General features: G+C 40.2%; 1 protein-coding gene across 1 annotated transcript; it reads left to right on the top strand.

Moving 5' to 3' along the window:
- On the top strand, positions 41,165–42,599 carry LOC102187875 (G2/mitotic-specific cyclin-B1). The gene has a single exon (XM_018058486.1). It carries the CDS (start codon positions 41,204–41,206, stop codon positions 42,485–42,487), a length of 1,284 nt encoding a protein of 427 aa, XP_017913975.1. The 5' UTR covers positions 41,165–41,203; the 3' UTR covers positions 42,488–42,599.

Genomic DNA, 72,089 nt, shown 5'->3' with positions numbered 1-72,089 from the left:
AATGGTCTTTGGCAATATGTATAAAATTGAAGAACAGAATATAGGAAGACTGCAGTAAGTAGGTTGAGTGCATAAGTCCCAGGGACTTTTAATGTGATTCATCTATCTTATTTGTTTCTTGGGTCTGAATTTTCAAGATTAATTTTAACCTGACATCTCACTTATTCAGAGTACACCATGAATAAGAGTTCTAATTCAATTCAGAAATTTTGAGAAGGTGAATTTGAGCAAGACACTTATTGCCTTACAAGCCAAGAGCAAATTTATTGATCACCGTGCCCTCCAAACTCCACATTAAATTCTATTATAGGCGCTTCTGCCATTTCATGTGGGAGAAATGCCTGAATCATCGAATCACACTAAATAAACTGTCTGGCTTGTGTGCAGACTTATACTTTGGCATCTTCTGCATAATCCAGTGACGATCTGAACTGAAAACAATTTCTTCTCTCCATTTTAGTGATTATGTTTTCAATTACCACCTGTTTTCAGGCACATTGTGAAATCTGAGGATTGATAGACCTGGTAAATCTACCTTGCCTGTTGTGGCAGGGGATTCGACTTCAGTTCACATAATGGTCTATCTATTGGTTGATCCGTTATGGATCTCTGCTACACCTGATAAAATCACTAATCTCAGTTCTTGCTCAGCAAAGCATGCTGCTGCTGCTTGTCATTATCAAAAGCAATGAGTTCAGGTGAATTTTGTGACTAGTCACAGAGACCGACCCCTTCCAGGAACAATCAAGGACTTTTGATGGCAGTGTTAAAATAGCCCAGCTCAATTGCTATTCTCTAGCTTAGTGATAAAATTAATATATTTCAGAATCACTCTTAATTATTACCCAGAGACAGCTGTTCACTAAATTCCTTTTTCCCTTGTCTTAATTTATTTCTCTGTAGTTAGCGCTCATAAATTATTGATTTCAATATACATGAGAGTTCATTTGATCTAGTCAAGTATCTGGAAAATTGTTTTAAAAATAAAAATAAGCCCAACGTTTTTCTTTGTTTTTTAATTTCTAAAGTCACCACTTTTGTATTTGCAGCAGGTTATTTGAAAACAAATAACCATATCCAGCTTGTTACATATTCATCCAAACAAGGTTTAGATTTGTTGACAGAACAATTACTCAGAACATTAGAGCCCGTGGCTGAGCAATTACTAAAATAAATGTCCAAAGAGAAATAAGGTAAAGATTTATAATGCTTTTGTCATAACTGTAAAATTAAAATAGGCACCCCCTGCTTTTCACCATAGTATAGTGGCAGTATTAGAAAATAGTGGAACAAGAAAAACGGCTTTTATTTTCCTGTAGGAACAGTGTTGATATTAGGTGTTGTGTTGTTTAATCAAGAATCTAACAGGAAGTAAAGTACAAATGATAAATTGTCCTTTCTAAAAGTTTATATATGACTCTAAACATCTATGAAAATTCATATATTATTATATTTGGGTCTACAAAATATATGTAACTATTTCTCCACTTCCATTATACACTGTGTTTCAGTATCCTAAAAATGTATATAAAGAGTTTTTAACTTATGCAAGTTTACTGTATAACACTTTGAGAAACATTAATAAATATTCTCCTGGCATATTAAAGATAGCTTTAAGTTCTTTGATCAGACTTCCATTGAGAGATGGGACAGTTTTCCTTCCCCTTGCACCTAGATGATGCTACACCAGTTTAGGACTCATCCTTTAAAAGAGCTCACAACTTCTGCCTCCATCTCTTAGAAACTGCTGCGTTGTAAGAAGACTGACTACCTGCAGGAAAAATCCCATGGGAAACTCTGGAGAATAGTCAGAGAAGCACAGAAGCTTAGTGAGCCCAGCCTTCCAGACAATTCCAGCAAGGTGGTTTGCATGAGAGCAAAGATATTATGGTGTCTCTAGCAACCTGTGCAATACAGTATGGCAGCCACCGTCCACAAGTGTCAACAGTCCAAACTGAGATGCACTGTAAGATAAAATGCACATTGGATTTTTAAAAAAAGCTCATTAAAATTTGTATATTGATTAGATGCTTCAGTTCAGTTCAGTCACTCAGTTGTGTCCGCCTCTTTGCGACCCCATGAATAGCAGCACACCAGGCCTCCCTGTCTATCACCACCTCCCGGAGTTCACTCAAACTCATGTCCATTGAGTCGGTGATGTCATCCGGCCATCTCATCCTCTGTCGTCCCCTTCTCCTGCCCCCAGTACCTCCCAGCATCAGAATCTTTTCCAATGAGTCAACTCTTTGCATGAGGTGGCCAAAGTACTGGAGTTTCAGCTTCAGCATCAGTCCTTCCAATGAACACCCAGGACTGATCTCCTTTAGAATGGACTGGTTGGATCTCCTTGCAGTCCAAGGGCCTCTCAAGAGTCTTCTCCAACACTACAGTTCAAAAGCATCAATTCTTCGGCACTCAGCTTTCTTCACAGTCCAACTCTCACATCCATACATGACTGCTGGAAAAACCATAACCTTGACTAGACAGACCTTTGTTGGCAAAGTAATGTCTCTGCTTTTGAATATGCTATCTAGGTTGATCATAACTTTCCTTCCAAGGAGTAAGCATCTTTTAATTTCATGGCTGCAGTCACCATCTGCAGTGATTTTTGAGCCCAAAAAGATAAAGTCTGACACTGTTTCCACTGTTTCCCTGTCTATTTCCCATGAAGTTATGGGATTGGATGCCATGATCTTTGTTTTCTGAATGTTGAGCTTTAAGCCAACTTTTTCACTCTCCTCTTTCACTTTCATCAAGAGGCTTTTTAGTTCCTCTTCACTTTCTGCCATAAGGGTGGCGTCATCTGCCTATCTGAGGTTATTGATATTCCTCCTGGCAATCTTGATTCCAGCTTGTGCTTCTTCCAGCTCAGCGTTTCTCATGATGTACTCTGCATATAAGTTGCTTAAATAATAATATCTGATTGATTAGACTAAAATAAAATATGTTACTAAAATTCATTCTACTTATTTAAACTTCTTAAATATGGCTATTAGAAAACTTGAAATTATATACACATATGTAATAGGACAGTTCAAAGCCACCCCCAACATTAGCTGACAATTGCTGGGTGACCGGAGGCAATGTCACATGAAGCAGAAGACCAAATCAGCTGAGCTATTTCTGAATGTTTAACTCACAAAAGCTGTGAGATATTGTACAGTAGTTGTTGCATTGTGACTAAATTTTGGAGTAGTTTGTTCCATAGGAATAAATATTATAATAATCGGAGTTACATGTAATAAATATTAAGTAATTGATAGTAATTATACTCAGTCTTTTAGAATTTAGAAGGAAGAAGTGTGGCTGATTCAAGGAATATTTTTACAATTATCATCAATGCATTTTAATCTAATGCCTTACTTTTTCTCTAAGGTATTTGTAGCAAGAATGGAGCCTCATATTTATTAAATGTTTTAAGATTTTCTCCTTGAAAAAAAAAAAAAAAGCTCATGTCTCTCTTTTGTTAGCTACTGAAGAGACCATAGAGGTGGAGAAAGAGTGCAGAGAATGAAAACCAATATTTTAATTAAACATCCTCAAATGAACAAAGTAGGCGGTTCTCACTGCTTCACTTGTTAGTTTCATTCTCCATATTAGAACTTACAATTATCAACTGAAATATCAAAAAAAAAAAAAATCATTGCTCAGGATTCTAAAGCCAGGAAGACTAAGATTTAAAGATCAGTTATACTATTTTCTAGCAATTCACATAGCTCCTATGAACCTCAGTTTTCTCCATTGTACAATGAGAATGACTACACCAATTACCTATTGGGATTATTATAAGGATTAAATGAGCTAATGTGTGTAAAGCACTTATCTCAAAGACTGACACAAAGCGACACTGTAACGTGGAGCTTCTAAAATGATACATGTAAAGCTTATATACAAAATTTTAAATATTACATATTGGGGTATGACGTCGCCATGATAGGGCTTCCCAGGTGGCTCAGTGGTAAAGAACCTGCCTGGCAGTGCAGGAGATGCAAGAGATGTGGGTTGGATCCCTGGATCAGGAATATCCCCTAAAGAAGGGAATGGCAACCCACTCCAGTATTCTTCCCTGGAAAATTCCATGGACAGAGGAGACTTGCTACCTGTGGTCTAGAGGGTTGCAAAGAGTCACCATGACAACACCAGTTATTATGAAAAATATCATAAACTTTATTACCTCTTATTTATCTCTGAGGTGCACAAATGAGCATCAGGCCTGGTTCCCACATGATCAATAGATATCCAGCAATGAACAGTCATCAGAAATCTGGAACATACAGAGCAGAGCATCCCAGGGGCAGGAGAAGATGAAGTCACTTAACTGTGGAGCTCTCTCTCTCTCAAACCCAGATGTTTGGCATCTCACCAACATCATCCAAGACACTCTGGACTGGGAACAAAATGAGTGCAGAGAAAGAGGAAGCAGTTTTAGTGAAAGCACCACAGGGAACAACCCAATAAAAAAGCAGGAAACTCAGCACAAGCCTGATTTATGTCACTGCATTTTCTGAGCTCTTAGCCTGTTCCCCCAACACACGCACACACACATACAAGCCTCCCCCCATGAGCTTCCTTTCCCGTTCTTGCTCTCCCTTTTCTTTTCAAAGCATTTGGTAAAATTCTCTTTCATTTCACTCTCCTCCCTGTCTCTCTGGAAGGGCTGCAGAAGGGGAGTCAGAACTAGCGAATATGAATCGGGAAGTTCTGACCCCTCGTCATTTCCCCAATGGTCACTTTCTCTTTTAAACAATCAAGAAAACATGGATTTAGCCTCCATTGTAATGTCTTTTTCTAGACAGAAAAAAAAAATTAGGAGGAAAGAAACAGAGATATATATATATATATATATATATATATATATAGAGAGAGAGAGAGAGAGAGAGAGAGAGGTAGAGAAGGCAGGCAGGAAGGAGGAAAATCAGCCTATAAACATAGACATTATCCTGACGTACCCTTTACCAGGGCCTTCGGAGCATCTTGTTTCACTTTGTTTTGTTCTGTTCCTCTCTAGAAGCAGATGGTTCTCTCAGTGGAACCACAAGAGAAGCAAGTTGAGAGTGGATGTTTGGGGACCCGAAAGGATAGGCAGGTTGGTAGCCAAAAGCAGACTTTCATTAGAAATAGAATTTCTTCTAAGAAATTGCTTTATCATTGTAGTGTCCTGTCAACTGCAAAGTAAATCAAAGGATGCGCTGAACACTGCCGTTTAGAAAGAAAGAACAGATTGTTCACCTCAAATCTTTTCCTGAAGCAGACTATTGAAGGCTGCACATCAGCCATCAGTGATGGCCACACCTCCACCTTCCCAGGGCCTGGGGACCAGGGGCACATCAGTCAGCAGCTTCCGTGGATGCCCTTGCATCCTGGATCTGAGTGATGACAGATGACATCAGCAGCATCTGTCCTCAAAGGGCATCTGATTCCAGCATCAGTGAGTGAGCAGGGGACAGTGGAGCCATCCAGGCAAGTGTTAACTCACAATAACAAGGGCATTGCAATGTTACAAAGCCATATACACAAAGTGAGTCCAAAAGACTCATTCCAATAAACTCTCACTGTAGAATGTGGCCAAGATGGATTTCATGAAAGAGGGGACATTTTTAAGTTTAAAAAAATACAGCAGTAAATCTCTGTGGGCAGCTGTTGAGCTCCACAGACCTAAAATCTGTACTTGTTAAAAGATATTCTAGGGACTACCCTGGTAGTCCAGTGGTTAAGACCCCACACTTGCAGTGCAGGGGGTACAGTTTCAATCCCTGAGCTGGGAGCTACCCCTGGGCCAGGAGCTATGATCCCACATGCCACCCTGTCAAAAAACCAAAACATAAAACAGAAACTATATTGTAACAAATTCAATAAAGACTTTAAAAAATGGTCAACATAAAAAAAAAATAATGATAATAATCTTAAAAGATACTCTCTGGAGCAGACCAAACCTGAGGGTCAGAGTTAACTTACTTTGCATCTTGTGTTTGGTGACCCTTTGAAACTTCTTTGTGAACTTCATATTAATTTAGGGTTTAGGTCAATAATATTAATACATCCAATCTCAGCTCTTCATGTTTCAGTAAATTGCAACATTTGGTTTCACGAACTATTGTAAGTAGCTGAGCACCCTTCAGGGGATGGGGTAAAGTGCTTTTTACCATGATCACAGAAGACAGCTATGTCTCCTAAAACCACAAAAATGTTCTGACTATTGAAAGTTGTTACCATGTGGTGACGAGCCTTAGCAATCAAAGCAGCTCCACTTACACCCTTTTGTCGGGTCCTCCTGCTCTCTGCTTTTGTCAGGGGAGGTCTTCTTGTGACCTGGAAGGAAGATTCTCCCTCTACAAGGTTGATCTCTCTCTAGCCAATTTTTGTTGCTTTCTCTAGTGCAGTCAGAATTGCCTGGGAATAACTGACCAACCAACCACTCATCTGCTGCCTAAAGAATATCTCCCCACTATATAGATGCTGAAGCGGGAGTGGGGACTCAGGTGAGCTCCCAAGTGCTCCTGGAAAAATCCTTGCCTTGCTGTTTCAACCCAGGAAAGAAAACGTCAAGATTGCACCAGATAAGCAGGAAAAGGCTGAGAAGTCACAGGGCCAAACAAGTATGGGTTCATCTTCAAATTTTTATTCTACAAAAGCAAGTACCTCTTTTCCTTTCTTTAAACTTGCTGTGCAAAAAGTTTTATATTATCTCTAACACTGAGCTATGTGTTCTTAACCACACACACACAAAATACGTCCCATATCTAAATATACATCCTGCCCAAACACACAAGAAATGGAGCTAAAATTTCTGTTTTTAGTAAATTACAGGCTCTGGCTCTCTATGACTAAGTCTGGGGAGATTGCCTTGCCATCTCTCAAGGCAGCTTTCTGCCCTTTGCACTCCAGCATGCGGGGTGGCAAGTGCTGTGTGTCCAGAAGGAAATGCTGTGATGCTGTGGGTGCCAGTCTCCTCACCCTGGCATTAGCGCTGCTTTCCCGGCCTTAGTAGAGCTCCGTGCCACATGGTATGCGGCTCCCCTGGGCCCTGAACACAGGGATATGCTTAGGACCTGGGAACCTGTTAACAGGCATTGCAGGGTGATGACAAGGTTACAGATGCCTACAGCTTTGAATGTGGTGATGACAGATGGTTCTTGAAAGGATCCTGAAGGAGACAAAAGATACCCATATCCCGCAGCTCCCTGAAGCCTTCCCCTGAGGGCTTTTGTGAACACCTATCTTTCTCTCTCCTTCATTACCCACTTTTAATCTGACATCATTTCTTTTTTTTTTTTTTTTTTTGGACCAGTTCCCTTTTCTAGCATTGCACTGCTCAATACAGTAAGCACCAGCTCCACTTGACTATTTCAGTTTCAACTGAAATCAGTTAAAATCAAATAAACTTTAGGTTCGGCTCCATCATGTTAAGCATATTTCAAGTGTTTAGTAACCACGTGTGGCCAGTCGCTGCTGTTCTGAAATATGACTCTCCACTTCTACACCTCCAATTATAATCCACACCAGGATCATTGAAATCATTGACCCAGTGTCTTATTCCTGCTCTTCAATGTAGAACCCTTGTCTTTATTTCCACTCACACACCCCCATTGACTAATCCAGACCACACATGTTTTTCTTTACGTTTTGAATTGTCACTATTCATAGCATTTCATTTTTCAACATCCTGCAGTGTCCCTCAAGATCAAGATCTTGGGCAATGATTCAAAAAACTTTAGAGACCACGATGTTGAGCCAGATAGCTCAGGAATTTGAGAGATGCTTTTTTTTTTTTTTTGCCAAAAAGAGTGATTATAGTTATTCAATATTTAATAAAGAACCTACTACGTTTAGATTCTGCAACATCAAGCTATTTAAGATCAATGTCGCTTTAATTTCTTTTGAGAAGTGATTAAGTTTTTGCAGCATGGCCTCTCCAGGAAGGAGCGAATATCAGACAAATAACAGCCAGTGTGTATTGAATATATCAGAGAAGTCAGGCACTGGGTAACCACTAAGTGTTCATCAGATTATCTCATTTAAATCCACAGCAATCTTTTGATGTGGGCATTACCTCCACTTGACAGTTTAAGAAATTAATACCCAGATATACCAGGGAACGTACTAAAAAAATAACAGAATTTAGTGACATGATTTAAACGCACCTCTTTCTCACTCCACAGACCAACTCCTTAAGTTCTATGCAGTTTTCACACCTCAACGGAGTATGTTCTGCCGATCTAGTTATTTTGCATTTTCTCTCCTTTGATTCTCCCAGCTGTTTTATGAAGTCATCTGGGCCTCATATAAGTGCCTGACGCAGTGTCTGCTGAATAAAAGTGTATTAATGCTGTTTATTCCAACTTGCAGATGAGCAAACTGAAACTCAGAGACATTAAAGGCCCAGAGAAATATAGATGTTAACTGCTAGTGTCGGCGTTGAACTTCAGTAAATCTCTGGACCTCACTAGTGTTAACTCTGCTGTCATTTTTCTTGAAAATAAACAAATGAATGTATAAAACAAGAAGTGCTAGCTCAGGAATTTTCTCCTAAATTCAATAAGATTTTTAATGCTAGAGAAGACAGTAAGCTTGTGTGAGCTGCTGACATCTTCCCCTGAAGCCACTCTGGAGAGAACACAAAAATGAGGTGGTTACGGGACTTCCCTGGTGGTCCAGTGGTTAAGACTTTGCCTTGCAGTGCAGCGGGCACAGGTTCGATCCCTGGTCAAGGAGATTAATTAATGTCTGAATATATCAATGTTCATAGCAATGGTCACCCCTGGAATCCTCTCCTCCCTCCATCCCCCTAACACCACTGTCTGGATTAAAATGTTATCAGAGGATGACCTCATGTAGAAGAGCAGTACATGGCAGAGCTACCAGCATTTCTCAAGGAAAAAAGATCCTCAGAGGAGGAGGAGAGGAAATAGGGGTTGGTGGAGTTTAGATTGCAAGTCCAGGGAGGCCTCTATCCTGAGACCCCATACTCCAAACCCAAACCTCCTAGGACAAAGAGCGAGCTAAGATTTCAGATTTCTTCCTTTTTCCCAGACCCATATCACTGGCCCTGGGTAACAGAGAATTCCAAGGGGAGTAAGAACTCAAAGGGAAAAGATAATAATAATTGAGAAGCGGCAGCACTTTGAAGAGCAAGAAAGTACACCTGGCAAAGATCACTGAATGAACTGACCACCTGGAACAGGAATTTCAGGTAAGCACAAGTACATATCTTCAGGGGTCTAAGAAGGACACTGGAAACATGAGGCAAGGGCTCAAAGTTACAATGTTCAGTCGAGGGTATTGTTGTGAAGAACGCAACCATTAGAACAAAGAACATGATCAATGAGTTGAATAATAGACGATACCCAGAAAGCAGCATACTATACCATGCTGGGAGGTACAGCTGAGGAAGTCTTAGGCGTCAGAAAAGGATTAAGGGCTAGAAAAAAGGAGGGAAACCTCAAGAGATAAAGGTAAAAGTAGGAGTGTCAGTGGGTACCTAGCAGGAGTCCCAGAACAGAAGAATTGACAAGTGGTCTGGGCAGGGGGACGGGGAATATGAGAAAACGTTTCCTTAAAACTTTCCGGATTCAAACATAGAATGCCAATCAGGAGAGATAAGAAAACCTCAACTGCCAGACCCCTTAGGGTAATGTTCAACAAAATCAATGACAGAGAGCATTCTACAATCTTCTGGAAGGGAACAGGAGAGTACTTCAAAGGGGCATAGATTTCACAACAGTAACACTGGATAGAAGAAAGAACAGAGCAATAGTTTCAAAACACAGAAGACAGAGAGCTAAACTCTTATCTAAAGTGAGGACAAAAATGAAAATTTTATCAGGTGTACTAAGCTTCACACAGTTAATCACACGGAGACTCTGAGAGGACTCTTGGCAGAGTTCTTCAGAAAGAGGAGGAAGCCATGTGCAATAAAACATGAGTGTCTAGAAACTTCATTTCACAGTTATCTAAGTCACCAATGGCTAACATATGTCTGTGCATGCATCCTGAGTCGTGTCTGAGTCTTTGCAATCCCATGAACTACAGCCCACCAGGCTCCACTGTCCATGGGACTTCCCAGGCAAGAATACTGAAGTGGATTGCCATTTGCTTCTCCAGGGCATCTTCCCGAATCAGGGATAGAATCTGGGCCTCCTACATTGGCAAGCAGATTCTTTACCACTTCAGCGCCATGTGGGAAACCCCACTTTAAATTATATAAAATAATAAATGTCCTCAAATAATTAAGAAATCTTTTCAGAAATAAAAGTAATAAGGTTAGTCCAGCACAAGAACATATAGATAAATGGAACAAGATTGTGATCCCAGAAACAGACTTGGAAACATGGTACATGTTAGATATGTCATTGTAAACTATCAGGGAAAATATGGATTATTAAGCAGATGGTGTTAGTAACAACAGCTGATATACCAATATCAAAATAAAGCTGGATTCCTACCTCAAAAAGTCATTTAAAAATGTATGGTTTCTAAATATGAAAGGTAAAACAATAAGAGCTAAACAATAAGAGGATAGAATCTAAATAATAAGAAAACAGGAAAAACAGATAAACTACTTTAGAATATATGAAATATTTAATAACTTTTAATTTGAAACATATTTTAAATTGAGGTTTAAAATATATTGGTCAGTTTACTCATGTATCTACTACATATTACAATGATATATTTATGAATCAGTATAATAATTTGATACTTTCTTAACTTGACTTTTGAAAAGTGAGTTATTTCCCTCCAAGAGTCTATCACAACATATCATTAGCAAGAAGATCCATGCACAGTACAATTCAAGTAATTTTTTAAAGCACACACACAAATATCCTGACAGTTTTTGAGGATCAACAATTACACGCATTGTCATAAACACATGGATGAATTGGAGAAAGGCATGTTAAATACATTACAGTGTAGACGGGAAGGAAGAAAACAGCATATGATCAGACAGAAGTGCTTGAAGAAACATATGACAAAAATCTGCTGTTTGGTGAAGTCAGTTCTGTGCCCTTGAGGTCCAAAAATAAATAAAGTTAAGTCAGTGCGGGAGCTCCCAAAGAGGAAAAGGATTCGTCTTTAAGGTGAAACCAGGGCAGCCTTGACCAGCTTCAGGGCAGAGTCTAGACCCAGACTTCCCAGGTTGAAGCCTAGCTCTGCCAGGAAAAGTCTAGGAGACTTACTCCTAGCTTCAGATCTTGTCTCCACGTCTGTGAAAGATGAATACTAGTAGTACCTATCCCAGAAGACTGATGGAAGGACAAAATGAGTTGAAGGAGCATCAGAGTAGAGTAAGTGATGTAAAAATGAATAGTAACTTTGCAGCTTTTTTTAGTAGTGTTTCACAATGTTTTAAGGCTGATATACAAGGAGTTTACTGGAAACTGACTATATCTCAGAACAACAAAAAGCACACATGTTGAAAAAATAATTTACTTCATGCCCTCTGAACTTTCAGGATAAAGGGAAGTCAGCTAGAGAAGGGAATTGCCAGTGTGCCTCAGTGGATCATCATGCTAAATGCTTTGTTCTCTTTTTTTGTTTTTGACAGACTCTAAGGAAAATATGTCAAAAACATTGCCTAACAAATCACTAACTGAGGTGTTTATAATTTACTATAGGTACTTCTGAATGAGCAAATCCGGTCTAACAACTTATTAAATTCTAAGTTTGCTAACAACAGCTCTCAACTAGTAATGTTTAATTTTTTATTTAAAAATCTCTTGCTTCAGACCTGCCTTTATAAGTTTACTTCACTGATTATACATTTATTTTTCAATTAATAATTGACTGTCTTCTGACATTTCTAATGGATCTGAAAATCTTGTAGATGTATTGTCTTTGTTCACTTGCTTCCCAGATGATAAAAGGAGTTCAGAGGGATTTAACTATTTCCTTCCAAAATGGCAGCTGGGATCAAATAAATTTCTGGTTCTGGGAAGCGTTTGGCAGATTGGGAATGACTCATTTGTTTCATGATGCAAAAGTCAATGCAATGCTGACAGCGTAATAAACTTACATTGTGGTTTGATAGACTTGGGAAACCCTTCTCAACCGCAAAACATAATGTTCTTATCTTCCAGCTTCACCATTATCTGCATTATTTTTAAACAAAAGATTTAACTTACTGTTGATCTTATCTTTTTATGGTGTAATTCTACATCAAGTACCCTTTTAACAGAGACAATAACCACTTATTTTTATCTATGGGGTAAGCACCTGGAGAAGGAAATGGTAACCCTCTCAAGAATTCTTGTCTGGAGAATCCCGTAGACAGAGGAACCTATAGGGCTTACAGTCCTGGAGGTGGCAGTCAGACAGACTGAGCCTGCATACATACACGCAAGCGCAGAACAAAAGACTTTTAAGTCATTATTGTTGACTTCTGTGACAGTAATGCCAGGGGGTATTACTATTATCCCACCTGGAGGTGAAAAAGCAGTGTCAGAAAGGTTAAGTCATTCACCCAATGCCACACAGCTGGAAAGGGTCTGTGACTCCAAGTTACCAGACTACTATTCATCACCCAGTCTCTGCATCTCAGACGGGGCAATGAGAGGGCCCTGCTGTCCAATCTCAGGAGTGACCAGCCTTCTGAAACTGGATCTCTGTGGATATATCCTTTGGTTCTCAGGCCAGAGGACAGCCAGACTCTGTTTTAGCACCGTGTGTTCTCATTTTCTGCTGTTGGGTGGTCCTGCCTGTTCAGGACCTCTGCACACTCCACCCAGTCTCCAGGTCAGTGCAATCGCTTTGTCTTCTTTTTGCCTAATTTGAGCTTGTATATATAGTCACACTCCAGTATTTGGGGGGCTTCCCTGGTGGCTCAGATGGTAAAGAATCTGCTAATTATTTAATGCGGGAGGCCCTAGTTTGATCCTGGGGTTGAGAAGATCCCCTGGAGGAAGGCATAGCAACCCACTTCAGTATTCTTGCTTGGAGAATCTCTAAGGACAGAGGAGCCTGGCAGGCTGCAGTCCATGGGATTGCAAAGAGTCAGACATGACTTAGCAACTAACACTTTCACTTTTATGTAGTCGCAGTCCTGCCTGGAGAAGACCTCTGGAGGCTTGGAAGTCCTGACACTGACTCCAGACTTTGCCCCTTCCTTTCTGCATCATGTGGAACCTGGCTCCAAGCTTGGCTTCTCTTGGGGCCATACTCTCTCCCACCGATGCCCTCATCCTGTGACCAGTCATTGATTGTCATCTGGGTGTTCAAAACTTTCCCAGGGCTGCCACGTGACGTTAATCCTCCTGCCTTTCAGTTTGGTTTCACTCCTCACATAAGCTCTGTTGATAAGACAACCACAAAGGTGAATATGCTCTTTTGTAAAATTATAGTTCAAAAATTATGATTTCCCACCTTCCTAATCAAGAACTCTCACACCTCATCAATATTTCCTGAAGGAGAGCTGGCGGTGTGGTCGCTATGGCCAACATCTGAGCTGCATGAAGACAGGGATCCTTCCTTTCATCTTCTGTCACCCTCTTCTCCTTCTGTCCTCAATCTTTTCCAGCATCAGGGCCTTTTCCAATGAGTCAGTTCTTCACATCTGGTGGCCAAAGTATTGGAGCTTCAGCATCAGTCCTTCCAGTGAATACTCAGTGTTGATTTCCTTTACGATTGACTTGTTTGATCTCCTTGAAGTCCAAGGGACCCTCCAGAGTCTTCACCAGCACCACAATTCAAAAGCATCAATTCTTTGGTGCTAAGCTTTTTTTATGAGACCTAGAATATGCCTAAATCTTAGGGTGAACCCCTTTCAGGTTCTAGAGTGAGTACCCTCACTATGTTAGAATAGTTCCAATCCAACAATCAGAAAACATTTTTCAGACAAAAGATACTAAGAATTATTACCTTCCAGTTACAGATAAATAAAATTACTCAGGTAGTAATTTGTAACATAACTAGAGGGCCATGTCTAGAATGATCTCTGAGACAGTTACATTTTACTGACCTGTTAAAAAGTTACATTTCACTCCCTCTGAGTTGTGAGCAGTTTCAATCCAGCCTGTCTTTATTAATGAAAGAAACAAGCTTTCCTCTAGCTCGCTTTCATCTACCTGCAGACACACAGGTAAGCAGACAGGCATATGGTTGCTACAGGCGACTGCTGGTGTTTTCTTCTTAAAGCCACGTGGGCTTAACGGTTCTGTTTTAAATGTTTGCAGGATTATCTTAAATTGGAATTCTTCAGTCTGATCCTTCCATTGGCACCATGTTCCCTCTTTCATTTAAATTTCAAGAGGATTAATTTCCAGGTGATAAGGAAATTGATCCAGAACTTCTAAGCGCTATATTTCCCACCTTCTTATGGACCTGCCACTGAAACACACACACACACCTTGCAGTTGTCATTTTGCTGTTTTTCTGTGAGAACCTGTTATTTGGCTCTCACAGTGCAGTGGGTTTCTTATGTAACCGTAGTGGATTATGTAACATACAGAAAGCTATTACTGCCCCCAGAGAGACAAAACAGTCTCTTTTCATCACCACCTGGAAGTCTGACCTGAGGGTTCATGATGTTCCTCTCTCAGTTCTCTCAGTTTTCTGTGAAACATCTACAAATAGGATCTCTACTGTTGCAGCTCAACTCGTACAAAATTTCAAAATTCAATTCTCTAAAGCTTTTCATTTCACAGAACTTGTCTCTATCATGATTTTGTGAACACTTAAAATGTCAAATATTATCATTAAAAATTTAAGTAAAAGAAATACTTAAAAAACACAAAACTAGTGTGTCAAATCAATCTGATAATCAATCTTATCCCTTGTTTGAGTTGGCACGTGAGTCTTGGAGATGGTTTTCCATCTTCCCACTCTCCCCAGGATGCAGTTCATGCTCCAGCTTCATCCAGCATCTTCCCTAGACTGATCTGGGTACATCTTGCCTGGCCCAGGTGATGCCCAGGGAACCCTTGCATAGAATACAACCAGACTTTTGGAGGTGAACACAAAGTCCTCTCAGACCCAGCCTCACAGAACTGCTCCCTCCCTCCCTGTCTCCTCCTTCCTCACCTTCCCCACATCTATAAGACATGTTTCATTGCAAGTGGCCCATTCTGGCTCCACATGGTGGAGTCCCTGCCAGGGCAGAGCCAAATTTGATAAATATTTCTAATAATTAGTGCATCGCTGTTTCCATCCCTTCTTTTTTTTTTTAATTTTATTTTTTTATTTTTTAAATTTTAAAATCTTTAATTCTTACATGCGTTAAACATCTCTAACTTCCTCCCAAAGATTCACTTCTCACCTTCAATAGACCACAGCGCCTCACTTATTTTCCAGGACCACATTGTAAGCCATGTATGACTGGCTGTCATGAACAGCCTATTATCATTGGATACCAACCTTAGAGCAAGATTCCATTCTTCTTGTTCTTTGTTTGCTTGTTTTCAGTTTTCAAAATAGAATTCCCTCCACTTGGAGGAATCAATGCACTCATTAGACATCCTCACACCTTGGCCTTTCTTCTTGGCTTTCAGCAGTTGAGAGCTGCCCATTCCCTTAAGACTTTTTTTTATTGAGTCCCCCAGTTTTCCAGGCATCAAAGAACAAATTTAACTTGCCCTTTCTCTCCACTCTGCATACACATGAGCAATGACTATCTTTCTTTTTATCATTTTTATTTTACATTGAACCATAGTTGATTAAAAATGCTGTGTTAGTTTCAGATGTACAGCAAAGTGACTCAGTTATACATACACATGCCTCTATTCTTTTTCAAATTCTTTCCCATTTAGATTATTACAGAATATTGAGCACAGTTTTCTGTGCTATATAGTAAGTCCTTGTTTGTTATCTATTTTAAATTGATTTATTTTTTAATTGAAGGAAAATTGCTTTACAGAATTGTATTGGTTTCTGCAAACATCAGCATGAATCAGTCATAGGTATACATATGTCCCCTCCCTCTTGAACTTCCCTCTCATCTCCCTCCCCATCCCACCTCTCTAGGTTGTTACAGAGCCTCTGTTTGAGTTCCCTAAGTTGTACAGCAAATTGTAAGTTTCCATTCAATTCTTTCCATACAGTCCACCCTCTTCTTCCTCCCCCTTCTCTGTCTATGTGTGTTCTCTATGTGAGCAATGACTACCTTCTAGTGAGTGCATGCCCGATACAAGGTATGACCTAGATTCTTAAATCATTGCCTCTTTTCCTTCTTGAAACTACTCCAAAGCAAGAAGGATAATAAGAAACAAAAATTGTATTGAGAACTAAATTTAATTTTTATAATAACTGCACTTCAAATATAAAGATAGGAAATTTCAACATAGAAGAATGTTAAACACACGCTGCTGCTGCTGCTAAGTCGCTTCAGTCGTGTTCGACTCTGTGTGACCCCATAAACAGCAGCCCACCAGGCTCCCCCGTCCCTGGGATTCTCCAGGCAAGAACACTGGAGTGGGCTGCCATTTCCTTCTCCAATGCATGAAAGTGAAAAGTGAAAAGGAAGTCGCTCAGTCGTGTCCGACTCTTCACGACCCCATGGACTGCAGCCCACCAGGCTCCTCCATCCATGGGATTTTCCAGGCAAGAGTGCTGGAGTGGGGTGCCATTGCTATATACATGCAAATCAAAAAAAAACAAAAAACAAAAAAAACCAAAAAAAACCTTGTATAACTCTAGTAATATTAGATAGGCTAGAAAATCTTCCAGAAATAAAAAGGATTATTTCAAAATAGTAACAGAGTAGGAAAACAAAATGATCCTAAATTTTCATGTACTGAAGATATGAAATAAAGAGATGTTATGGGGAGGGAGGTGGGAGGGGGGGTTCATGTTTGGGAACGCATGTAAGAATTAAAGATTTTAAAATTTAAAAAAATTTAAAAAAAAAATTTAAAACTATGAAAGTGGAAATAAACAATCATGATGAAAAATTTTCAGTTCAGTTCAGCCGCTCAGTTGTGTCCGACTCTTTGTGACCCCATGGAATGCAACACACCAGACTTCCCTGTCCATCACCAACTCCCGGAGCTTGCTCAAACTCATGTCCATCAAGACTGTGATGCCATCCAACTATCTCATCCTCTGTCATTCCCTTCTCCTCCTGCCTTCAATCTTACCCAGGATCAGGGTCTTTTCCAATAAGTCAGTTCTTCGCATCAGATGGTCAAAGTATTAAAAGGAGAAACAACTAGTAAATAAGAGGAAGATTTGAAAAATATGCTTAACAAATGAAATTATATCCATTTAAAAAACATTGAGACCAATAACTGCAGAGCACATATTTTTTCAAGTAGACGTGTTTATCAGAATTGACTGTATGCGGGCTCAAAAAACAAATAACAAGAAATGACAAAGTAAAATTTGGTCACTCGTGATTTCGGGCCACAGAGGATTAAGCTAGAAATCATTTGTTACAGATAAAAATTCACCTCACCCCATCCAAAAATAAACAACACTCTTCTGTATAACCTATGGGTCCAAATCTATGTAGAAATTATAATGAAATAAAACATATTCAATGATAATGATAATGAAAATAATACATATCAAAACTTGTGAGATACAAACAAACCCCTGTTACAGGGAAATTAACGGCCATCAGATAAGAAGAAAGCATAAAAATCAAATATCTAAGACATTTTTTGCAAAAGCAGCTAAGTCAATGAAAAGAAAGTAGGAGGAATCACTTTGCTGTACACCTGAAACTAACACAATGTTGTAAATCAATTCTACTTCAATTAAATCAAAAAAAAAAAAAAAAAAGAATGCACACTAGAGTTGTGTCAAGACAAGAAAATAATGGCAGGACAAGCCACCGCAGTGCTGTGAAGTGATTGTCCTCCAATTAAAATAAATAAATAATTTTTAAATTATTCCATGTAGCATTTTTGCAAAAACAAAACACTGGGGGCAATTCATGTGTCCATCTATAGGTAAATGACTAAATATGTAACAGTGCAGCCATAAGATAAAATACCAAAGTAAAAAAAAAAGAAAAGAATTAGAGAATTCATTACATATCATTAGAGAAGGATCCTCAGGATAATGCTATTGTTAAGTTAAAAATCAATTGCAGAAGGACGTTTATAGTATGCTGTCATCTGTGCAAAAATTGAGGAAGGAAAAGGACTGTTGATATTCTTTTGCTGATCTGTTGATATTGACTTTTACATGCATGCAAATATCTCAGGAAAGATGAAGAAAAAATTACAAAGATGGAGGAGAAAAGCAGGAGAGATGGCCGGGAAACAGGGGGGAAGGAGTCATTTCTGTTCCTTTCTGTCCTTTTTCGTATTTGAACTGTGACTTCCTTATCTGTGTATCTACGTAAACTGTAAATCATTCTGACCAGCATTGTATGGAAGATGATGAATATGCTGCATTCAGGAAATAAAAGACCCCGTCGTTACCAGGATGCACTCTCCCAATAGGACTGCCTGGAAATGACAACAAAGGATTGTTTTTTGTCTCATCTGCATATTAGAGCACCCCTGAGTACTGGAGATGAGAGAGGAGCACAGAGAGCACAAAGCACGAGCTAATTATTGTCATCTGTGACATACTGGGGCTTGGCAAACACAGAGGCACAGGAACGTGAAACAAAGAGAACACAGGCTATCTGGGCGTTTCTGGGACACATGAAGTGTGGGCACAATAGACGTGAAGGGCTGGGCGAAACCAGGTCATGGGGGACTTTGGATGCAAAACTTGGCGTGCACTGCATGGTTTTCCATGAGGCGATGAATACGTGGCAGGACATGTTTCCAGGGCAAACTTAAACTTGGCCCCTTTATTCTATCATTGTTTATACATAAATGCCATGTTTTCATCCTTTTGACAGACTTGCCTCCAGATGTCATAAAATAGCTGCCTAGGTGGCCAAGTGCTTTGAATGAATTGCCTATACTTTTCAAGAGTACTGCCAAAGAATAAAAACTCCAGGAATAATTTTCTGATGAAAATATTCTGAAGCTATACTGGAACAAAGTCCAGAGCATCAAGGTTGAGGAATTGCTGTAAATAAGAATCGTGGTCCTATCTAGATACTGTATTTCTTGGTGCTGAGCAATAGTTGGATAAATTAATAAGCATTTTACTATGAAGAAGGTCATCGCAGAGCACTGTCTTATCCTTTGCATTTCTGTAGAGAGCATTTCTGAAGAGCATCGGACTGTCTTCTTTTTCAAGTGGAGATGAAAAGAGACTCAGTGGCACTTTCTCAGGCTTGCTGACCCATCACCTTCCATATCCAGGCATTTGTGTAATTTGGATAGACATGACCAACCACAAGAAACAGAAAAATGAAAGCTGAACACAGTGAGACGTTCCATCAAGAAGGGATTTGTGGAGGAAAGAGGAAGAGAAGGGAGGAGCCATCAAAGGGTGTTGGTCACGGCAGCTTGTGCCAAGGTCAGCCTGTGTCCTCTGTCTAAGGGCCGAGGGCTCACCCATTCCAGCCCTGGGTAGTAGGGAGGCAAGAATGTGCACTCTGAGAATATTCCAAGAAGCTAAGTCCCAGGGAAAATTCACATGCTGACTTGATGTGACAAATACTGTGAGTTTTTTCAACAACAATGTAAGGACCTTCAGGCAGTGTTTGGCAGATTTCTCTGGCTTTCCAGACCTCAGACAGGAAAGACAGGCAGCAGCGCTGGATTGAGTTTTCTTTCCAGGATGCGTAGGTATGGCTGCAGCAGAGGGAGCAAGTCACAGCCCTGCCAGAGTGCTTACTTCACGATATGGATCAGACGATGGTTGAAAGTTGCTGTGAAGGTGGAAATGACCTTCAGGCAGATTTCCAAGAGGGTTTTGCAACCAGCTCCTCAGACTCCCAGCCTGATAAACGGGTCCCTGTAGTGGTGTCCCTGGTCACTGAAAGGCGGCCACCATCACGATTCTTCTGTTTGGACCCAGCAGTGACCTTCTGGCAGCATCACAGCCTGGAGTGGCCTTCATGCATAGAAATGGACCAGACGTTTGTTCACCTACAATAGTTGTCTGCGGAGTTAATCCTTCCAAAAATAGGTCAGCATCTTCTCTCCTTATCTTGAGATTAACTCCACAGCAACTCAGCTGGGAAAAGCTTTCTAGAACCAAATGCACTGTTTCTGTTCCACGGTCCCTTTTGTCACTGGACACACTGGCCTGAGTATGTGTGTGCAGGGAAATCCGGTTTTTCATTTGGGTTTATTCTTTACAATTAAAGGACTGTTTCCTTGGCCTTATTCTTAGTCTCCACTGCTCAATTCAAGCACTTAGTGGGAAAAACAAGCAAGGGGACAGTTTGGGCAGCCAAGGAAGTTTATGACCTCCCAGAGTCTGCTGACCAGAGATGGACTCAGAATTGTGCCCCTCCCCCACACACCAGCTAAGCCAGGGCTGCCCCATTGCATCCTGCCAACAAAACCCCACCGCGGCCACTCCTGACTTCAAAGGCTCTGTGGATTCAAATCCCAGAAGCTCAGCAGCACATTCAGCAATTTTGTCAAAAGATCTTTCTTTTCCTTCTTTAAATCCTTGAGATTGCAGATTGTAGTTCTCCCTGCTCTACTTCTTTCGTCTGCACCAACAAAAAGTGCTCAGTCCTGAGGGACACTCCTGCCTTTGCTGGGAGGATAAGCAGAGAAGCGGGAGATGGGTCGACAGGCAAACGGAAGGAGCCGTGAGAGGCGTGGAAGGATGTTCAGCCCACGTACACAGTAGGGCAGGTGCAGGAGGCAAAGGTGGTGGGGGAAGGCAGGGGACTTTTATCTCAAGGGGAAGCATGGCCTGCAATCCACAAAGGTAGTTCAGTTCAGTTCAGTTCAGTTCAGTCGCTCAGTCGTGTCCGACTCTCCGCGATCCCATGAATCTCAGCACGCCAGGCCTCCCTGTCCATCATCATCTCCAGGAGTTCACTCAAACTCATGTCCACCGAGTCCATGATGCCATCCAGCCATCTCATCCTCTGTTGTCCCCTTCTCCTCCTGACCCCAATCCCTCCCAGCATCAGAGTATTTTCCAATAGGTCAACTCTTTGCATGAGGTGGCCAAAGTACTGGAGTTCAGCTTCAGCATCATTTCCTCCAAAGAAATCCCAGGGCTGATCTCCTTCAGAATGGACTGGTTGGATCTCCTTGCAGTCCAAAGGACTCTCAAGAGTCTTCTCCAACACCACAGTTCAAATGCATCAATTCTTCGGTGCTCAGCTTTCTTCACAGTCCAACTCTCACATCCATACATGACCACTGGAAAAACCATGGCCTTGACTAGACGGACCTTTGTTGGCAAAGTAATGTAAGCGCAGGGTAAAATAAGCATCATCACTAATATCCTATGATACTTCAAAAATCAAGTTACTATTGTATGTTGTAAGATGAAGAATACAAAGCAGGAGAGTCTTGAATTAGCACTTTCTGGAGAAAATCTCTCTGTTGCATTGCTGATACATAAAGTTTTACAGAATTTAGAATCACATAAAAGACATCTCTTGCTCTGGGACTCCAAGATCTTTCCACTGTGTTCTCCCTGTTGTAGACTCTTTGTTGTTGTTTAATTGCTCAGTCATGTCCAACTGTTTTGCAACCCCATGGACTGTGTATAGCCCACCAGGTTCCTCTGCCCATGGGATTTTCCAGGCAAAAATACTGGAGCAGGTTATCAATTTCTTCTCCAGGGAATCAAACCCGTATCTCCTGCATTGGCAAGTGGATTCTTTACCACTGAGCTACCAGGGAAGCCCTATAGACTCTTAGCCTTCTCTTAATCCAGTGTGACTAGTAACCATTTTCTCAATGGTGAAAATAAGAACCTCACTGCCCTTTGATCAAGGTGCCCATTAACTACCTCTGACCTTGTGCTTCTCCAGGACCAAGTCACTCAAAGGCATGAGTTGAATACAAGCCCAAGACTTCAGGGTAGCAGAGGTGACTGTGGGTGCTTACAGGTAGTTATGAACTCTCCAACACTGGATCTGTTTCAAGATATGTTTATTCTATGGTGCTAAGTATATTTCAAACATCTGCTTAGATCAACAGTAAAAAATGTGGTATTAAACTATTTAGAAAATTCAAGTCACATCGCAATAAAAACACCAGTCAAATTCAGCAAATATGACAATCAGGGAACTTGGATGCTACTCAAATTAATCCTACATTTAACAGTGATGGCACATGTTCAAACTGGGTGCCAAACTAATGAGAAAATATTAAATTGAGTCATTTAAGGGGCTTTCATGGTCCAACTTAGATTGGATACCCAGCAATTAAAAATGACAAGTTATTTCCATGTCTGTGCACCATTTCCTTTTTTTTTTTTCTGCGTATTTGATTATGGCCAATTTTTAGACAATATCCACACACTGGAATTTCCAAGTGGCTCCGTGGTAAAAAAAAAAAAAAAAATCTGCCTGCCAATGTAGGAGACATAAGAGATGTGGGTTCAATCCCTGGATCAGAAAGATCCTCTGGAGGAGGAAATGGCAACCCAGTCCAATATTCTTGCCTGGGAAATCCCATGGACAGAGGAGTCTGGAGGGTGGCTATAGTCCATAAGTTTACAAAGAGTCGGACACGACTGAGCGATGAGTATGTTACATCCACACACTGCTCTTTAGAGGATAAACAGGAGCCTTTCTCCCTGGATGCCTTCCGCCCATGCTGTGTTCAGTCTGCTGTCCCCTCCCCAACAATATGTCATAGAGATTCTACAGCTGTTCTGATCCCTTTCGGATATTGAGGACAAAGTAGTTTAGTGCCATTAAAAAAAAAAATAACAAAATCAAACTCTTCCAGTGTGAGCCTTCTCCCTTTGCCTAGTTCAGTCCTGGAACAGAGAAAGGAAAGAGGTTACTGTTTTCACTATTAAACCTTGATCTTCCATTGCTTCTTCTAGATTCTCCCTTCTGCCTCTGGCTTCTGTGGGATTAGAGTTGGGGAGAAAGATGAAGGGAGGGATGGGGCAGGTCTACTCTGGAGAAGGAGCTGCAGATCCTTACAGCAATGGCATGGAGATGCATGTTGGGGTTTTAACAGTGGGACCTTTTGTGCATTCTCCTCTGCATGGACCTACACAGAAACCCTCATTGGCGTGAACTCTACCCTCTGCCTGATGACTTCTCCAGCTTCACCAAGCATTTCAGTCTGAAGCATACTTCCACTTTTTCCCACCTTGCCTGTGCAAGAAATCTTTAAAATGATTCAAGCCTTCCTGCATCCCTGGGGTCCCCTGACCCAGAAAAGCACTCTGCCTCCCTGGTCCTCCCACCAGTCTTTCCTGCTCCACCATCAAGAAGATGCCAAATCTTCTCACCCAGGGGCTTCTCTAGGCAAGGGGCATGCCCCACTTCCATTTCTCTCAAACTTCTGGGACTCAAGGGTGCTTTTCACTTCTCTCCCCTGCCCTTTGCAATAGCTCAGCAAATTGTGGCCACTCAAAATGCTCTTTTTAGTGTCAGAGGTCCGTGCTTGTCCTCTGGAGCACTCTCAATAGCCATCAGACTGGGGTCCAAGACACAGAGCCAGCCATTCAGGAACTCTTCCCAGGGAAAGCTTCTCTCTCCATCATCTCCTGGTTAGTCTCCTTGACTCCTAAACACGAGCTGGATAATGGCTAAGAGCCCCAGATGATGGGATATGCATGTGGGGGTGGGTGGTGGTCAACACTGGCATGTTCTGCATGGGGGTCTGGCCTTTCTCTTTTTAACATGTGGTCATTTTATATCCTTTGGTCTCGATTTTCCTGTAGAGGAAAAGTCCCACTTATCATACAGTAGATAAGAAGTCCAAATGGTGAGGGATCATGTCATAAGCTCTTCACTGTGTTTCCCAGCTTCTTGCTCAGAGCATTCTGTCCTTTCCTTGTGTACAATCCATCACGTTACAAATGTGATTTATGTAACATAAACAAGGGGAAACCCACTCTATTCTCTACAGTCATTTGGATATCTCGTGTTAAGGCATGATCAGTTATGTAACAATTCTCTGATTTTAACCACCTCTTTTTAGAATAATTAACAAATAGCTATTTCTAATTATACTGGAGAATAGTGTTTCTGCTAGATTTTTTTAACATTCAAGGAAATTCAAACTTTTTCTCTTAGTCACGTTTTCAAACTCACTTTGTTTACCAACCTTCATTCTATCATTTTTCTTCATGGATGAATCTATTTCCATAAACTCAATAGTTGTTTAATAAAATGGTGTAACCCTAATCATTATGAAGATGATCATCACATTTGCAATAACACCTACCAAAATTGACCTTTTCAACAAGGACTCATGGTAGCATAAATCTGCAGCAAATAGCACAGAACTCTAAACAAATATGAGTCTAATTATTGATTTTTCTTCAGGATGAGGGCAAGGGTGGGGATGGTGATGGATGTCAGTAATGAAATCACACTTAATCTAGGCATCTTTCAACCAAAGCCTGTTTCTAAGCCTATTTTTTCCAATTGTTTTCTCTAACCTGTTCTGCAAACATGGAATATAGTATACTCTTCTATTCACTAAACTCTATCCTCCATTTCAATTCTCTTTTCAAGACAGTTCTGAGTTAAGCAAAAGCCCAGACATTTAGTCCTCCCTTCTCTTCCCAAATGTACATAAATAAACTATCACACATAAGGAAGCACACATCAACTCAAAAAACCATGTGATGAAAGTTTTCAGGATTTCGGATAAATATAATGCTTAAGGGACCAGACTTTTATGACAATATAAGGATGACAAAAACCCTTCTTGGGAGAGTGCATGCCTACTAAGTTGCTTCAGTCGTGTCCGACTCTTTGCAGCCGTGTTTGACTGTAGCCCCCCAGGCTCCTCTGTCCATGGAATTCTCCAGGCAAGAAGACTGGAGTGGGTTGCCATTTCCTTCTCCTGTGAGAGTGCAGTTGATCTCAGAAGTCAACAGAAGGAGACATAGTCACTTATCAGTATGATCTACAAGAGTTAGGGTGAAGGTGACCCAAGAACTATCAGAGAGAGTGAGCCCTCTGCCTCTGAGAACTAGTAACAAAAAGTCCTACCAGTATATTCAAAACACTCATTTGTGTTTCCTAGTATGATGACCACAGCAATTAGATAATCATCTTGCGGTATATGGGAAGGGATCAAGAGTTATTCTTGGTATGAATAATCATACCAACTTTTGGGTGGAGGGCAGACAGAAGGCCTTCTCCAACCATAATCCCCAAATTGCATCTATCTATCCATCTAGTTTCTTTAAATTTTTCCTAGGAATTAGAAATAAAACACCTGATATCTGTGAGGAACCAGTCCAGAAAATAGGCTGAGGGGTAATACGGAGCACCTACAGAATGCTCTTTGCCAATATAGAGTAACAACAACAACAATAACAACAAAATCACAAGGCTCAAGTAAAGTTTCCCTGGTTCAAAGAAAGGAACTTACTTTGCACATTCATATTAGCTGCCTCCTTCTGAAATACTGATCTGTGGTCTCAACCAAAGACCTTACAGTTTTGCCTTTGGAATAAACAGTTGGGAAGAGGAGACAATGTGGATCAGGAATGCTTCATTCTCGTTAAATGTATCAAGTCATTGGGAACAGTAATACGTTTGTGGTGGGCACCCACGGTTGTCACGTCCGTCTTCTCCTTCCTAACTGAATCCTACCCAACCCCAGCTGTACAGATAGTCCTGATTGTCTAGACAACCCTGTGTCCTGCAATGATGAGGGAAAAGGTGTAGGGCAGGGCGTCAGGACCTTCTGTGCTCAAGCACACACACACACACACACACACACACACACACACACACACACTTCTCTTTCTCTCTCTTTTGCAAAGGAAACAAAAACTTGAGCATTCTAACAGAATCTCGTGTGCCCTGGGTTTTGTAAACCCAGGGAGCTTCTACTTGAAGATTTCATATCAAGAATCACTTACAGCAACCTTCAAGTCTGTGTATTTTGTTATAAAGCTGTCAGTTCTTCCAAATATGTAAGATAAAAAAGCAATCAATCACACAAAAGGAAATAACCCTTCTTTCTCTGTATTAAGCCGGTTTTACCCCACCTATGTTCTTTGATATTATGGACTTCCCAGGTGGCTCAGTGATAGAGAACCCGTTTGCCAATGCAGGAGATGCAGGAGATGCAGTCCAATCCCTGGGTCGGGAAGATCCGCTGGAGGAGGGCATGGCAGCCCACTCCAGGATTCTTGCCTGGGAAATCCCATGGACAGAGGAGCCTGGTGGGCTACAGTCCATGCTTGATATTATAAGTGCCACAGAATCTTCACAAATATGCAAATGCCTGTCTTCAAAATGTCTAAAACACTTTTCTTCTTTTTTTTAGTTTTCTTCCTATTTTCTTTTTTTTTTCATTCTCATTTGAAATGAAATTACTCAAATTCAGTCATTTGGACCATGTGTTTTTACAACCTGCATCAACTAGATGAAAATTAATTGTTATTGTAAAGTTATAAAAACAGAGATTTCATCACTTAAGGATGTGGTTCTGGCCCAATTTCAGACCATAATGGTTATGTCTGAAAGTTCACCTTTTTATATGCTCGTCTCACTCACCTTTTGGTTTTTCTATGACTCACTTCACAATTCCACTTTTAGTAAATGTCTCATAAATAGAGAAAGGACCTACCATCATTTAGCAAATATGACCAGTGTTCATGACTCAAAACGTGTTGAGTATCATATTTTTCTGAAACTTATCTTATTTTGTGGCTCCCCTGGTGTCTCAGACAGTAAAGAATCTGCCTGCCAATGCAGGAGACTAGGGTTCGATCCCGGGTCAGGAAGATCCCCTGGGGGAGGAAATAGCTACCCATTCCAGTATTCTTGCCTGGGAAATCCCATGGACAGAGGAGCCTGGCGGGCTACAGTCCAGGGGGTCACAAAAGGGTCAAACACAACTTAGCTACCAAACCACCACCAATCTTATTTTGTATGCTCCACGAACAACCATAAGGAAGGAAAACATGTAGTACATCCTATGGACCAATGCCACTTTATTCTGTTATATGTTCTATGATGTCTGTGTTACCTTGAGGGAAAGGGCAAACTTAATTAGCTTAGCACCTAATCATTTCAAGGCGAAGCAACCTACATATGAGAAGTGTGATTTTTGTGCAGCTTTAGGTAATAGTTAAGAACTGCACTTCTACTTCTGTTAAATTTCAAGAGAATATGTTAGAAAGATTTTCATAAATTTTGAAGGCCTTCCAATTTCTAGCTCCTGACCAATTATAAGTTTTGCAATCCTGGATAGAAATAATTTACCACCTCATTAGCCACAGAATTATTTGTTAAATGTAATCACAGAATTTTATTTTTAATATTTTACCAAACATTTGGGCTGCCATCAAGTATCTCTTCCTAAGTCTTTAGTTTCAAGGGATAGCAATATTTCAACCCACGAAATGAGCCATTTCTTAGGATGTATTAATTTGCAATTTTCACAAATTCATGGTTTTTCTTGAATTTTAAAATTTCAATAAAAAAGAGTTAACAATGCAGATCTCCTCTTTATATCTACTCTTTAATTAACATCGTTTATTAAAAACAAAGTGTGTTTGGATAGCATATGAATTGTTATTTCATTGGATTATTTGATACAGAAACAGATTAGAAAATTAAGAAACTTAAAATCACTGGGAAAGCATGACTTATTAACATTGTGTAAATAATAACAGTATTTTAAGCACATAAGTGTACATTTAAAATGTATGAAAATAGCATTGCAATGGTGCCCCCTTGTCCAAAACCCTCAGTGTATGCTTGAAATCATGGATAGTACCAAACCCTATATATATTATGCTTTTTCCACTACTATAAACAGGTAGCATAGACAGAAAGAAGTATGATTCATGTCCCAGGGAGCACAGGATAGAGCAAGTGTCATTACACTACACAGAATGGAATGAAATATAAAACTTTTGAATTGTTTAGTTCTGGAATTTTCCATTTAATATTGCTGGACTGTGAGTTACTGAAACCCTCAGAAAACAACACAAGGAATAAAGGAGGACTATTGTATATTTCAGGTTTCCTTGGTGGCTCAGGTGGTAAAGAATCTTCCTGAAATGCAGGAGACTTGCACTCGATCCCTGGGTCAGGAAGATCCCCTGGAGACGGAAATGGCAACCCACTCCAATATTCTTGCCTGGAGAATCCCATGGACAGAGGAGCCTGTAGGGCTACAGATAATGGGGTCACAAAGAGTTGGACACAACTGAACGACTGAGCACTAAGCACATGTGCCTCCTGTTGTATTTAAGCACATAGTATTGCTTAAGACATGTGACCCTGCCCCAAACTAAACCCAACAAAGCCTCTGAATCCAATGCTATGCAAATGCAAGAGGAAAAGGGACTTGTTTAAAGACAGTACAAGTCTGCGGTCAACCAAGGACAGAGAATGAGAAATTTTACTGAGAAAATGATCTATATGCTTGAACAAAAAAACTGGATGTGGGGTTCAAGAACTGGGACAGATCTACAAAACCTGCCAACCAAATGCCACGGCATCTTTAGAATTTCATTTGAACAAAGTAACTATTAAAAGTTTGTTATGAGACAATTAAAAAAATGTTTAATGCTGAATTGAACTTAAAAGTTATTTTTAACTTACTTTTATTTTTAGGTGTGATAGTTTTGTTTTTTATGGTCCTATCTTTTAGCAACATATATAGATGTGTTTAGAATTGCATGATTTCTTCAGTTTGCTTTAAAAATTAAAATTTTAATCTATTATAATGATATTCTGGTAGTGTTAACATATGATATTCTCTTCAGGATACATGTTTACATATTTACAAGAGAAAACATTACAATTCTAAAATTTGCTTTAAAACAATAAGAATGCGGGGGGGAAATATTAAAAGAGGAAATATGGATGAAAGAAAAATAGCCAAATATTGATCACTGTTGAAGCTGGGTATTGAACTGATATTATTATTAACTCTATTTTTGTGTATGTACAAATCTTTTACAATAAAAGAACGTAGAAACACTAAGTAGTGGAAAAAAAGAATGAAGAAAAAGTTTCCTAAGAAGTACTCAACTTTCTTTTAAGAATGCCGATTAACTGAGATTATTCTTGAATTTTTTAAAAATTGAAATCTAGAACCTGTCTTAAATTCATATTCCGAGGGCATGGCAACCCATTCCAGTATTCTTGCCTGGAAAATTCCATGGACAGAAGAGCCTTGCAGGCTACAGTCCATGGGGTGCAGAGAGTCATGCACGACTGAGTGACTAAGCACACACACAGCACATCTTTTAAGATACTAAATATATTTTTATCCTTTGAATCCAATCTCATTCATATATATCTTTCCAGGAATATATATAATGACAGAAGAACATTTAGTAGTAGGAATAAAAACCAGATAAGCTCTTAATGAGAGCTATTTACTTTATCATCCTGCACAACAGGAATTGGAAATGCCTCCCAGTCTAAATGACAACATAAAGAGGGCAAATAAGGTAATATTGAGGATGACTTCAAGGTAAAGTACTTCTGAAGTTCCAATTCTGTAGAACTTGTGTATTCTCAAGGCAGAGTAAAATTGCTCTTTAGTGGAAGGAGAGATTAAACCTGAGCCTCTGTCAGGGGTGGTTTAGTTCTGCCGGGTGAGCCGGCGGTATTGTCCCTGCGGCAATGTAGTCCATCCAGCCTGTTCTCTCTTCAGTCTGAACACTAGTTAGCCCGGACCCTGAAGTGCAGTTTAAAATACTGTAGCATACATCTTCATTTGTAAAGCTACTTGTCAAGTACTTTTCAAAGCCTGAGTTGCTCAGAAAGTAGTCTCAGAGTCCAAGAGATCCTGGGAGATAGTTGTCTGCCTTTGACGCCTCCACTTCCACCCCCGCAAGCATCCCACTATCATCCCCACCCGGGACTTGCTTTGCCGTCTCAGACCCCACCCTCTCAGACGCTCTACCCTGCGTCCCAAGGGAGCTCCCACTTCCTATGGATTTATACTCTGCTGGGAAGGAGAAAATAGAGAAAAGAGAAAGAGAGGAAGGAAAGAAGGAAAGAAGGGAGGGAGGTGTTACTGAAAGCAGGTCTGGCTACTTGATGCTCAAAGGCCATTAAAGAGGTAAGTATGGTGGAAAGCAAAGGTGGCTCAGATGATAAGAATCTGCCTACAATACAGGAGATCCAGGTTCAATCCTTGGGCCGGGTAGATTCCCTGAAGAAGGGAATGGCTACCCACTCCAGTTTTCTTACCTGGAGAATTCTGTGGACAGAGGAGCCTGGTGGGCTATACCATGGGGTCACAAGGAATCAGACATGACTGAGTAACTAACAGGCAAAGTTTGCTTTATTTTGGATGCTGGCAACCATGTTAGCGGGGTGGTGGTGTTCTTCCAAAGGCAAACTCCCCCCCACTAACAAACAGTGGGCAAGTGTTGAGGGAGTGGGTTATGTGCAGAAACGGCATGGTCAGCTCTGACAGCCATCTTGAAATTAGTCCTGCAGTCTGACAGTTTTTAGCTCCAGGGAAGTTTGTTCCTGTTTCCTTGAGGCCAGTTCTCAGAACTGTGGCAGCTTATGTCAAGGAATCCACTGGCAAAGCAGAAGCTGAAGGAGATGAAAGTTTGATCCCTGGATGGGGAAGATCCCCTGGAGGAGCTGTGGCAACCCACTCCATTATTCTTGTCTGAAAAAACCCATGGGAAGAGGAGCCTGGCTGGCTACAGTTCATAGGGTCTCAAGGAGCTGGATAGGACTGAGTGACTAAACATGCAAGCAAAGCATTTGTTTCATTGCTACTTTATTTCGTGCCTCCCATGCATTTATTCTAATGGTATTTTCATCCATTAAAATTGATTGGATTGGATCACAAAATGCCAACACTTCCACTACCAAGTTCAGCTCTTGAAGTCTCGTATCTCCCTAGTTAGTCTTTCAATGACATGATTAAAAATGTTAAATTGGAAACAATTCCACTTACAACTGCCAATGATCAAAGAACTCTCCAATTGGCTATAAGTATGTTGATAAACAGCACTAAATGAAGCAAAAATGCTCCTAAAGGCTGTTAGAGCCCACAAAAATATTGGCCAAGATGGTTTCCTTATGTATGAACCACAGTTTGAAAATCAATTTGAGTGCATTAAATTAATAGATGCTTGTTCCTACGGGAAAAAAGCTATGACAAACCTAGACAGAGTATTAAAAAGCAGAGACATCACTTTGCCAGCAAAGGTCCATGTTGTCAAAGGTATGGTTTTTCAGTGGTCATGTACAGATGTGAGTGTTGGACCGTAAGCAAGACTGAGTACTGAAGAATTTATCTTTTCGAACTGTGGTGCTGGAGAAGACTCTTGAGATTCCCTTGGACTGCAAGAAGATGAAACCAGTCAATAATAAAGGAAATCAACCCTAAATATTCACTGGAAGGACTGATGCTAAAGCTCCTTTGGCCACCTGACGTGAAGAACTGAGTTATTGGATAACACCCTGATGCTAGGACAGATTGAAGGCAAAAGGAGCAGGGGGGTGACAGAGGATGCGATGGTTAGATAGCATTATTGACTCAATGGACATGCGTTTGAGCAACCTAAGCGAGATAGTGAAGGACAGAGAGGCCTGGTATGCTGTTTATGGGATTGCAAAGAGTCAGACATGACTTAACTTCTGAAGAACAACAATATATTAAAAAGTGATCCTAACAAAGATTTCCTCTGGCATTTCAATGAGATAATAGCCAAATATCAAAGAGCTATCAGATAGTATAAGCTGACAAAGAGCTTCTGAAAGAATCCTTTGGTTAAAAAGCTGACAGAGACCATAGGAAGTCCCAGCAAAATTACAAATGAGCCACAGAATCCTTTGTGTACTAAAATATTTCATGTGTCCTCTAATATACTTCAGTGTAGCCATTGACAATAATTGTTTGAAAAGCGTTATTTAATGAAGTCGAGAGACTAAGTTGCACAGAATAGATTCCCTAAGTGTGATGATGTCACCACATATCCTTTGTAAGTGGTCCAGTTAAATCTGCCTTGCTCTTGGATCTGACTGGTCTACCAGGGATGCTCCAGGGAGGTCATATGTGTACAGAGACAAAATAATTTTCTCCATGTAAATATGTTCAAGTATTTAAGAAATGCCATGTGCCGTTGCCCTGGAGGTTCAATGTCAATTTACAATCAAAATTGAATTTGACCCTAAAGCAATCTTTTTCATTTACTAATGATGGCAGCTGGTCTTTAAATGTGTCTGGTTATTCAACGGTCATGAGCAATGGTTCTGACCGCTAATTCACAAGGCCCTTAGAAAGAATGAGCCCTGCTACAAAGAGTCTGTGGATGCGGTTTCTGCCTGGATCACCCCATGCCTTCGTTAAACAGGTATATTTGTGTTTCAGGTCTATTCTTCTTCATCTGCTCAAGTTGAGAAACAGAACTGCTAGCCCTTCATGCTATGTACTTTGCAAACTATGTTTATAATGGTGTCCCTGAGACAAATCTGGCTTTCTACAACCTCCACACAATAATCAAAGGAAAACGCAGGTAGTATCTACCTAATACTGGATGAATGTTGTCTGTTTTCACCGTTCAGTTGCTAAGTCATGCCTGACTTTTTGCGACCCCATGGACTGCAACACACCAGGCTCCTCTGTCCTCCACTGTCTCCCGGAGTTTGCTCAAATTCATGTCCACTGGTCACTGATGGTATCTAGCCATTTCATCCTCTGTCGCCCCATTCTCCTTCTGCCCTCAATCTTTCCCAGCATCAGGGTCTTTTCCAGTGATCCAGTTCTTAGCATCAGGTGGCCAAAGTATTGGAGCTTCAGCTTCAGCATCAGTCCTTCCAATGTATATTCAGGGTTGATTTCCTTTAGGATGGACAGGTTGTACCTTCCAGAAACTGACGGCATTTGGGAGGCAAATCAAAATCACACAAGAAAAATAAGAATCTTCCTCTTGAGGCTGTGTCATAAGAAAATTGGGTTCTTTTCATTCCCTCCCATGAATCATGATGTAAACAAATGCAAAGATACAATGATGTACTATAGATTGATTTACTATAAGCTTAATATATGTTAGTTAAAATAAAGAGATGAACTGTCAATTACTCACTATTTCTCATAGGGCTATGGGCTTCACTGGTGGCTAGGCTGGTAAAGAACCTGCCTGCCAATCCAGGAGACACAAGAGATGCAGGTTCAATCCCTGGGTTTGGAAAATCCCCTGGAGAAGGAAATGACGACCCAATCCAACATTCTTACCTGGGAAATTCCATGGACCTGGCAGGCTACAGTCCATGCGGTCACAAAGAGTCAGACATAACTGAGCACACACACACTCACACATTATGTTAATATATTCTTACATGTTTATGTAGCAGCAATAAAATCATTTGTTGAGGGAGGAAAAAAAAAATCAGTATCTCCCACATCCGGAGTTATTTCCCTCAAAAGTTTCCTTAGAAGAACATTTGCCCAAATTAGCACATTCCTGAAGCATAACCCTTTCATTCATTACCAAGACACAGTCTCTCTTCTTTAAAAGTACCATCTCATTGACATCTCTGTAAAGTCATTTAATGCACGGTCACTGGTCAAAGTCCAGCCACAAATGGGAAGTATTTACGCTGGCTGACAGAATATACTTTGCAGAATTTTATAACACAGCTCTAAGAGTAAATAAATGTGACAAATTTTCCAGCAAAAATTCTTATTTATTTGTAATTTTGCATATTTGTTGATGTGTTTGGGGTTAACTTGGCCTAAATAAAGTTTGATATTCATAAACATTGAAGCCTGAGCCCACATAAAAGATTTTTTCTTTCCTTCTTATGCTTTTTATCCTTTTTAAAATCTGAACAAATCATTTATTTTTAAATCACTACTATTCTATAGAGTTATTTAGCATTCAATAACTCTTGCTGAAAACAAAATTCCGTCTACTATTAAGTAATTAAATTAACAAAAGCAAAAGGCATACTATAATTTTTTGTTGCTGGTGTGATAAACACAAAGGAAACAATACATTATTCTATAGTATCACTTTCTCGCCACACATTTTAAAATTATGTTAAATTTCTTAGGAGAAAATGATACTAGGAAATAGTCTCTAGAATCTGCCTTTATGTCCATCAAAGGTACTGGAAAGTTGACAGAATTTCTCAGCACCTTTACAAATATTTTCATTCTTCTAACAGAAAAGTAGAAGTCCTGATAGAGACCAATAAAAAATAATAAGTATCATAGAGATAAACAGAACATTCAAAAATATATTGAAAAAATGCATGAACTGAGTTATTAATAACATCAACTAGATTTATTTAGTTAGATTTTGGTTTTGTTCATATCTTCTTAGCATAAGCTTGCTCTGACTGTGGAATTCTTTTAGGGAAAAAACCCAGGAAGAGTCATGGACCCCTGACATTAATGAGAGCTCTGTGGTCTGAGAAAAAGTACCTTTGAGGGAGAAGGGAGGAGAACTGGGCTGTAGGTCAGGTCAAAAGAGTTTAAACAAAGGTGTAAAAAAGAAATACCATTTCAGAGTTGGCAGTACTCTCCAGAAAATGCCAGAGCCTCTGGAGGGTAGGGGGCAGGGAGAAGGTGTGGTCTGGCTCCTTTCAAACCACAAAATCACAGGAACCAACTTTCTTTACATTTTGGAAGGAACTAGCAGTCACACAAACAACAAGGACAATATTTAAGTCTAAAGTTCATTTTAAATAAGTACATATGGTTAAACAAAACGATCTGACTTAACAGACTTGATAGTCGGCACCAAAGAACATAGAGGAAACACAGGGCAGAGACAGTCCCTGCCTCCCTGGGAGAGCAGGGCTCTTGTGAACTCAAGGCCCTGTGGTCACTCAGCCTTGTCTCATGGTCTGGAATACAGCCAGCATGCAAAAAAAAAAAAAAAAAAAGTGGGGGGAGTTGGGGGGGGGCAAGGCTGTTAATGAATAATGGCTAGGTAGTTATGCGATTAACAGAAAGGAGCATTAATAATTATAAATACTGCAGAATACAGATTTGGCTTAGCATTAAACATGGATTAGGTAATAACTAATTGGAAACAAATGTGTGGGATTTTATATAGTTGGCTCCTTAAAGCTTGCGTTTGTGCGTGCTAAATCACCTCAATAGCATGCAACTCTTTGCGACCCCATGGACTATAGCCCACCAGGCTACTTTTGTCCATGGAATTCTCCAGACAAGAATACTAAAACGGATTGCCATGCCCTCCTCCAGGGAATCCCAGGGGTTGAACCTGCATTTTTCACGTCTCCTGCACTGGCAGGTGGGTTCTTTACCACTAGCACCATCTGGGAAGCCCCTTTAAAGCGTGCTTTTCCCCTATAAGTATTTTCCTCTCTTGATATAAAAGGTACTGAATAAATCCAGAAACTGGAAAAATCCTATTTTACCCTTCAGCTGTGACCTCATTAATGTCCAGAGCATGCCTACCTATTGCACCAAATGTCCCTCCATTTCCAAACTTCTGAGTCTTGAAACGCCAACATTTCATGATTAGGAGGAAATAGTCACACTGCAGATGCTAAGAAACTCTGGCAACCTCATTAACTAGAGCAGGTTTTGGAGAACAAAACATTTCCTGCCACATCAGATTCAATTTCTCTTCTGTCTTTCGTGGGATCCTGCAACCCATTCAGCCAATCAGCTTTGTTTCTGTAAATTCACATCAAGGTTTTTCCACAGTTCACTGTTGTGTGGGAGATACATCAGTGTTTGCTGAGGCAAAATCTTCAGAAAGAGACTCAACGTGTAGGATACATTCTGCAGAGTGAGAGGACATCTAAAGTAAGATGTCAGCTTCCACCCTTCCTACAACGTACTTCACCTTGTCTTTGTTTAAAATATTAGTTACTTGATTTGGCTGCGTCAGATCTCGGTTAAGGCCCGTGGATTTCACTGCAGCACGCAGGATCTTTCATTGCAGCACTTGGCCTCAGTAGTTCTGGTGCGAGAGTTTCCTTGCTCCCTGGTGTGTGGGATCTTAGTTCCTGGATCAAGGATAGAACTTGTGTCTCCTGCATTTCAAGACAGATTCTTGACCACTGGACCTCCAGGAAAGTCCCTAATTCACTTTGTCTTTTCTTTCAACCTCCTTCTCACCACTAGCCCGGGCCTGAGGGCAGCGGTCTTCAGTTGGAAGATGGTGGACACTGGCTGCTCTGAGGCAAATCCTCGTCACTTGCTGGGGGAGGGGAACCACACGGCCAAACAACTTTGCCCTCTGAAAGTCCATTTTGCACACTCACCCCCAGAAGTGTCACATCGAACCACTTTTCCTGATGGGAGTGTGCCATATCTCTGGTGGTTTAATGCATGAAAAAAAAAAAGAGGAGGTAGAAACAGATTCAAGGGAAGGAAACTCTTTTTAGGAAACCCACAAGGAGTCAAGTCTTAGAGGAGTGCAGGAGTGAACCGTGGGCTACATTGGTTATTCAACTGGGAAATGGTGTGAAGGTGGCAAGCTTCGAACTGATTTTTTAAAAGCAAAAACCCAATACATGGTGAATAATGAGGATATAAAGTCTCTGGTTCTTAAATCAACTGTTTCAGTTTTCATGCTGACCTGTTTCATGTAAATGTTTAGCACAGATAATTTCAATTCAATTAATTTTAAATATTACTGTTTCAAAATGAAAGATCCTGTGGAAACTTGGAGAATTAAACAAAATAGGAGAAAAGAGTATGAAAAGTGAAAATAAGTTCTGATGCTGTTTGCTTTCTTCTCACATTCCATTTCTAGATACTTTTCATAGAAAAAATATTTAGTTTCTGACACATATTTAGCATCTTTAGCCTTCTAGCCTTTGAAATCCTTCTTTTGCCACAAAACCTTTTCATGTGCTCCTTTAAAAGTTTTTTATGATAAAATATTATTTTTTTAAAGAAAAGCCACAGTGAGCAACACGCATTTTCATTTATGGGGTTCTGGCTCTGAGCTGTCCACAGACTATCTTGATTATTTGTTAAGAACTTGAGGCAAGAACATATCGGTGAATTTACAGCACTCTGTTCTCTGATGCCATGTAAGAATAACTGTAGTAGTATCTTTACATGGGAATGCTTTTGCTTTCAGATCTCCTCTAGCTTTAGGAAAAGAAAGTGAAGTCACTCAGTTGTATCCAACTCTTTGTGACCCCATGGACTGTAGCCTACCAGGCTCCTCAGTCCATGGAAATTTTTCAGGCAAGAGTACTGGAGTGGGTTGCCATTTCCTCCTCCAGGGGATCTTCCCAACCCAGGGATTGAACCCAGGTCTCCCACACTGCAGGCAGACGCTTTATCGGCTGAGCCACCATGGAAGCACCCTTCTGAGGGTATAACTGACATAAAAGCTTTCAATTCTTGTGATAGAGAGTTCTGTTTGCAATTGGTGTTCAATACCTCAGGTTAATAGGATTCTAAAAAACATTCAATCTATTTTTGGACATTTTAATTTGTCAGAAATTGTCTAGGCTGTTCCCACTAACAAGACACTGGGCTTGGCAATCTGGGAGACTCTCTGAAATCTGAGAGTTGAGACAAGCTCTCAAAATTGTTGTACTAACATGAAAAGAAAAGGAAAAAAATTTTTTCCAAGAATCTAAGAGGGAATCTGAATTACAGTAAGCCTCAAATGACACAAGTATTTATAGACTGAATGAGAAGGGGCAGATGTCAAGAGAAATAAAAGAGAGAGAGAAAAGAAATGGAAATACATGTGGGTTTCCATGGTGGCTCAGTGGTAAAGAATCCTCTCGCAATGCAGGAGACCAGGTTCGATCCCTGGGTTGGGAAGATCCCCTGGAGAAGGAAATGGCTACCCACTCCAGCGTTCTTGCCTGGGAAATCCCATGGACGGAGGAGACTGGCAGACAGCAGTCTCTGGGGTTGCAAGAGTAGGACACAGCTGAGCAACTAAACCACCATAAGGAAATACATAGAGGCTGTGGCAAAAAGAGAGGAAAGGACAAAGTGAAATTACAGACAAAACCTAGAGGAAGAGCCCAAACAAAGGAAAGCAGCTTTGAGAAAGGAATGGATGTCACAATAGTTTCATGCAAAGGAGTATGATGTGCAATTTGGGGACACACTCTTCATTTCACATGTGTTATCTGGTTGTGATGTGCTATTCAGAGCTTTGGGGTTTTTTTCATCATAGAATCTCTTTTTCTTATAGGTATACCAAGTAAAAAAATAAGATCTCTTTAAATAAATACTTCGACCGATTTACTTAGAATCACAGCTTGAGAATCTCATAGTTTTTTTAAAAAATGAATGTCCTAGGGATAAATAATTTACTTCCAAAGGGGCAAACATTGATAATTTAAAGAGAAAAGTTTAAATCCAATCTCTTACTTTGGGTTCCTACAACAGGGCTTGTAAGCAGGAGGTTGATAAGAAGAGAAGTAACAGGGACTTTCCTGGTGATACAGAGGTTAAGACTTCACCTTCCAAGGCAGGGGGTGCAAGTTTGATCCCTGATTGAGGAGCTAAGATCCCACATGTCTCAGGGCTAAAAATATATATATACATATATATATATACATATATATATACACACACACACACATATATATATATAACAGAAGCAGTATTGTAACAAATTTAAAAAAGACTTTAAAAATGGTCCATGTCAAAAAAGAAAGAAAAAAAGGAGAAGTGAGGAACAGAAGGAACTCAATAAAGGAGGAGAAACCAGGAGACTATGCTTGGGTGAGGGTGTGCCTGTGAGAAGCCTCCTGGAATTTTCCAGCTGGGTACCCACAGGATGTGTACCCACAGGATGTGTACCCACCAGCTGCCACCACTCCCCGACTCCCCCAACCACCCGAGGGTTGTTCCTAGGAGTGCTAAGTCCCCTGCATTTCTCAGCTGTGTCTGTATCTGGGCTGAAAAGGCTTCTGTTTCTTAAACAAATAAACAAGAAGGCCTGAGACAGGAAAGCAGAGATGGACAGAGGGTGATGGAGATGGATGCAGTTGGTAGCCTGCAGACTGTTCTCTAAAGCTGTGGATAAAGACAGAAATGCCTTAGTTCACCCTCAGGTGGCTCAGATCTGCTCATGTTCCCATCAACTTATCACTGCCTCTTCAAGGTGGCAGTCAGCACCATCTCTAACAAATACACACACAGCAACAGGACAAACCTTAGTCCCCAGTCATGCAGCTCCTACCAAAGATGTATCATCTTGCTCCCGCGTTCCAGTCCCCTTCTAGATTTTTCTCATCCCCAGCCAGTCTTCAGCTGCTCCTAGATGGCTAGACGATTAGAAGACTCCACCTCCAGGGTCTGAGCACACTTGGTAGCTTGGTTTGGTGCTGGTGACTATTATCACTGAGCATGGGAGCACCAGGAAAGGATCCCACCAAACCACTGATTTCCAGATACACGTCCCATACCTGTGTAACAGAAGCACCAGCTAATCATGGTGAATTACCCTGGCCAGTGACTCCCTTCTTTGTTCGTGTACTAGCCTGAGCATTCCAAAGAGACCCAAGTTGCAGTTGTAGGAATAGCTTCAATTCAATAGACTTTTTTACTTTACTCCTTGAAATCTTAGCTCTCTAATCCAGAAAGATGCTCTCTTCCCCTTGCATCTTCCTGTGAGAGAGCAAGCAAGCTCTCTCCGAATTGTGGAGTCTAGATTTGCTTTAATCCAGTCTGATCCTCTCTATGGCAGTATGCATTGCTAACCTTTGGAAAAGACCATTTTATGAATTGCAACATAGTTCTAACTGACTGGATGAAACAGAGTTACAGCTTTCTGGACAATTCTCTTTTAATCACGTCCCCAAGGCACATGTTGATTATATAGAGAGAGAAATCTTAAGGAAATTCTCATCAATTATTTTGTGCAGTATGGAGACGGTCCAGTTTGAAAATACGTATGTATATGTGCATGTGCGCCCAGTCGTTTCAGTTGTGCCCAACCCTTTGTGACCCTATGGAGCACAGGCCGTCAGGTTCCTCTGTCCATGGGATTCTCCTGGCAGGACTACTGGAGTGGGTTGCAATGCCTTCTTGACGCAGGAATCAAACCCTGTGTCTCCTGCATTGCAAGCAGATTATTTACCCACTGACCCACCAGGGAAGCCCACGTATCTATACATGTACTGTATATCATAATTATATTTTGTCTTTTTTTTTTTACATTTAACTAATAATTCTCCCACAAACAAATGTAATTCCATTCTACTCTAGGAATCTGAGTAACATAGAACCAACTTGAATGAGAAATTTGGCACCTGATGAAAATAAAAAATATCTAGAATACACCGATCATTTAGCTTTACAATTTGTTTCCTGTTTTTGGTTGTTTGAGCTCTTCCCCAGGCTTCAATTCTATTAAATAAGTATCTTTTAAAGTGAGAGAATGGGACAGTTACTAGGAGTTTTAGAACTCGGGTTCGCAAAACCATTTTCTTGACTTCATACCCAGTTTATTTTTTGTGTGTTTTTTATTGTTCTATATATCATTATTGACAAATCTAGCAGCAATATACTGCCAACTAATGTCACTACTTTCACTTAAATCATGGCATTGTTTTAGAGGAAATTCCAGTAGGACTGTCAATTCCAGCTCTCTGATATGGGCTATAAATGCAGTTCTTCAGCTCTAAATATACCCTACCATTGTCTCTTTTAGGGAAAAATATTCAGCAAATTGCATTTCAAGTGGTGGTAGGGATAATTAAAAGAAATAATAAGGCAAGTTTGGTTGATTATATGGAAACCATAACACAGTTTAAGTCTCTGTAGATGGCACCCCACTCCAGTACTCTTGCCTGGCAAATCCCATGGACAGAGGAGCCTGGTGGGCTGCGGTCCACAGGGTCACGAAGAGTCGGACACGACTGAGCAACTTCACTTTCACTTTTCACTTTCATGCATTGGAGAAGGAAATGGCAACCCACTCCAGTATTCTTGCCTGGAGAATCCCAGGGGCGGGTGAGCCTGGTGGGCTGACGTCTGTGGGGTCGCACAGAGTCGGACACGACTGAAGTGACTTAGCAGCAGCAGCAGATAGTTTCATAAGCCAATAAATCACAGGGGATATGAAACAACTTGCTAACGAAGAATTGACAGGAAAAGATCTGGAGATCATGAGTGACCACTAGCTTCCACATGTTTTATTAAACGAGTTACATGTTTTATTAAAGTGTGGCATGAAAAATAATATTAACAAAACTGAATTCTGGAGACTAATAATCATGAAAGAGATCAAAACCTGTCAAAGAACTATCTAAAATATTCCCTGGAGTGCTCTCCTCCTCGCTGAGCCGCTGCCTGGTGCAGAAGAAGCCATGGCGCTCCGGATCACCAGGAACACGAAGATTAATGCTGAAAATAAGGCAAAGATCAGTATGGCAGGGGCCAAGCGCGTGCCTGTGGCCAGTGTTGCAACCTCTAAGCCCGGGCTGAGGCCCCGAACAGCTCTTGGAGACATCGGTAACAAAGTCAGTGAACAACCGCAGGCCAAACTGCCTCTGAAAAAGGAAGCGAAAACTTTACCTACTGGAAAAGTTATTGCTAAAAAAGTACCAAAACCTCTGGAAAAGGCTCCTGTACCTGTGCCGGATCCCCAGCCGGAGCCAGAGCCGGAACCCGAGCCTGTTAAGGAAGAGAAACTTTCCCCCGAGCCTATTTTGGTCGATACTCCGTCTCCAAGCCCCATGGAAACATCTGGCTGTGCCCCTGCAGAGGAATATCTGTGTCAGGCTTTCTCAGATGTAATTCTTGCAGTGAGTGATGTGGATGCAGAAGACGGAGCGGATCCAAACCTTTGTAGCGAATATGTAAAAGATATCTATGCTTATCTAAGACAACTTGAGGAAGAGCAAGCAGTCAAACCAAAATACCTAATGGGTCGTGAAGTCACTGGAAACATGAGAGCCATCCTGATTGACTGGCTAGTGCAAGTTCAAATGAAATTCAGGTTACTGCAGGAGACCATGTACATGACTGTTTCCATAATTGATCGGTTCATGCAGGATAACTGTGTGCCCAAGAAGATGCTGCAGCTGGTGGGAGTCACTGCCATGTTTGTTGCAAGCAAATATGAGGAAATGTACCGTCCAGAAATCGGTGACTTTGCCTTTGTGACTGACAACACCTACACCAAGTTTCAAATCAGACAGATGGAAATGAAGATTCTAAGAGCTTTAAATTTTAGTCTGGGTCGCCCTCTACCCCTGCATTTCCTTCGGAGAGCATCTAAGATTGGAGAGGTTGATGTTGAGCTACATACTCTGGCCAAATATTTGATGGAACTGACTATGCTGGACTACGATATGGTGCACTTTCCTCCTTCTCAGATTGCAGCAGGAGCTTTTTGCTTAGCACTGAAAATTCTTGATAATGGTGAATGGACACCAACTCTACAGCATTACCTGTCATACACTGAAGAATCCCTGCTTGTTGTTATGCAACACCTGGCAAAGAATGTGGTCATGGTGAACCGTGGGCTTTCAAAGCACATGACTATCAAGAACAAGTATGCCACATCTAAGCATGCTAAGATCAGCACTCTAGCACAGCTGAATTCTGCACTAGTTCAAGATTTAGCCAAGGCTGTGGCAAAGGTGTAACTTGTGAACTTTGGAATACTATCTGCAAATAAAATTGGCACCATGTGCCATCTGTACATATTATATGTTACATTTATTTACTTTTAATAAAGTTGTAGTTCTTTTTACTTATAAAAAAAAATAAAATAAAATATTCCCTGTGTACAGATGGTAAATTCTATCAAACCTCAAGGAACAGATAATTCTGACTTCAGTTAATGTGTTCCAAAGGATAGAAAATGATTTCAAGCTTCCAAATTTATTTAGGACTTTGATATTAAAATCTGACAAAGATCAACCAAGAAAAAATTGCGGCCAACTTTTGCTTATGAATATGGATGCAAAATTCTAAATAAAATATTGGTGACTTAAGATATAAACATTTAGATGGATTAAAGATGGAAACACAACTAATGTCTCGTTTTCACCCTTTCTCTGCCCTTCTAAAATGATGTATTATAAACATGCTTCAGCACTGATTGGAGGCAACTGAAGCAAAGTTCTTGCTGTTCTACGGAAAGGGGAGGTCATAGCCAAGTTGCTCACGATTCAGGCAGTGGATTAATGGATCATAAATTCCTCCTGCCTAGCAAAGCCCCAGAGAGAAGTAAATTCAAGGTGTGTCTACAGAGACAGGACCATGGACCTGGCATTCTTAGTTTGCAAATGTTCTGAAGTCCCAAGACAGTCATGGAAGTAGCAGAAAGCCACTGGATCAGAAAAGATCAGGGTTTAGAGGGTGCCTGACTATAACTGTGGGGACAATCTGGGACAAGCATTTAGAAATCAGCCAATAGTAGTCTTCATATTAGTATTTTAAGGAGGATAATATTATAATTACCAAAGAAATGCCAAAGAAGTAATTACTAAAAGACAGCTTCAATTTATTGCTAAATGTAAAATCTTTTATTTTTTCCAGGAATGGTAGGATATTCTTTTATCATAATAAAAACCCATCAGCTGCAACCATATTTTATAGTGTAACACAGCATCATACCCATTATGATAAGAATAAAACATTTTGGGGCAAGTTTTAGCCAATGCAAAGCAGCAAGAAGAAAAAACAAGTGTGAATATTGAAAAGGAAGAAATAAAATTAGTGCTACTTGCAGATGATATACAGTGCTCTGGAAATTTAAGAGAGATTACATTTTTAAATTGTTAAAAGTTAAAGAGAGTTGGGAAAGTAGCCAGACATAGTTAACTAATTTTAAACATATATTCTATTTTTAATAATGTTAATTAACACTTATATAGCACATATGTATTTGCAAGACCTAATCTAAAGTATACTGCCTTTACAGACCATATACCACATGGAACTCCACTCAGTGTTATGTGGCAACTCGGGTGGGAGGGGAGTTAGGGAGAAAATGGATCTATGTATATATATGGCTGAGCCCCTTCACTGTTCACCTGAAACTATTACAACATTGTTGGCTAATTGGCTTACCCCAATACAAAATAAAAAGGCTTAAAAATAAATGAAGAATACTAACTTTAACATCACTATATTAAGAATAGGAAATGGAGATACAATCAAACTAAGTGATTTTTTACACAGCTAGTAGTAAGTGGAGGAGTCAAAATTTGATCCCAGGTGAACCGGCTCTAGGGACCACGACCAAGACACATTGACATGTTTGAAAACAATAAAAAGATTATCTAAAAGCTGAATGGAAAAAAAAATGTATGTGAAATAGGCAGAACCCACAAGAATAATGAAACTTTATAAAACTATTCTTCAAGGTATTAGACAGTTTTTAATGGATAGATATTTTAACGGATGAACTTTCAAAAACGTACTTTCCAGAAATATGCAAAATATTGTGTTTGTGTATATGCAATTTTTCCCAGACGTCAGTGTTTTATGCTTCAAAAAATTTGTCAGGAAAGTTTATAGCTCCCAAAGGCTTATCTTTGGTTATAAAAATAAAGGATCTGAGTAATTCAAGAAACTTACATCTTTCCCGGTAGGAAGACAATATGGTAAAGATGACCACACTTCTCTCCCCCAGAGAAACATAAATGAAATGCATTTACAATAAAAACACAGGTCATATTTTTTTAAGAGAGAAAAAGTTGCCAAGAAGGCTTAGAATTTCACAAAAAGGAATAAATGGGCAGCAGTGGGTTCAATTCAGTTCAGTTGCTCAGTCATGCCCAACTGTTTGCAACCCCATGAATTGCAACACACCAGGCCTCCCTGTCCATCACCAACTCCCGGAGTTCACTCAGACTCACGTCCATCGAGTCGGTGATGCCATCCAGCCATCTCATCCTCTGTCGTCCCCGTCTCCTCCTGCCCCCAATCCCTCCCAGCATCAAAGTCTTTTCCAATGAGTCAACTCTTTGCATGAGGTGGCCAAAGTACTGGAGTTTCAGCTTTAGCATCATTCTTTCCAAAGAAATCCCAGGGCTGATCTCCTTCAGAATGGACTGGTTGGGTAGTGGGTTAGACAGTCTTAAAAATAAGATTGGAGGCAGCCCTTTCTTTATTCAAACTTACTCTAAAGCTACTGTAACTGAAAATCCATGGCACTTTTAGAGTAAAGCAAAGATTCTAAAAATGAGATCAAATATACACAGGGACATAGAGCACAAACAGTTGCATATACTTTATAATCTAGTAACTATGTCCTGCCAATAAATGGAGAAATTATAAGTTATTCAGTAAAAGGCAATTGGAAAGTTGATAACTTTTTGGAATGAGAAGTTAAACCACTACTGAATACCTAAAATTTAATTACTGATGATTCTTTAAAAAATTTTTTATATGAATTAAATTTTTTAAAACTGTAAACAGGAGAAAAATGGACTTTTCAGTAACAACGAAGGTGGAAGAAGTTCACACGACAACAAAGTTAACAATTAAAAAAAAACTACTAGATTTGTTTATATAAAACTTAAAACTGCTTTATGATAGAAAGAACCATGATGCTCTGGCTGTTTTCCTACTAAAATAGCAAAGTTGAACAGAGCCACAGAGATTATATATGCCTCACAAAGCTAAAATATTTACTCTCTGATCTTTTCCAGAATATCTTATCAGTATAAGGTTGAACAATTATAAACAGAATTTAGAATATAATTTTTATATAAAGTCCAAAACCAAGTGAAACTAAACAACATATAATACAGCAAAAAAATAAAATAAAATAAAATAAATGCATGGTAAGGCTATATTTTTTTAAAAGTATAAGAATATAAAATTCAGGATTGTGACACACTGGGGTGAAAGGAGTCAATGTGATACAGAAAAGAAACTCACCCTGTTTGCACCTTATCAGTACATGGGTTTGAGGTTTCACCAGTATTTGGTTTTTTTATTATGCTTTGTTATTTACATTGTTGTTGTTTACTCGCTTAGTCATGTCCGTCTCTTTAGGAACCCCATGGACTGTAGCTCGCCAGACTCCTCTGTTCATGGGATTGCCCAGGCAAGAATACTGGAATGTTTCCATTTCCTTCTCCAGGGGAGCTTTCTGACCCAGGGATGGAACCCTCTTCTCCTGCATTGACAGGTGGATTCCTTATGATTGATCCACCAGGGAAGTCCGTATAATTTACATGCTGCTACTGCTGCTAAGTCGCTTCAGTCGTGTCCGACTCCACGCGAACCCATAGACGGCATAGACATCACATAATCTTGAAGGTGTTAAATATTACATATGAAAGAAAGAAATGAAAACAAGTTAGGTACTAACAAGCTGACGAAGGAGTCTGTATGTGGGTTGAACAGCTCCATTCGCAGATATGATACCGGGAATGACCAGCGTGATGGTGAGTGACCCAGAAATGTCAGACTGTGGATGTCTTTTCTTTGATGCTATTAGATTTTTCTAGAGAAGGTTTCCTCTGAATTCCTGCCAGAGGTTGGGAGGTAGACCCTTACCTACTTATATTCTGTTAGGGTGCTGGATTTAATGTTCACATGTAGAATCCAGTTGAATCCAGTTAATCTTGGTCACTTTTTTTCCTGAATACTGTTCCATCCTCTCTGTCATCTTAGATTTTTTAAAAATTCTTTTGTTACAGTTTTAATGGCATCTCTGGGAAAAAGGAAATCATTGCCTGTTGTTATGTTAATCCACCATGTTTAGCTAGAAATAAATTACAGACCAATTTCTCAGTTTTAGATGATAATCTCATACCTTTCCACCATGAAAGTTGCCCTGCTTCAGTTTTCTTCCTAAGAATGTTTGATAATAATTCTGTTTTCAGTTACACTCTTTGTTGCTTTTCTAAACTTAAACAGTAGCTGTTCCTTTTTTAATCATCACCTTGATAATCACTATGTAAACTCTATTAGTTCCCCTTTCTTTTGATGCCTTTATGTAGTTTTTGTTCATTTATCACCAACATTTTCCTTATTGACAAAAGAACAACGTTCATTATCATACCCTCAAAATTTTCCATCACATCAGTTATTCTAACTGTTGCTTGGAATCTTTATTTTTCCCCATGGATACCTGTCTTGCAGAGGCCTACATCATCCAAATCCCATCTCTAGCTTACTATTTTTGTACATTTTTTGTTTTTTTGGAATCTGAAAATCATTGTCCTTTTTTAAGTTCTATGAAATTATTTTTTTGATAATTTCCTCTTATTTTTCTGTTCTCTTTCTAAAACTGGCCATAGTCTGATATCACACCTCCTGGTTTGACCCTGTAGATCTTTTTCCTCCCCTCTAATTCTCTTCATTGTCTTTCTAAATTTTTTTCTCTACATCTTGAGAAATTTTGCCACTTAGTTTTCAAGTCTTCTAATTAAGCTTTTTCTTTTTACAATAATATTTTTAATCTTTGAAAGACCTGTCACATTATTGGAGTATTCTCTTCATCTTATTCTCATTTTATAAGAAATCACATTTTTAAAAATTTTTCTTAGTATTCTAATTAGAAATTCTTCCAAGTTCCCTTTGTTTTTGAAAGCATCTATTTCCTCCACTATTAGTTTTCTTTTAAAATGAGATAAAATTGACATATAGCATTGCATAAGTTTAAGGTGTACTGTTTGCTGGTTTGATGTATTTATGTATTTATACATGACTACCACTCCTTGGAAAGAAAGTTATGACCAACCTAGATAGCATACTGAAAAGCAGAGACATTACTTTGCCAACAAAGGTCCATCTAGTCAAGGCTATGGTTTTCCCAGTGGTCATGTATGGATGTGAGAGTTGGACTATGAAGAAAGCTGAGTGCCAAAGAATTGATGCTTTTGAACTGTGGTGTTGGAGAAGACTCTTGAGAGTCCGTTGGACTGCAAGGAGATCCAACCAGTCCATTCTGAAGGAGGGCAGCCCTGGGATTTCTTTGGAGGGAATGATGCTGAAGCTGAAACTCCAGTACTTTGGCCACCTCATGCGAAGAGTTGACTCATTGGAAAAGCCTCTGATGCTGGGAGGGATTGAGGGCAGGAGGAGAAGGGGATGACAGAGGATGAGATGGCTGGATGGCATCACCGACTTGATGGATGTGAGTCAGAGTGAACTCGGGAGTTGGTGATGGACAGGGAGGCCTGGCATGCTGCGATTCATGGGGTCACAAAGAGTCAGACACGACTGAGTGACTGAACTGAACTGAACTGAACCACTGTAGCATTAGCTATCTCTTCTATTATGTTACATAATTACTGTGTCTTGTTTGTGGTGAGAACAGTTAAGATCTAGTCTCTTAGCAACTTTGAAGTTTATAATGCAGTATTATTGACTATAATTACTATGCTATACATTAATCTCCCGAACTTATCTACTAGGTTTTTTATTTTATTAATTTTTTTACAGTCTTCCACAATCAACATCCATGATTCCCTAAGTCCTCATTATGTGGTCATCCCAGGAGTGTGTTCACATGTAAGAATGAAATACAAGCTGGCCAGTGCAGGTTTTCTTTGCTTTGTTCTAGGAAGATTCATGTCCTGGTAAGATCCACCTCTTTAATGTGAAGCTTTTCTGGAGTCCTGGGTATTACTGGGTGTCTTCTCTTGGATGTCTGTGTTGGGGGTGGGAGTGACCTGAGATTAAGTGTGCAGTCCCTCAGATGTCAGAACTGAAAGTTTTACTCTGATGGATAACCAACGAGGACCTACTGTATAACACAGGGAGTTCTGCTCAATGTCATGGGGCAGCCTAGATGGGAGGGGAGTTTGCGGGAGAATGGATACATGTATGTGTATGGCTGAGTCCCTTCACTGTCTACCTGAAACCATCACAACATTGTTAATCAGTTATACCAAAATACAAAATAAAAAGTTGAATTAATGTAAGAAGAAGCAAAAAAGCTTTACTCAGGAAATAGAAATTTGTCCATTTATTTCCTGACTTAGCAGCTTTAGATAACAGTTCTTTACCTTCCCAGAAAGAAAGGTGAAAATCTAGCTGTCTCTGACTCTTCATCTTTCTTTGTACAGTTACTAAAAGGCTTAATTCTCTCTCTACTCCTATTTCAAAGCGAGCCCCCCTTGTTCTCTGCAATAACCCTCTTGCTGGTTGTTCTGTCATCACTCAGAACCCCTAATGGAGTTCATTTCCCTTCCCTTATATCAAATCTTTAATTTAAGCTAAGGTGACAACCACTTGACATTAAAAGATGCTTGAGTCAGCTTCCCTAGCAAATGGTTGCTTTTTGACTAACTCAGATCAATGGTTCAATCCATGGTGCACTTCTATGGATGAAGGATTTCATGATTTCAGATTCCAAGCAAGGTTCCGAAGAGAAGTACTCTGAATACTCTGGATGCTAAAAATAAGAACAGTATATTTAGAATGTTGACAGTAAAAATAAATTAACTAATTGTCATGAACAATATGATAATTCTGCTTTCTTTAAGAGAAACCCCAATGCTGAGCTCCTTTAAAGTTAGTTAATTCAATAGCTTAGTGATGTCATTAAGGAGTAGGCTGGCCACATCTCTCTCCTCTGCCCACCCTCAGCCAATACCCTCAAGCTCTGAAGGTGGCTTTCCCAATTCCGACTCATCAAGCTGTTTCTTCCTCCATGTCTCTTTTTGGCTAAGAAACCCTCCAAAGCTCTCCAAGTTGGCTTCCCCTCTTTTCTCATTAACCAGCATTGAGTCTCAGATCCTCTTCTAAGTCATCACTGGCGAAGGGAATAAAATCACTGTGATTAGCTTAAATTAGTAAGAATTTACTCCTGAGCCTGTGTGTATTGGGTGAGGGGCTGAACACACTGACAAATATGGAACTCTGCTGGAGGAAAGAAGGGAGAAGTGATTCAGGGACAGCTGACAGCCAATGATATCTCCTTTAGTCTTTTTTTAAAGTATAGTTGATTTTACAGTGTTGTGTTAATTTCTGCTGTACAGTAAAGTGACATATATATATACATATATATATATATATATATATATATATATATATATACACACACATCTTTTTCATATTCTTTTCTATTATGGTCTATCCCAGAAGATTGGATATAGTTGCTATACAGTAGGACCTTGTTGGTTATCCATTCTATGTAAGACAGTGTGCATCTGCTAATCCCAAACACCCACTACATCCTTCCCCTACCTTCTTCCCCCTAGTCAAACACAAGTTTGTTCTCTATGTCTATGAGTCTGTTTCTGTTTTGTAGATAAGTTCATTTGTGTCATATTTTATATTCCACATATAAATGATATCATATGGTATTTGTCTTTCTCTTTTAGACTTATTTTTTCTAGTATGATTAACTCCAGGTCCATCCAAGTAGCTGCAAATGGCATTCCTTCATTTTTTATGGCTGAGTAATATTCCATTACCTACATCGTTGTCCCTTCATCTGTCAATAGATATATAGTTTATTTCCATGTCTTGGCCATTGTAAATTGTGCTGATATGAACAAAGGAGTGCATGTATCTGTTTGAATTACAGTTTTATCAAGATATATGCCCAAGACATATATCTGTCAAAGACATTGATCTGTCAAAGAACCTAAGGAGAGCAGCTTCCTTTTCTCTTTCAGCAGCTGGATGTGGTAATAAGATGTGGATATAGAGAAGACCATAAGAATATTAACATATGATTGATCAGAGTCAGAGACAAACATTCTTCATGAAATTATATATTTAGTTCATAAAGGGAATCAACAAGTATTTTTCCCTCATCTGCAAAATGAATGTTCTCTCTTCCTCTCAAATTTATGAATTCTGATACATCTTCTTATATAATGAATAGTGTAGACAGTGTCAGATACAAGTCTTCTGATATTTTCTAAGAACTCAGTATACCAGATGGTAACAGTCTGAAGCTCTTTATTCAGTGCAGGTTTGAAGGTATTCACCAGCAGCCTGTACAGCTTGATAAGAGTTGTCAAGGAGACAGGTGGCTGGTTCAATGATCGCTGATAACTGTCCTTTCAAGAGCTGCACACAGTCAAGGAGGGGAAGAAAAATGGGGTAGGAACAAACGAGGCTGAGATGAATAGGTATATTGAGAAACTGTCTCTTTACCCTTGCAATTCCCCCTCCCGTCCGGGTAGTAAATGACACAATGGTAATAGAACTCACATAGGAATGAATAGCTTATTGATAGGTGCACGATGCTCCCTCACCAAGTTAATCTGTGTTCTGTTTATGCCAGCCAGTGCACAATACGGTAGAAATTGTATGGCTAATGCAAGAGTGAGGCAAACTCCGGAGGGTCTCGTTCAATTACTTTCTCTACAGAACACCGATATGTGTAAATTGACATCACCAGTGAAATGGATCCTCCCAAGACCACGGGGGAGCAAAGCCTGTGGTGAACAGAGATTCACAGTCTCCCCGAATTTGTTCTTCGTGATGTGAGAAGTTTAATTTTTATGTCCTCGTGCCTTTTGATGGCTTGTTATTGGTAGTTTTTGAGTACAGCGAATGCTATTTAATTAATTATTTTCAACGTAGGCTGAGAAGAAAGACCCTATGAGCTAATTTGTCTGTTAACACAGAAGTGAGACAAACTTAAGAATTTTTGCATACCCAATTGGAGATTTTTTTCTTTAAATCAGATATTGGATTATTTACACAATAGGAAGCTTAACATGTACCTACATTTTTCTAACTGACTTTATTATTCTTTGATCTTAGGGAAGTGAAATGAATAAGTCTCATGTTCTTTTCCTTTTTTTTTTTTCATGGATAATACATTTCACATTTACTATCCCACAAGTCCTGGGTCTGGCACCATGAAATGCTTCTGTCCTCCCCATGGTCCCTCTCTCCAAAATCTGAATAATGAGCTATTTGGTGTCCTTACAGATCAGATACATCTTCTAAGTTCTCTTGAAGACACTAGACTAATTTCTCCAGAATAAGTTTGTGGACACATGCAGTGAACCTTGAATACCCTTTTGCTAGTAACTGCTGGATTCAGTGGTTAGTAGGAGAGAAGTTTTGACTGAGTCTGTAGCCCACCCACAATTGAAAACAGGAAGTTTAAATCCTCCAAATGTGAAGGATTTTAATTTATTAAGTTTTGGAAAAACAACAAAGAGTATAATTTTTTATGATTTACTAATCAAGTGAGGAACTAAAAAGCCTCCTGATGAGGATGAAAGAGGAAAGTGAAAAATCTGGCTTAAAACTCAACATTCAAAAAACTAAGATCATAGCATCTGGTCTAATACATGTGTTGTTTTATCTCATTGTCATTTTAATTTGCATTTTCCTGGTGACATATGAGGTAGGGGCTTCATTTTATATGTTTATTTTCTATCAGTATATCTTCTTTGGTGAGGTGTCTGTTAAGCTCTTTAGAAAGTGAAAATGTTAGTCACTCAGTCATGTCTGACTCTTTGAGACTCCCTGGATCATATCTCTGTCCATGGAATTCTCCAGGCAAGACTACTGGAGCATGTTGCCATTCGCTACTCCAGGGTTGAACCTGGGTCTCCTGCACTGCAGGCAGGTTCCTTATTATCTGAGCCACCAGGGAAGCCTGTTAAGGTCTTCAGTCTATACCTTAGTTGAGTTGTCTATTTTCTTACTGTTGAGTTTGGGGTTCTCTGTGTATTTTAATAACAGTTCTTTATCAGATATTTCTTTTGCAAATATTTCCTCCCAGTCTGAGATTTGTCTTCTTGTTCTCTTGGCATTGTCTTCCACAAGGCAGAAATTTAATTTTAATGAAGTGCAGCTTATTAATTATTTCTTTGATGGATCATTCTTTTGTTGTATCTAAAATGTCATCATGATACCCAGGGTTATCTATGTTTTGATCTTTGTTATTATCAAGGATTTTTCTAGTTCTGTATTTTTGATTTAGGCTTATGACCCATTTCAAGATAATTTTGTGAAGAGTGTAAGGACTGTATCTGGATTCACGGTTTTGCCTGTGGCTGCTTAGTTGTTCAATCATTTGTTGAAAGACTATCTCTATTCCATTGTATTTCCTTTGCTCCTTTTTCAAAGTTCAGTTGATTATATTTATGTGGGTCTATTTTGGAGAAGGAAATGGCAACCCACTCCAGTGTTCTTGCCTGGAGAACCCCAGGGATGGGGTAGCCTGGTGGGCTGTCGTCCATGGGGAGGCACAGAGTCAGACAAGACTGAAGTGACTTAGCAGCAGCAGCATTTATGGACTCTCTATTTTAAAATGTAATTTTAAAGTAGATTTTCTTTTCTGAGTCTTTCATGACTTTCAGTTTCCTCTTTTCCTTTCCCTCTGTGCTCTGGAAGGTTTTCTTAATTTTTCCTTCATATCACAATTTAATATTTGTACCACTTTGCTTTCTTCTCTAACTAGTCCCAATGCAAGTTTTGATTCTATCCTTCCAGTAAATTTTTTTCAGTTCTTGTGCATTGCACTCAAATTGGTTTTAATTTTATCATGAATCTTTTCATGCTTTGCTGCACTGTAATCTTACCCTAAGTAGTGGGTCTCTGTTTGCCTCTCCAGTTTTCATTTCCACTGTTCCAAGCCAAGTCTCCTGGGTTTACCTTAGAGATTTATTCAAGTCTTTGTGACCTGACAAGTCTTAGGGAAAGGCAGGAATCTTGCACCAAAGCCGCTCAGTGAAATCAGCCCCAGCAACTGATTTCTAGAAAGACAACCTGACCTGACCAGCCAATGAAGTTACAAGAGCGAGGTGCTGGGTGAGAGGCACTGCTCTGTTTCCATGGATACAGAACCTGAAAGGTGTGACTGGAGCTCACAGAACATCCTTCTATCCAAAAGAAAGAGATTTTCTGAAGAACCCACAGAGAGGATGGTAGTTCTCCTCTTAAAGAGGAGCAAGACAGCAAGAAATCATTCTGTGAGAACACAGTTTGGAGTCCTCTATGCAGCAGCGTCTAAAACCAGCACACTCCTGGGCATTTCATATAAGGGAGTCAGTTAAATCCTTTTTGCGAATGCCAGTTTGTCCTGGGCTTTCTGTCTATTGCAATGGAATCATAATTAATACAACCCATTGTCTTATTGCCTTTCGGACCTGTTTCACAGAGGTCTTTTTTTTTTCGTCCTACTGATGGAGTTTCATTTAGGTGCTATTCTAAATAGTCTGCTATTTCCTGTAGTAGACATTTTAGTTTGCTGTTCTATTGACCCTTTACAATAATGTTTTGTGTTTTAGGTGTCAGGAAAAGTGAAGGATGTTTTATTTCTTTCTGGAGAGATTTTGGCAAAATGTGTATTTCCTTTGGCCCCATTGCAACGTTAATTAGTATAATTTTCAGCTGAAATCCCAGGGCCCAGTCACATTTATCCAGTGCTGCTCTGGAAAAGGACCTCCACTCTATCCAGGTGGACCACTGGCTTTGCACAATCTTAGAGTAGCTGCCACTTTCTAACTGGAATCTTATTAACCTCTCTCTGCACCTTCTGATTAGAATCGTGTGGATGCAGAGGAGGTCAAGGGCTTTCCAGGTGGTGCTAGTGGTAAACAACCCACCTACCAACGCAGGAGACATAACAGACAGGGGTTCGATCCCTGGATCTGGAAGATCCCCTGGATAAGGGCATGGCAACCCATTGATGTATTCTTGCCTGGAGAATCCCCATGGACAGAGAAGCCTGGCAGGCTACAGTCCATGGGGTCCCAGGGTCGAACATGATTGAAGCCACTTAGCATGCACACACACAGAGGAGGTCCGGACCCCCAACTGGATACATCAGAACTGGCAGGATGATAGGGGAGCTAGTCTTCCTATAATTTAATTGAATATCACAAACAAGCACATACAATGTTTTTAAGGTTTTTTATTTCACATGTACGTGTGTCCTTTCTTCAGCTTTATCGAGGCATAATTCATGAAAATTGTATATACTCAAGGTGTGCAGTGCAATGATTTGAATCATTGTGAAATGATTACCAAAATCAAGCTAACAAACGTTACCTCACATAGTTAGTTTTTTCTTTGTGGTTAGCACATTTAAAATCTACTTTCTTCATAAAACTAAAGTATGGCAATGCAGTATTATTGACTATAACCACCATGCTGTACATCAGATTCTCCAGAACTTATTCATCTTATAAGTCAGAGTTTGTAGCCAAACTCTCCCCATTTCACAGCTCCTGGACACTTCTATTCGCTGCTCAGATTTCTGAGTGTTAACTTTTAAGATTCCACACGTAAGTGAGATCATGTAATATTTGTCTATGTCTGGCTTAATTCACTTAAGGATAATGTCTTCCAGGTTCATTCATTTGTCCAATAGCAGTATTTCCTTCTTTTTACAGCTAAATGTGCTGCGCTTAGTCGTTCAGTCCTGTCTGACTCTCTGCAACCCCAGGGACTCTAGCCTGCCAGCTAAATAGTATTCCTTCATAGATGACTGACAGATAGATAGATCACCTTCTTTATCCATTCATATGTTGATCAATGTGTATACTGAGTAATTCACTCAGTCATATCTGACTCTTTGTAACCCTATGGACTATAGCCTGCCAGGCTCCCCTGTCCATGGGCTTTTCCAGGCATGAATATTGGAGTGGGTTGCTATGCTCACCTCCAGGGGATCTTCCTGATCCAGGGATTAAACCCAGGCCTCCTGCATTGCAAGCAGATACTTAACCCTCTGAGCCACCAGGAAATTCCTGATAGATGTGTAGATTGTTATATATTGGCTACTATGAATAATACTACAATGAATATAATAATATAATGATGATTTCAGTTACCTCTTGGATACTGATTTTATTTCCCTTTAGATATATACACAGAAGTAGGACTGCAGATGCATATGGTAGATCTATTTTTAATCTTCAGGGGAAACTTCTTGCTGTCAAGAGACTGAATCTTAGCATTTCCCATCCTTTTAGAGTTGGGTTAACCGAGTCCTGAGCCCCTCCCCTACTTGCAGTTGAGCTGAAATCAAGTCTTCAGATTAGGTGTTGAGCTCTTTCTTGCCAGTTGGCCCCAGGTGCTCTACAGAAAATTTCCACTGCTCACCTTATGAGACACTATCACATTTCTCACCTTGCAAGCTCCACAGCCACTTCTACTGAAAGTTTTAATAGGTTTTTGAGGAAAAAAGAATGCCAGAAGCCTTCAAAGCATAATGCTGCTGCTAAGTCACTTCAGTCATATCCGACTCTGTGCGACCCCATAGACGGCAGCCCACCAGGCTCCGCCATCCCTGGGATTCTCCAGGCAAGAACACTGGAGTGGGTTGCCATTTCCTTCTCCAATGCATGAAAGTGAAAAGTGAAAGTGAAGTTGCTCAGTCGTGTCCAACTCCCAGCGACCGCATGGACTGCAGCCTTCCAGGCTTCTCCGTCCATGCGATTTTCCAGGCAAGAGTACTGGAGTAGGGTGCCATTGCCTTCTCCGTCAAAGCATAATAGCGGGTTTAAAACCATAGTATCAACAGAAGCATTCTAACATTATAAGCCCTACTAACAAATGAAACTATTTACCAAAATACCCTAAATCATATAAGATTATACTAGTAATCTAAACTATACAAATAGATGGGCTTCCCCTGTGACTAAATAGTAAAGAATTCTCCTGCAGTGCAGGAGATGAAGGAGACACAGGTTCAATCCCTGGGTCAGGAAGATCTCTTGGAGAAAGGAATGCAACCTCCCAGTATTCTTGCCTGAAGAATCTCATGGACAGAGGAGCCTGGCAGGCTACAGTCCACAGGGTCACAAAGAGTCAAACACGACTGAAGTGACTGAGCATGTATGCTTACAAATAGATTGGATAAACTCCCAGTGGCCCCTAGAGAGCTGGGGAGCTCTGAAAATGAACAGGTCTATAGCCTGATATTTCTGCCTGGTATTTTATTACATTCAGAAACTTCAACTGCTCTTGCCTTACCTTTTGGCGTCTAAAAACAAAGACTAGTTTTATGGATGGTGCTCAAGTTTTAATGGTGATTATGAGTAATGAAAAGTATTCATGTTTAAAATTCAGAAGTTATGCCAGGATCAATATTAGGGTTTTCTATTAGCACAATTGAAGGAGATTTCATGTTCGTAATTTAATTGCGACTCACAGTTCTAATTTCCTTCCCTATAAAGCCGTGGAAATCTGATGCTGTCGGACACAATAAACAACTCCACATTTCAGTGCCTTTCTGTGCAGTAGCTTATGTGCTATTTTGGTGTTTACTGGGGTTACATAACTTTTCTGCCCTGGGACTGTTTCTTCCTTATCATCAATAAAGTTTGCCTCTGAAAGTCTCCAGTTAACCCCCTGGGAAGGGTTAAAGCATTGCAAGTACTTCTCTTTTAGGATAGCTACTGAAAGGATTCTGTTCCATTGATGGTGATGTCTGCATTCAAAACCTCTAATATCACTGACAGAAGACTTTGATGAAAATCTAAATTAATATAAAAATTTAGATGGTGCTGGAGCAAACAATAGAAGAGCTGAAACAAGGCATCATGGTATTGCATTTTACTTCAGTATCTTCTGTCAACTGCCAAGAGACTGAGTTCTAGGAGAGGGCAAGGGGATCAAAGAAACATGTTAAACTGAATGAGAAAATAAAAGGTTAAAAATGGGAAAAGCCCTCGTATGTTGCATTCTTCAGAGTATGTGAGATGATATTACAGTCCAGACCTGCATATGACTCCAGTCAAGTGATGGCCACAGCATCTTCCCACCATCTGACTACATCCGAAGCCTGGGCATTCTCCCCATTGTTCAGTACCATCTGGAAGTCTAATGCTGGTCCCACAGCTGATCATGTGCTGTCTATAGGCACTAAGTACGTGTCAACTACTGTACTGCTTAGGTTTCATTACACATTGTTGAGGTTGTTGTTCTGAGGCTAAGTAGTGTCAGACTCTTTTGCGACCCCATGGACTGCAGCACTCCAGGCTCTTCTATCCTCCACAATCACTCGGAGTTTGCTCAGATTAATGCCCATTGACTCGGCGATGCTATCTAACCATCTCATCCTCTACCACCCTCTTCTCCTTTTGCCTTCGATCTTTCCCAGCGTCAAATTCTTTTCCAATGAAAGCTGAACTCTAGCAAATGCTACAGTCTCATCCCTCTATGTCATCATTTGTAGACACGTGGATGGACCTAGAGACTGTCACACAGAGTGAAGTAAGTCAGACAGAAAAAAACAAATATTTTATAATATCACTTATATGTGGAATCTAGAAAAATGGTACAGATGAACTTATTTGCTAAACAGAAATAGAGACACAGACATAAGGTCCATACATTTGTCCATACACAGAACAAATGCATGGACACCAAGTGGATATGGGGGTGAGGGGATGCATTGGGAGACTGGGATTGACATATATACACTATTGATATAAAATAAATAAATGAAATAGATAATTAATGAGAACATACTGTATAGCTAATGGAAAGGAAATCCAAAAAAGAGGGTATGTATGAATACCTATAGCTGATTCACTTTGCTGTACAGTAGAAATAACATGACATTGTAATGCAACTATACTCCAATAAAAATAAAAAGTAATAAATTAATAAAATTCAAGAAATAGAACTTAAAAAAATAAACCCATGCCAAATATCAGCTGGGATCATTAGTCACAGCATGTAAGTATGGTATTAGTTTCCTAGGATTCTCATAACCAATACCACAGACAGGGGAGCTTTAAACACAGAAATAGGACTTCCCTGATGGTTCAGTGAAGACTCCACACTTCCTTGCAGGGGGCATGGGTTCTATCTAACATGCCACATAGCATGGCCAAAAAAAACCAGGAACAAAAAACAAAAATAGACAATCTCACAGTTCTGGAGACTAGATGTCTGAAATCGGAGTGTTGTCAAAGCCATGCTCCTTCTGAAAAACCTTCAAATGAGGACCCTTCTAGCTCCCTCCAGCTCTTGCTGGCCCAGACGCTCCTTCACTTGGGGCAGCATGACCCATCTTCACTCACCTGTCTCCTTCCTTACTAAGCATGTCCCTGTGTCCACATGTCCTCTTGGTATAAGACGTCAGTCATACTGAATAAGGATCCACTCTAACGACCTCCCTGAAACTTGATTACCTCTGTTACGACTCTCCACATGAGGTCACATCCAGAGTCACTGGGGGTAAGACTTCTGTATATCTCTTTGGGGAGCACACAGCTCAACCCGTAATTAGCACCGCCCATTCTCCTGACATTCCAACAGGACTCAGAGAAGACTGGGGAGAAGATCATGCAGACTGTAGCCTTGAAAACTGGAAATAGTGGTGACACTAGTCCTTGAGAGGTCGACTCGCATTACCAGCCACTCCAGCACTGGGACCACAGTGTCCACCTCAGACTTCCCCCAACCCCATGCCCTCTGAGTATCCTCCTCACTTTCCCAGCCAGTGACTGAAAGGATTGTACATTATACACTCAGATAAGTGTGAGTCAGTTTACAAGAGGAGCTAAAGCAGTCTTTGTTCTCTGTGACTGACTTCTTCCATACCCTGATAAAGAGCTAGAAATCTAAACTTGGTCAAACACAAAAGTGAAATTACATCACACAACACAGCTAAGAAAACTTCTAACTGAAGAGCCAAAGAGAACATGTCTGCTTCCAAAGGCTGATTAGCATTGAAGGTTGACTGCTAATTATAATCTTGTGATAAAAATGCAATCAAAGGTTTGCATAGAGGAACACCAGTTTTAGTAATATTTGTAATAAGAAAAAGTTAAAACCCAAATGACTCTTAATTAGAAATTGACTAAACAGATTGAGTTGTGTTCTCCACAGAGTGGGGATCTGATGCATTTTCTATATTACAAGCACATTGTTGATGAATACTTAATGTCAAGAGAAATACTGAGCTGTGTTCCAAGCTCAAAAACAGTGCATTTAATATGACCTTGATTTTGCAAAGACTCACTTAGTATACATTCTTATTATTTACAGGTCTATAAAAGAAACCAGAAGACAAAATATATATACAGCATATAGCTCACATATAACTATATATATCAAAATGCATGTGTTTATTTATACACGTGGTATAGACTGATGTGTAGGAGACATTCAAGGACTATGTGTTCTGGGTCATCACAGGGCACCAGGCTGGGTTCCTGTATTATATAGCAGCTTCCCACTAGTTATCTGTCCTACACCTGCTAATGTATATATGTCAATGCTACCTTCTCAGTCGTCCTGCCTTCTCCTTCCCCCACTGTGTCCACAAGTCTGCTCTCTATGGCTGAATCTCCATTTCTTCCCTGTAAATAGGTTCATCAGTGCTATTTTCCTAGATTCCACATATAAGAATTAATATGGGGGAGAGGAGGTTCAAGGGGGAGGGTATATATATATAATTGTGACTGATTCGTGTTGTCATATGGCAGAAATCAACACAACATTGTAAAGCAATTATCCTCCAACTGAAGAAAACAGTCTGTAATTCAAAAAAAAAAAAAAACAGGAATACATGTTGAGTGAAATGAGTGGACTTGATCCGTGATGATAGAAAGACAAGGGTATGCTCTGAGCATATGTGGGGGAGGGAGCCTAGGACAGAAGTGAGAGAGGGGAGACTTTCTGAGAGATGTCACACTGAGCTAAACTGGCCTCTTCTTACATACCTGTCTATCTGCCCCTACACTGTGACCCTTTGAGGATAGAGACCATGTCTAAATAATCCCCATAACTCCAGCATCTAGCCCAGTATTTATTACTTAAGGAGATCCTAATGAATATTGGTTACCTGTGTGACCTAGTCCTAGTTGGATATAAACGCAAAAAATAAGCTACTTAATCTATTTTATGAAGTCAATCATTTGGCTTCCTCATTTCTTCCATATCATTGAAACATTTTAGAAAATTTCTTCCCATGAGAGTTTAAAATGGAAAGAATGCCCATATATATGGCAAACGTGCTAAGTCGCTTCAGTCGTGTCTGACTCTTTTGTGATCCCATGGACTGTAGCCCGCCAGGCTCCTCTGTCCATGGGATTCTCGAGGCAGGAATACTGGAGAGGGTTGCCATTTCCTTCTCCAGGGGATCTTCCCAAGCCAGGGACTGAACCCAAGTCTCTTATGCCTCCTGTTTTGGCAGGTGGGTTCTTCACCACTAGTGCCACCTGAGAAGCTGATATATATATCCATACCATCATGTCTCAAAATAAAAATAAAAGCCAAAACTTTTAATGAACATACAGTTTCTAGAAAAATGTTGATTTAGACTGCCTCCTTCCTATCACTTTGGTTTCTGTGCTTGCCCCTTTCTTGTGCAAAAATGAAATTGCTGTCTCAGAAGACTATGGTGGACTCAAACCTTGGCCTTGTAACCAGACAACAATGTTGAAGGTGGAATCAGATGTCTGTCCCCATGAGGAAACTGCTGATCCTTATATTATCCCCTAGTGCCGATGTTGGCAAGCTATCAATAAGAGTTATTAGGAATAGTGACAGCAGTTAGTAAAAGCTGGTGGAAGCCAGCTCAAAGCCGGCCACTGCAAACGCATTCTTCCAAAGACAAAAGTAAGTCAAGTTAATCTGACAGTCTTCTAAGACAGCTAAATACATGTGGATGTGAATAGCTCTTGATACTTATCCAGATCGTTACTATGCCCAGTCTGTATCATTTTTATTACCCTTCCTTTTTGATGTCTGTCTCACTCCCTAGAAGAAAGTAGAGAATTATTCCAGGCAGTCTTAAATAAATAGCTATTCATCTTTTTATTTATCTTCTTTTCAATCTTAATGAGTTGTAGTGATAAACATGCTATTATGGAAAAAAGCAAATTTGTATTTATCGGTCTTGTATTCCTGAATTTGAAGAATCACTAGCAAGGTTGGAAACAGCCTTGTGTGTTTTCAGTATTATAAATTATATATGCCAAATAGTTTACCTTTCATTAAGTTGGAATGAATATCTATTATGTTTATGGAAATATAAACTATTAAATTTATACAATAAGTGAAGATTTTATTCATATGTTGTTGTAATAACCACCATAAAATCAGGGCATGGAAATAGCTGAATTGCAGTCCTATCTCAAGTTTAGTAATAACTTTATAGTTTCTTTTTCCTGATATTCTTGTTACCCATAAATTATATCAGAGGCAATAAATGTATCAAACATTCAGATTTAAACACTGAATCATATGAATGTGAAAATACATAATTGGAGACATCACTCCACAACTAACTTTCTATGCAGCACCCATGATGTCCTAGGAGCTGTTCCAGGGGTGGAGATACAGTCAGGGCAAAGTGGAACAGGTCCAGGTTCTCATGAAGTTTGACTCTAGCGCCTAAAATGCTGTGTTTTATAAATTGTTCTCAATTGTACATTTAAAAAGACATAGACATGTTATTAACTCTCTTAGCAAGGAAAATTCAACATAAAACTATGCTTTGGAAAACAGAGTTTATTTCAAGACAATTTTTTACCCTTTTAGCACCACATTTCGGTTTCTCATTGCTTCTGTCCTGGCCTGAAAAACCTGGCAGTTTGTAAGTACCATACATAACCAAGAGACAATTATTTTTCTTATGCCTACCGTTTTAAAAACTCTTAATTTTTGACTCAATGCAATTCAGAGCCTTGGTGAACGTCAGGCAATTTAGACTATGTGCAAAAAAGATGGTCTAGATGCCACGGGTCCCATCTGCATTAGCTCAGGTACACCTAACCTGGGCATGCTCGTAAAGCAGAGAAGGTGGATACTTGGTCCTGCTTCCAAATCCTGCATCCTGAGTTCATGTGCTGTAGAAGTTTTTCAACTGCTGTTCGAAGATGGTGGTTTCTGCCTCTGAACTCAGTAAAGCCCCTTCCAGTCTTAATAACCAATCCCAGGCTGCCTGACTCCTCGAGCAGGAGGCAGTATCAGGAGCAGATGGAGGAGATGTCCCTTCTTTGATGTCTTCCAGAACTCATTTTGTTGTTGTTCAGTCACTCAGTCATGTCCAACTCTTTGCAGCCCCGTGGACTGTAGCACACCAGCCTTCCCTGTCCTTTAACATCTCCCAGAGAGTGCTCAAACTCATGTCCATCGAGTTGGTGATACCATCTAACTATTTCATCCTCTGTCATCCCCTTTTCCTCCTGCCCTCAATCTTTCCCAGCATCAGGGTCTTTTCAAATGAGTCAGTTCTTCATATCAGGTGGACGTAGTATTGGAGTTTCAGCTTCAGCATCAGTCCTTCCAATGAATATTCAGGATTGATTTCCTTTAGGATTGACTGGTTTGATCTCCTTGCAGTCCAAGGGACTCTCAAGAGTCTTCTCCAACACCACAGTTCAAAAGCATCAGTTTTTCAGTGTCCAGTTTTCTTTATGGTCCAACTTTTACATCCATACATGACTACTGGAAAAACCATAGCTTTGACTATATGGACCTTTGTTGGCAAAGTCATGTCTCTGGTTTTTAATAAGCTGCCTAGATTTGTCATAACTTTTCTTCCAGGGAGCAAGCATCTTTTAATACCATTGCTTCAGTCATAATCTGCAATGATTTTGGAGCCCAGGAAAATAAACTGTTACTGTTTCTAGAACCCATAGTGAAATTTATAGGTGTTTCAGATGGTAAAGAATCTTCCTGCAATGCGGGACACTTGGCCTCAATCCCTGGGTCAGGAAGATCCCCTGGAGAAGGGAATGGCAACCCACTCCAGTATTCTTGCCCAGAGAATTCCATGGACAGAAGAGCCTAGCAGGTTACAGGCCATGGGGTCGCAGAGAGTTGGATCAGACTGAGCGACTAACACACACACACACACACACACACAGAGGAAAGAAAAACTAAGCTTGTGCTACAAAAATATCTTCTATTCATGAGGCTCTTCTAAAATATTACACTATCACAAATCAGTCAGACTCCTCTCAGTTCACAATTTTAACAGAGAGAGACGTTAATAACACATTCCTCTCAGGAAACAAGAATGTGTTTCTACCCTTGGAAGTAAGTCCTAATTTCTATGTAACACATTAGGCAACACAATTATTTTCTGTTTTAGTAACATAAAAGAATTATGAAGCATTTAGAAATATAGGCAAGTCAAATGAAAATAAAAGGGTTTTTCCCTCCTAAAGTCTACTCTTCTATGTGATTTCATCACTGTGATTCATTTTTCCCTCTTAGGGAAGATGTGAGTTACCTAGGAAAACAACAATATACTTAATAGCAAGGTATATCTATATAAACTCTGAGACTAGATTGTTTGAGAGATTTAATAGCATTATTAAGAAATTATGTGCATAACAGATGAAAACCTAACCAACTAGGCCAATGAAAGATACAAATTTTTTTGTTGTTGTTCCCAGTTATGAACAAAGACAAATGCTCAGATTCAAACATCCAGCTTTTCCAATGATTTTCTGGGGAAGCAACACTGATTGGCTAAGTCAACTGATATTCAAGCGCCACTCTCCTTTGCCTGTCTTCATTAGAGGCTGTGGATATTAAATACTTTCTAGCCTTCCTTACAACCCATGGCAGCCAAGTGCTACAAAATAAGATGAAAGCCAATGTCTTTGCTGGGATGAATGAAGGGGCCTCTTGAAAAGTGCTTGGATTCTTGATAGAAGATATCCATGTGACTGTTCCATCCATTTTCTTTCTTCCTCTCTTCAAGATGCATGTAATTCTTGGAACTCTGCAGTCTCATTGCAGTTAAAAACAATGTGTATAAATATGAATGACTAACACATTAAGGATAGTCTAACAGAAAGATTTAAAAAAAAAGAATTTGAGTCCTTATGATATTGGTGAGAAATCTAACACTAAAATCTAACTCTAGCAACCAGTTGCCTCTAGACTTCCTTTTATACGAGAAAAATAACTTCTTATCAATCAGTTCAAGGGCAGTTAGTCTGCTGTTATAAAGTTAAATCATTTCCAACTAATTTTTGATTCCAATCACTCACTGTCTCTATTGTCTATGAGAGGATTATATCTTCACCTCTTGTCATGTAGTTGGCAATGCTTCCTCCATTTTCCCACTGCTCTTGGGGTTGTCCAAAATATACACTTTGGTCACGCAGGTTCAATCCCTGAGTCAGGAAGATCCCCTTGAGGAGGAAATGGCAACCCAGTCCAGTATTATTGCCTGGGAAATCACATGGACAGAGGAGTCTGGCAGGCTGCAATCCAATGGGTTGCAAAGAGTTGGACCTGACTGAACAAGAAAACAGCAAGAAGCATCAGGAGCTTCTCCTAGCTATCTTGCTGTCTTCTCTCTGCCATAAACATGGTTTCTCATTCATCTCATATCCCAGAGTGAGGAGACATGTAGAGAAGAGGCATGGCCTTCAACTCAAGACAAGTCCTGTACAATGTAAGCAAGATTCGGGAGTTATTTGCTACTGCAGCTTATTATAAAGCAGACAAATACCAGTACCAGAAATGAGTGTGGTTATGTGACATGCTTTGGCCAAGGAAATATGACCTAAAGTGATATAAGCAAGTAAGAAAGCAAATCTTAGAGGATTTCATCCCAGAATGAGAAGAAATTAGGAGTAAGCCATAACAGTCAACCTGCATTTGCAGACAGGTCATGTGAATGAGAGATAAGTACTACTGCAATTGTGGGATTATTTTGGTTTAGGTTATCAGAGTAAGACTAAATGATATACATGCTCTTAATGAGTGAACCATGGTTGTTGTTGTCATTGTTCAGTCACTAAATCATGTCTGACTCTTTGTGACCCCATGTACTGCAGCATACCAAGCTTCCTGGTCTTTCACTATCTTCTGGAGTTTGCTCACATTCGTGTGTATTGAGTTGGTGATGCTATCTAACCATCTCAACCTCTGCCATCCCCTTCTCCTCCTGCCCTCAATCTTTTCCATCATCAGAGTCTTTTCCAGTAAGTCGGCTGTCCGTATCAGATAGCCAAAGTATTGGAGCTTCAGCTTCAGTCCTTCCAGTGACTATTCAGGGTTTATTTCATTTAGGATTGACTGGTTTGATCTCCTTCCAATGCAAGGGACTCTCAAGTGTTTTCTCCAGCACCACAATTCAAAGGCATCAATTCTTTGGTACTTAGCCTTCTTTATGGTCCAGTTCTCATATCTGTACATGACTACTGGAAAAACCATAGCTTTGACTATATGGATTATCATTGGCAAAGTGATGTCTCTGCTTTTTAATTTGCTGTCTATGTTTATCATAGCTTTCCTTGCAAGAAGCAAGTGTCAATTTCATGGCTGCAGTCACAATCTCCAGTAATTTCGGAGCACAAGAAAGTAAAACCTGTCACTTCTTCCACTTTTTTCCCTTCTATTTGCCATGAAGTGATGGGTCTGGATGCAATGATCTTAGTTTTTTGAATGTTGAGTTTTAAGCCAGCTTTCTCACTTTTCTCTTTTCTCATGGTAAAGCTACCCAAAGTGTGTTCATTGTTGAAATACTTGGTCTGGAAAGATCAGCAGAAACTGGCATGGAGAGTTTCTGCCAAACCATCCAGGTAGGAATAGGGTAATGCCAGCACAGCCACCCACCTGTTTGGAGGATGGAGTGAATCCAGCCAGCACGCTCTTGATGGAGGTGGTAGCAGTTGTTACATGCTGAGCTCAGACTGCCAGAGTCAACTTGCCTCATCCTTTAAGTTGGCTTTGAGGAGCAAAAAGTCAGTGTTTCCTTAAATTCAGAGCTTCCAGAGGCTCCTGTCCAAACCCTTTCTGTTCCACAGAAACCCTTACTGCCAGTAGTCTCAATCTCTTTTCCTTTGAAAATAAAATGTGCTTTCTGCATTTAATATTTCTCAGAATTCCTCTAAGGTGGAGTAGACAAAAAGCCATGAAAAAAGCCTTTAGGAAAACACTAGAAGCTCCCTCATACATAAGAATCTCTGAAACCCAGTCCATTTCTTGATTTTATCCTGAGTGCATCATACAACAGAAAAGTGCACATATTCCAAGTGAAGAGTCTGATAAATTTTCACAAAGTGAACTCACCCTGTAACAAACACCAGATTAAGAAAGAAAACATTACTAGCTTCCTAGTAAACCCCTCAAGTCTGTTTCTATTCACTCCTCCCCAGCAAGGATAACCACCATTCTTAACTTCTATCACCAAAGATAAGTTTAGCCTGCAATGGAAAAAAAATGGCGTTTTGTCTTGTATATTTCTATGTGTTTGGTTCTTTAAGCCTAACCCTATGTATATGAAAATCATTTTGTTGTACATGTTCGTTTATTCTACTTGCTCTAGTCCATTGTAAGAATATAGCACAATTAATTTAGCCATTCTATTACTACGGGCATTCAGGATGTTTCAGTCTGGGTTTATTACAAATGATGCTGCTATGGCAATTCCTATACATGTGTTAGATTCACAAATATACATAGGTATCTGAATTATCTAGGAGTGAAATTGCTGTGTCATAAGATGGGCTGCCCTGGCTCAGACGGTGAAGAATCCGCCTGCAGTGCACAAGACCTGGATTCCATCCCTGGGTCAGGAAGATCCCCTGGAGAAAGGAATGGCTACCCACGCCAGTGTTCTTGTCTGAAGAATTCCGTGGATAGAGGAGCATGGCAGGCTCATGGGGGTCACAAAGAGTCAGACACAACTGAGCAACTAACACACACACACACACACACACACAAAGATGTGATATGTTCATCTTTTTATAAATACTGCCAAATGATTTTCCAAAATGGTTGTGTCATTTATATACCGTGAGTTGTAATACCACCATGCAATTGGTCCCTAGTGTCATTGAATTATAGCTTGCATTTCCCTGATGGTTAATGGTAAAACTCAGCCATTTTATGAGGTTCTGATAGAATTTACTTCTTCATCCTATGGAGAAGGCAAAAGGAAAAAGAAAAGAAACCTTCTTTTGCATATCAAAATATTATATTATTTCTTTGTACAGTAAAAGAAGGGAGAGAGTTTGTGGGGAAGATGACTAGTTCTAAAATGCACAGATTTGAAATAAAGTAAACGAGTGGCTAGACTTCACCTTCAACAGTCTTGGTGGGTGTTCTAGATCTAGGGACTAAGCTGTGGGGGCTTAAGTCTTTGATTTTCTCTGCTCTGCAGCCACTATCACTTCTGTAGCTTCCTCCACTTCCCCTCATCTGCAATTCAGGGACAGCACAGGAGGAGGAGCTTACAGTAAACCAGACCACGCACTTTCCTTGTGGTTCCGATGGTAAAGCTCCTGTCTGCAGGGCAGGAGACCCGGGTTCAGTCCCTGGGTTGGGAAGATCCCCTAGAGAAGGAAATGGCAGCCCACTCCAGTAGTCTTGCCTGGAAAATCCCATAGACAGAGGAGCCTGGTGGGCTACAGTCAGTCCATGGGATTGAAAAGAGTCAGATAGGACTGAACGACTCCACTTTCACTTTCAGCACTTTCCTGTCCTTGTCTCAAGGCTGCCAGGATGCAATGCTGTGATTTATCATCTACACTGCCGGCTGCATAAGAGAGCTGATGGAGGTCGGTTCAGCTCAGAGATCAGTCACTGAAACTTAAACAGCTACTTCTGAAACAACGAGGCAACAGCTAAATTAAGTGAAATTGCATTTTAGAAGTGACCTTATATTTGATTGCAATTTGCAAACAAACTGGCAAAAGAAAGATTGAGTTGAATAGGAGAACTTTTGGAAATCCTTGGAGGTGGTGAAGGAAAAGTACAAAGGCTTGAATATAACTAAGTAACAGCTACAGGAATACAAGCTGAGTGGAGGGTCAGCAAGCATGGGATTAAGGAAATGCCTTGGGACAAATGTGGGAAAAGTCAGGAAGTCTAGACTAGTGTTTTGGTCTTTGAGAATCAATAATGGGGAAATAAAAAGGGACTAAATAAAAAGTAAATAAATATGTGCCTCTATGGTTAAAAGATTGGTCCCTTGTCTCTTTATTGATTTCCAAAGTTAGACCATTTCCCCTTAATGGATTTGGCTTTATTTTTCCTGCTGATGTGGTCATATTTACTGGACTCTTTTTAAAATATCTTTTTACAACTCTTCAATAACAATGTTAACTCCTATCACACCAGAAAAATCCCTCAGCAAGCACCGCTAGCTATTCTTTTTCTTTTCTCCACCCCTGTCCATACAGTCCGCACTTCATCTCCTTTCCCCTTTTGTCTTAACTTGCAGAGTAATAGCATACACAAGCCTGCTTCGTGGTGCACAAAGCATATTCACATACATTACCCTCAATTCACTCAATTAGAAATCACTGGGACCACATTATGCTAGTGCTCTACTTGGCGCTAATCAGACAGAACCATCATGTTAGGTACAAGCAGTGGCTTCCCATGTGGCTCAGTGGTAAAGAATCCACCCTCAGTGCAGGAGAGGAGGGTCTGATCCCTGGGTTGGGAAGATCTCCTGGAGAAGGGAATGGCTACCTACTCTAGTATTCTTGCCTGGGAAATCCCATAAACAGAGGAGCCTGGTGGGTTACAGTCCATGGTGTTGCAAAGAGTCAGACACGACTTAGAGACTCAAAAACAATAGCCAGGACAAGGAGCAGGCCAGGTTGCCTGCATTTCATAAGTAAGCAAACTATGTTGCCGATCAGTAATGAGATGAGGTGAATTTAAAAGGAAAAGTAAGGCATTGATACAAGACAACAACCCACTTGAGACAGGTACAAATCAAAGGATCCTGAGTTCACAATTTCATCCCTTCAAATCTATTTTTTTTCACCTATGACAGGAAGACAGGGATATTTACCTGCTGGTGTATTCTGAAGGTGAAATCAGATACTCCATGCAAAGTGCCTCCTGCAGTGGTGGCTCACATATACACTCCATAAAACAGAGAGCTGAGTGGCCTCGTGAAAAGTTTAAACACTGTGTTCCTGCAAACATGTGCTTGAATCCTTGCTCTGCAAACATTTTTGAAATATAATTGACCTATAACACTATGTTAGTTCCTGGTACACAACACAGTGCTTCTATATGTCAATATATTTCAAAAGGGTAAATTTAGTTACCATCTGTCCCCACCCAAAAGATATTACGTAATTATCGTCTGATTTCCCCACACTCTCTCTTTCATACCTGGGGCTCACTTATTTTGTAGCTGAAAATCTGTACCTCTTCATAAGTTTCTTTTATCACCTGAAAAAAGAAATTAAAATAAGAAAAATCAGATATTTTCTAAAATTGAACTGAAAAGATATAATAGAGCATGCATGAGATAATACAGTTTCTCATCATTTTTTCCACAGTGTTGCTTAGGTTCAATCACGTCAGCTGGCAAACCTAACTCTGAAGTCTCTTGGCTGGGTGTATGTATTCAAGTTTGAAGATCTCCATCAGTAGAAAGCAGGGAGCTATTTTAAGGATATTTTTGTCCCCATGTGAGCAAAGGAAAGGCTAGGCAGGGAGATAAAATATTGTGAAGTCATTGGGGGGAAAATGGCAGATCCATTTGGAAAAAATTCCGTCATTTCTGGAGGCAAAACTATTTTAAGTCATACTTCCTGTATGAGAAAATAAACGACTCTTTTTGAGTGGATACGACAATGGCCTTGTGCAATAATTTATGAGGCTTATGTTGTAGGTGTTTACTGTGAAAATAGTTGACATCTACATGTAAGTTAAGGAAGGAACAGTTTGTGTCATAGAAAAGCGCAGCCTCCTCGCCATCCGGTTTTCCAGCAGGGTCTCTGCATGCCTGCAGTGGCTAGGAGATGTGCCAGCCATTCATCCGCACCGAGGCCGAGAGAACTCATCAATCTGCCTGCATGTTCCATTTCCACACTCTGAAATGCTGTGCAATGCCCCAGCCACACTGAATGGCCCATGCTAAGTACAAAAGGAAACCTGCCATCCTCTTCATCTCTCAAGCCCTGGGAGAGTATGCTCCTAATATACTTCTGGGTTTTCAAAACCAGCTGGGGTTGGTCCACAGGAGCCTTATCCAGTTTACAAGCACAAGCTCTGGGATTAATTCAGAAAGTGCTCTTAAATCGTTTCCTTTATTCTTTTTGCTTTGAAAGAGCATGCTTGTCTAAAACTGTCCTGAGCATTTTATTTTATAGCAGAGGAAATATTTTTATCTTAAAAGGAGCATCTCTTCCTTAGGTCAGTAGATTCCTGCAGAGACTGGGTTGGGGTAGTAGTCTAAAAATTAAAACAGACTCAATTTGGCTGTTTTTGTTTTTGTTTTTCCAGAAGACAATCTACATGTAATTGTGCATATGTGCTTAGTTGCTCAGTCATGTCCAACTCTTTGCAAGCCCATGGACCATAGCCCGCCTGGCTCTTCTGTCCATAGGGTTATCCAGGCAAGAATACTGGAGTGGGTGGCCGTGCCCTCCTCCAGGGGATCTTCCTGACCCAGGGATCGAACCCATGTCCCTTGTGTCTCCTGCACTGGCAGGCAGGTTCACCACCACTAGCACCACCTGGGAACTCCTCTGTGTTATTAAGGCAGGTAATCCTAATGCCTGCTGGTGCTAAGAATCTGAGCCCCACAATAACAAGACCTCATAACTTTCTTCTCCCTCCAGAAATAGTCTCCACTTATTTCTTAGAGAGCCCAGACAGGTTCCTGCCAGTGCCACAAACCAATTAGCATCGTCTTCCCCATCGTCCTCTTCCTTCTGACCGTACTTGCCACTTGAAAAAGCTTTCTCACCATCACATCACATAACGAAAATGCCACTGTTCATCCCTAAAAAGCATATCTGAGTGTCCCTAAAACATAGGCTTCAACACCCTAGAGGCACAGGTCCAGGGCAAAACTAAGGGAAATTCTCATTTCCATTCGATGACAGTCCTTTCACGTCAAACGAAGTGTCTTATGGATAGTTCTGTTGACTCCTCGTCTTTGCCTCATTCCATATTTCTCAGGAAAATTATTTCCAAACAAATTATTTCAAAATTATTTGCTTGGTACCTCAAGCAAAACCTGCAGAATTTAAAGAGGAAGAGTTGCCATCATATCTCCTGCATCTTCTACCCCTCACCTAAAACCCTCCACCCTTTCCAGTTGCACAAGTTCCCACGTGGGCATCAGTAGATCCCAGCAGACACTGGGTTGGGGGAGGAGGTGAGGTAGAGGAGGAGGATGAAGACATCCCTATGGATAACATCCTGGTCTCAGCTCAGCCAGACCAGAAGCCCCTGATGTAAGGTTCAGGATCGTCAGTTTTCACCTGCCCCAGGAAGATGAAAGATTCCATCGTCAGCAGCATTTATCACACATGGCACTTGCCTTGCAGCTGAAATAACATACTCTAGAGTTCAGAGCTGTTGTTCAGAGTAAGGAAATGTTGATTCCAGTCCTGCATCTGCCCCTTTCTTGCCTGCTGCCCATGGACACACAGGAGG

The sequence above is a fragment of the Capra hircus genome, chromosome 14 (assembly GCF_001704415.2).
Source record: "Capra hircus breed San Clemente chromosome 14, ASM170441v1, whole genome shotgun sequence".
Lineage (NCBI taxonomy): Eukaryota > Metazoa > Chordata > Mammalia > Artiodactyla > Bovidae > Capra > Capra hircus.
This window is presented reverse-complemented; position numbering and strand designations above follow the sequence as displayed.

What these genes read in the sequence shown, in the direction of transcription:
- LOC102187875 (XM_018058486.1), top strand. Translation starts at nt 41,204, where the DNA reads ATGGCGCTCCGGATCACCAGGAACACGAAGATTAATGCTGAAAATAAG.